The sequence below is a fragment of the Hyperolius riggenbachi genome, chromosome 2, assembly GCF_040937935.1.
Source record: "Hyperolius riggenbachi isolate aHypRig1 chromosome 2, aHypRig1.pri, whole genome shotgun sequence".
In the NCBI taxonomy this organism is placed as follows: Eukaryota; Metazoa; Chordata; class Amphibia; order Anura; family Hyperoliidae; genus Hyperolius; species Hyperolius riggenbachi.
Genome location: NC_090647.1, coordinates 153,733,167 through 153,805,255, shown reverse-complemented (window position 1 = coordinate 153,805,255; position 72,089 = coordinate 153,733,167). Strand labels below are relative to the sequence as shown.

The 72,089-nt window shown below is 44.0% G+C and overlaps 1 protein-coding gene across 1 annotated transcript; it reads left to right on the top strand.

Annotated features, from left to right (window-relative positions):
- The first annotated feature begins 21,225 nt into the window (after positions 1-21,225).
- Positions 21,226-63,520, top strand: TAMALIN (trafficking regulator and scaffold protein tamalin). Its single transcript, XM_068267723.1, has 8 exons — positions 21,226-21,502; positions 44,734-44,783; positions 46,337-46,391; positions 50,014-50,116; positions 55,672-55,765; positions 55,905-55,971; positions 57,514-57,580; positions 62,938-63,520. The coding sequence occupies exons 1-8, from the start codon at positions 21,326-21,328 to the stop codon at positions 63,375-63,377; spliced, it is 1,053 nt and encodes a 350-aa protein (XP_068123824.1). The 5' UTR covers positions 21,226-21,325; the 3' UTR covers positions 63,378-63,520.
- The last annotated feature ends 8,569 nt before the right edge of the window (positions 63,521-72,089 follow it).

The window sequence follows — 72,089 nt, the reverse complement described above, 5'->3', positions numbered from 1 at the left end:
ATTAGCAGCAAAGAAAATATTCTGATATTTTTATTTTCAGGTATGTAGTGTTTTTTCTAACATTGCATCATTCTATAATATGTGCAGATTACACAACACTTAGCATTCAAAATTATTCTTTCAGAGCAGTCTGAACTAATGACCTCTCCTCAAGCAGAGAAAAAGTAAATAGTTAACTAATAGTTGAGATAATAAAAGTCAGAAAACAGCCCTCTCCACGACTTTGAAAGTCGTAGAGCTTAATTGCTTTTTTGTATAGAGATAACAACTGGAGTTTCTGAACTCTTCCTGTAATGGAAACAATTAGACTGATGTGTCTGATCTTAATGTTTTATTTCTTAGCTGTACTACACATACAAATCATAATATCATAATTTTTTTTTCGCTTCAGTGTCTCTTAAATGGGCTCCTTAATGCCATGGCTTTGTTGACTTATGGCTTTACACTCATCCTAGCATTTTAGTAATCTTTGCAAACCACTGAACTGACAAAGTTATTCCCATGTCCCAATTTCATTGAACTCCCAATCCATTAAAACAATAACCCTTTCTCATGCCTAATCCTAGCCTCCATCTCTAGCGTTATCTCTTTCCTAATGCCTAACCCCAACTAATGACGAGTTCCCTTCACCTCCTAACACTGACACCCCTGATCTTCCTAATCTTGGCACCTATATCTGGGTCACACTTGTCGGGGTCCCTGATGTGGACGGTCATAAATTTGTCCACATCTGTTGGTGTCTGTTGTAGAGGCCATGTCATAGATAACATTTCTATGTCTGTGCGGTGTCTATAAAACCATTGTGACTTTGCATTCTGTTACAACGGACATGTGTGAACGGATCCTATAGTTGATAAAAGATCTGTTGACATGTCCATTTAATGTGGTCCATTGTGGAAAAAGGCGTGAACCCAGCCTAATTCTAACTGGTAACCCTGAGGGCTCACACGTCCAACAAACTACCAACTGGACGACATGACTGACCGCTCGACCAAGTGATTGCAAAACAACAAACTGAATGACCAAATCATTTGCATACTGCGCATGCAAGCAAAACAATGGACTGCACAATATGGCCCCATTCAAAACAAGCACAAGTTGTTCAAACGACTAGTACACAGGTGGCCAGCTGCACGATATCAGCCCGTCAGTTGTGTGAGTTGATCCACTGGTTGGACCGGACAAACTGCCTGTTATCAGTCGCTCGTCTAGTTGTTTGTCACACGTACACACGTCCGACTATCATTGGACGGAAAAGTTGCACGTGTGTAAGAGCCTTTATACTTATCACTGCCAATTCTTCCCGTAGGCAACCGGTATTGTTTAAAAGAAAATAAATATGGCAGCCTCCATAAACTTCTCACTTCAGGTTTCCTTAAGGGTAGGAACAAACTAGGCAGAATCGCATATGCCTTTCCCATAGTACATAGTGGAAAACACATATGTGATTCTGCCTAGTGTGTTCCTACCCTAAGGTTCATGTTCAGGTCCAACTCCATAAACTATCTGCATGGAGGTTGTATGTTCCAGGTCCTCGGTTCCTTACACAATTTAGAAACACCCCTGCTATTTGACTTAAGGCGCGTACACACACTGTACTTTTGCAAGCAAACGGACCCTTGTGGCCGGGGTTTTAATCTAGTGCACTCCCTCTTTCCGCTGTTTGTTTTGTGTTTTTTGTCAGCATGCACACAGCTTATGCTGGTGTATGTGCATTGTGCGCATGGATACATTACGTTAGCTCCTTTGTGCGATTGGTAACATGCACTATCTGTCCCATGAGAGGATGTCAGGATGTGTGCTTCTAATCCCTAGATAGGTTTGATGCAATGAATGTTTGCATGCCTGCACTATGCATGTTACAGGGCCAGAGTTAGGACACCTATGTTTACCTGGGTACTTCTGCGCAGTGTAGGTGACTAAGCAAGAGAATGCATTCATTTGTGAACTAAGACCCCGGCTTTTAACTTAGCTGTAGGGATAGTGATGCCTGGATGAGTGAATCTGTGAATGCATTTGTTTGAACATTTGCATGTGAGTGTGCTGAGGGTTACTGATTTTTGGTACTTTTGCAAACGACGGGTCCGTCAGACCCTCCCGTGGGGCGGTTGTTCTGCCGACAGTTGCACGTGAGTACAAGCTGTCGGCAGACTGATAAGACTGTTTTTGACTGATCCACCGAGCAAACTGTTGGGAGAATGACTGCCCCTTGGGAGGGTCTGACGGACCCGTCGTTTGCAAAAGTATGGTGCGTGTACGCGCTCTTAGGAAGGGGTATTTGATTGGAGCCCCTCTGTGGGACAATCATAGGAATTATTGTATGTATTCTTGAAATGTGCTGCATAAGATGTGCCAGCGGTTTAGAAACGTGTAATAATAATGGTGACCTCTCTGCAGATCTGAGCCGGCGGGTCATCCATAAGCTGTAAAATGACTGATCTGGAAGAAAGCACATAGTATAGCTCAGCAAAGAGCTTTAGGCATTCCTTTCTTGCCAAAACGTTCTCTTTAACCAGAGACACAATAGTCCTTGAATATAATATGCCTAAGCTTATTATTCATAACATCAGCTAAGACCCACTAACCAGTGGCAGCTATAACCACAGCATGTAAATTATTTGTGTAATTACATATTGGGAGCTTTGGGTATTCCTGCCGAGCTACATGGTATTTCATTTACCATTCTTAACTGGAGCATTAGACAACGCATCTATAATTGTAGCCTGTATTTCACAGCTGCAGACATAGCTTTCTATGCAGTTATCAGAAGTCACACTGGGATGTGCAATTATGTCCCTAACATTCACTTGACCTTAGAGATCATGTACACGCACCTTAATCCCACCACCATCTGTGCGCTTTACACCGACATAGAGCAGCCATCGCTCTATGCATCCCTTAATCTCAACGTTTTATTGAGATCGGAGTTTGTATCCCTTACATTGTCTGACAGATGGTTTCCAGTGCTATTTCCCTGTTGGGAAACACAATCAGCTATTTTGTTTAACAAAATAAGCAAGAATCCTGCAACAGATTAGCCTTCTCCCAACAGAAGTTTCTGAAAAAAATATGCCATGTGAAGCTTTACATTCAACCTGAGTGAGGCCTCTTTTCCACGGACTGTTGATAGGAAGTGAAATGCCTCTCAAACTCTCACAACTGCTCACTGCAGGGCTGCCAGGCAACTGGTATTGCTTAAAAGGAAATAAACATGGCAGCCTCAATATACCTCTCTCTTCAGTTGTCCTTTAAGCCTCTTTTCCATGGACAGTTGAACTGTATGCTCAGTAAGCAGTTACCAGGCAGCAGTGAGCAGTTACCAGGCAGCAACATGCAGGTACCAGGCAGCAGTGAGCAGTTGTGAGAGTTTGAGAGGCATTTCGCTGCCTATCAACAATCCGTGGAAAAGAGGCCTAACAGTCAAACCCAGCAGGTATTTATCTATCCTTTTTGCACATCTGGAGAAATGTAATCCTTTGGTCATAAAAATAAAACCTTATCATCTTATGGATCTTAATATTGGCTCTGCGCTTTTTCTATGCATAGCTAAAATTCTGTGGCAAATTAGTGCCAATAGGTGCTTGATTTGTGTCACCACGTTGGCTATTTTTGATCCAAAACATCAGCCACTAAAGATAACAGATGGTAAAAATAAAGGCTCGCACACACGTGCAACCTTTCCGCCAAACTATTGTCCAAACTTTGTCTGTTGGTCGATAGTCGGGCACGCGTGTGTGCATGCCAAATGAATAGCCGAGCGACTGATAACAGGCAGTTTGTCTGATCCAACCGGCGGATCAACTCACATGACTGTTGGGCTGATTGACTCTGTCAAGGTCATCAAATTTGCAGATGACGCCACCATCGTTGGGCTAGTAACAAACAATGATGAGCAGGCCTACCGCCAGGAGGTTAACAGAGTTTGCCAGTGGTGTAGGTAGAACAGGCTGGTCCTCAACTCATCCAAAACTGTAGAGCTGATTGTGGATTTCAGGAAGCATGCCCCTCCCCCCCCCCACCACCAATCTTTATCGATGGCACCGAGGTTGAGAGAGTAGCCAGCGTTCGCCTTCTGGGCACCACCATCTCCAAAGACCTGAGCTGGAAGGAGAACACAGCCTTGACCCAGAAAAAAGCCCAGCAGAGGCTTTCCTTCCTCCGCCAGCTGAAGAAGTTCGGCATGGCTCAAGAGCTACTGACATGCTTTTACACCGCCACCATCGAGTCCGTCCTCTGCTCTTCCATCCTAGTATGGTACGCTGGCTCCTCCACCAGAGATAGATACAAACTTCAGAGGGTCATTAGATCGGCAGAGGGAATCATCGGCAGACCTCTACCTTCGCTTGACCTACTCCACAACTCCAGGCTACGCTCAAGAGCACGGAGGATTGCTGGCGACCCCTCTCACCCTGGCCAGCAGTTTTTCAGCAGACTTCTGTTAGGCCGCCACCAAAACCTCAAGGCACAGGAACTCTTTCTTCCCCTCAGCTGTCACCCTCCTGAACTCATTAACTCGCCCTGAGCCCAGCACCGGAGCAACATTGTGTTCCAGAACTGCACCCTGTTCATGAACTAATTATGAATCTGGTCTTATGTTTTTAGCCGTTTTTGGTTATGTGCTTTTCTTTTGTGTTATCTATGACTCGCTGTTTACTGCATGCCCTCTGTTATCTATAGTCCTATCTTTATCTGTGAAATTGTACGTGCCAAACCCAATTCCGAGCATGACCCTGTCGTGCCTGGCGAATAAAAATGATTCTGATTCTGATATCATGTAGTTGGCCACGTGTGTGCAGATGGTACTGAGGCCTCTTTTCCACAAACAGTTGAACTGTGTCCTCAGCAAGCAGTTGCCAGGCAGCAGTGAGCAGTTGCCAGGCAGCAGTGAGAGTTTGAGAAGCATTTCACTGCCTATCAACAGTTCGTGGAAAAGAGGCCTCAAGATGGTTAAAGAGGAACTCCAGTGAAATTAATGTAATAAAAAAAGTGCTTAGTTCTTACAATAATTGTGTATAAATGATTTAGTCAGTGTTTTCCCATTGTAAAATCTTTCCTCTCCCTGATTTACATTCTGACATTTACCACATGGTGACATTTTTACTGCTGGCAGGTGAGGTCAGTGGAAGGATATGCTGCTTGCTTTTTTGGCAGTTGGACCCAGCTGTAAACAGCTTTTATTTCCCACAATGCTATGAGGTTTCCAGACAGGAAACTGTCAGGACCATGGTTCCGACATCCCACTTTGGGAGGGGTTTCACCACAATATCAGCCATACAGAGCCCCCTGATGATCCATTAGTGAAAAGGAAAAGATTTCTTATAGGAAAAGGGGTATCAGCTACTGATAGGGATGAAGTTCTATTCTTGGTCACGGTTTCTTTTTAAAGGGGCACTATGGCGGAAAACTGTAACATTTAAAATATGTGCAAACATAGAAAAATAAGAAGTACATTTTTTCCAGAGTAAAATGAGCCATAAATTATGTTTCTCCTGTGCTGCTGTCACTTACAGTAGGTAGTGGAAATCTTACAGAAGTGACAAGTCTAATCCATCTCTTCATAGGGGATTCTCAGCAAGGCTTTTATTCTTTATAAAGATATTCCCTAAAAAGCATTTACACAATGATGCTGGCCAGCTTCCCTGCTCGCTACACAGTTTTTTGGCAGTTGGACAGAGCAACTGCCATTGACTAAGTGCTTTTGAAAATAAATAAATCCCTGAGAATACCCTATGAAGAGATGGACTAATCCAAAACCTGTCGCTTCTGTCAGATTTCTACTACTACTGTAAGTGACAGCAGCATAGGAGAACAGTAATTCATGGCTCATTTTACTCTGGAAAAAACGTACTTCTTATTTGTTTATGTTTGCACATATTTTAAGTTTTAAAATGTTTCGTCATAGTGCCCCTTTAAATACTGATCAAATGGCTCAGCCATGTCAGGGGAAAATAGACCACCAAGCACCATAAACAATAACCTGAGTTCATGGCAGTCTCTCTAGGAGTCATGTTGTTCCCTATACAGGCAGTGGGCCTACCTGCAGGCTAATATTTGCATCATTCCTTAGATGCCCATTCACTACAAAGTTTGTCCAGTCTGTAACCCTCATCATGTCATACTATTGTTTCTGGAGGCAGACTTTATTTAGTTTTCATTTATTATTTTGCAAAGTCTACACTGTAACCTGAATTAATCAAGTAAATGCTAGCATAGCGGAGTTATAGCAGTATAGACTATACTTGATTGCAATGTAGAATTTATGTGCTCTGTTGGGAACATACACTGGCAGTCTGGCACTGCTGTTCATGGCTGGGAAGAACATGCGGCTTAAATAATGGACACTGAATGTAGTACGGTGGTCAGAAGGGATTGCTTAATTATTGTTGTCAGCAGGAGGCTACAACAAAGTGCAAATTCATGCCAAGATATTGCTGTGCAGTGCACCATTACCTTCATAGTAACCCTAGCTAACGCAATTAGTTCTGGCACACAATTCATGCTAGGAAGATGGGAGATTTGTTTTCAAGTTTTTGTACTAGACTTCAGCACACGGTTCTGGCCAAAGCATCCATCCATCCATCTCATGCAGTAGGGAATTGCAGATTTTCAAAACAGCTTATATACCATAGCTGGGATTTGAACCCAGAACCTAGTGTGTAGTAGGTATCTGTCTTACCCTCTAGACCATGACTCACACTACATGCTAAAGCTGCCGGTAGCATAAACCATACTTCCATTATGATCAATTCGATAGAAAAAGTAGCATGATTAAGGATTTGTACTTTTTGAAAAGCATGCTTATTTATATACCATAGCTGGGATTTGAACCCAGAACCTAGTGTGTAGTAGGTATCTGTCTTACCCTCTAGACCATGACCCACACTACATGCTAAAGCTGCCGGTAGCATAAACCATACTTCCATTATGATCAATTCGATAGAAAAAGTAGCATGATTAAAGGGAACCAGAGAGGAACGGGGGGTTGAAAAAAGAAAATGATTTTATACATACCTGGGGCTTCTTCCAGCTCCATAAGCCTGAATCGCTCCCACGCCGCCGTCCTCAGCTTCCTGGATCCGCCGGTACCGGGCCCGTCACTTCCGGCGGACGCGGCCAATTGTCCGCATCACAGGGGCTCCCTCCATACATGTACGCATGCGGCAGCGCAGTAAGCAGCCACATGCGTATCTGTATGGAGAGAGAGCACCCTGTAATGCGGAGAATTGGCCGCGTCCGCCGGCCGACTTGCCGACTCGCGGCAATGACGGGACCCGGTGGCAGCGGATCCAGGCTGCGGAGGACGGCGGCGTGGGAGCGATCCGTGCGTATGGGGCTGGAGGAAGCCCCAGGTATGTATATTGAATCCTCTCTGGTTCCCTTTAAGGATTTGTACTTTTTGAAAAGCATGCTTATTTATATACCATAGCTGGGATTTGAACCCAGAACCTAGTGTGTAGTAGGTATCTGTCTTACCCTCTAGACCATGACCCACACTACATGCTAAAGCTGCCGGTAGCATAAACCATACTTCCATTATGATCAATTCGATAGAAAAAGTAGCATGATTAAGGATTTGTACTTTTTGAAAAGCATGCTTATTTATATACCATAGCTGGGATTTGAACCCAGAACCTAGTGTGTAGTAGGTATCTGTCTTACCCTCTAGACCATGACCCACACTACATGCTAAAGCTGCCGGTAGCATAAACCATACTTCCATTATGATCAATTCGATAGAAAAAGTAGCATGATTAAAGGGAACCAGAGAGGAACGGGGGGTTGAAAAAAGAAAATGATTTTATACATACCTGGGGCTTCTTCCAGCTCCATAAGCCTGAATCGCTCCCACGCCGCCGTCCTCAGCTTCCTGGATCCGCCGGTACCGGGCCCGTCACTTCCGGCGGACGCGGCCAATTGTCCGCATCACAGGGGCTCCCTCCATACATGTACGCATGCGGCAGCGCAGTAAGCAGCCACATGCGTATCTGTATGGAGAGAGAGCACCCTGTAATGCGGAGAATTGGCCGCGTCCGCCGGCCGACTTGCCGACTCGCGGCAATGACGGGACCCGGTGGCAGCGGATCCAGGCTGCGGAGGACGGCGGCGTGGGAGCGATCCGTGCGTATGGGGCTGGAGGAAGCCCCAGGTATGTATATTGAATCCTCTCTGGTTCCCTTTAAGGATTTGTACTTTTTGAAAAGCATGCTTATTTATATACCATAGCTGGGATTTGAACCCAGAACCTAGTGTGTAGTAGGTATCTGTCTTACCCTCTAGACCATGACCCACACTACATGCTAAAGCTGCCGGTAGCATAAACCATACTTCCATTATGATCAATTCGATAGAAAAAGTAGCATGATTAAGGATTTGTACTTTTTGAAAAGCATGCTTATTTATATACCATAGCTGGGATTTGAACCCAGAACCTAGTGTGTAGTAGGTATCTGTCTTACCCTCTAGACCATGACCCACACTACATGCTAAAGCTGCCGGTAGCATAAACCATACTTCCATTATGATCAATTCGATAGAAAAAGTAGCATGATTAAGGATTTGTACTTTTTGAAAAGCATATTTATATACCATAGCTGGGATTTGAACCCAGGACCTAGTGTGTAGTAGGTATCTGTCTTACCCTCTAGACCAGGGGTCCCCAAACATTTTGGGTTGAGGGCCGGGTCAACATACTTCAGACCGCTGGTGGGCCGGAGTAAACATAAAATGATGTAGAAGTCTTTGCGGACCAGACAGTGAAGCATACCCAGGTGACAATCTGCAAGCCAATTGGACAGCAGTGTCACCTGATGTGGAATTTGATTGGAAACCAGCAAAATTTCTGCTTTCTGGCTTCCATGTGGATGGGGGGTGCTGCACTGCTATTCCATATGTGGACCACCAATATTTAAAGATGTAGCTGACTGCATTTATAAGCAATACATTTTCTGTGTGGGGGGCCGGTAAGAAAGCCTTAGGGGGCCACATTCGGCCCGCGGGCCTTAGTTTGAGGACCACTGCTCTAGACCATCAACCACACTCAGGGCCAGGCTTTAGCATGTAGTGTGGTCAGAGGTGGGACAAGGTCCTTCAGCACCCAAGGCTGAGACAGCAAAGTGCGCCCCCCCATCCCTCCCACCCCAGCTGTCACACACGGATTGCTATTACACTAAGAGGTGCCCCAGGGCCCCCCCCACCCCCAACACCTTAATCTCTACTTATCTGGCTTGCTGTCGCTGCCATGTATCACCTTTTCTTATTTCTTTCTGCTTCAAACACAATTGGGAATGACAGCTGAATGAATTGTGCACCCCCTCCTACACTGCGCCCTGAGGCTGCAGCCTCTCCAGCCTCAGCCTTACTAGTGGGTAAGACAGATACCTACTTCCATGCAGTGTGGTTCATGGTCTAGAGGGTAAGACAGATACCTACTACACACTAGGTCCTGGGTTCAAATCCCAGCTATGGTATATAAGCTGTTTTGAAAATCTGCAATGAGAGAGAGAGAGAGAGAGAGAGAGAGAGAGAGAGAGAGAGAGAGAGAGAGAGAGAGAGAGAGAGAGAGAGAGAGAGAGAGAGAGAGAGAGAGAGAGAGAGAGAGAGAGAGAGAGAGATTTTAAAATAACCTTTGGCCTAAGACACCTCACAGAGCCACCAACAACTAAATACTTCTCTCTCTTTCTAATATCAGATGTGTCTCTGACATGTAAAATGCACATCAAAAGCCCAGGATATCCGAGTACCAATCACAGAGATCCAGTCTGTCGTGTTCATCATCATGCAATGTTCACCTATCCATCCTACAGGCCAACACCTCTGCCAATTATCCCAAATTTCCGTTCCCAGTATCTGCTATTGGAGGTTCATTCCCAGAAATGTTTATTCTGTTTTTTTTTCATCCTGAGGGATGAACAAGAAATTCACAGAAGCTGGAAAGGTTGGACCTACGGGAAACACGACACATTGCGTAACCTGTAAAACTGGATAGCAGCGCAATGGAGGAGAAGTGGCATCATGCATTGCGCACGCCTTGTGATGGAAACAGTGAAGCATACAGTTCACTGCACCTGTAAACACGCAGGTTAATTGGTATAGCGTAAAGCATGCCTCGAGTTATGCCAAATGTTTCCGTCCCATCACACTGCTAGCAAGCCAATTTCAACGTACCAGTGCAGCATAATTGCACAGCAGTAGTAATGTGATTATATTACTGAACGCAACACACAGTAACGTGTCAGTGTGAATGTGGCCTTTGCCAAAAGTTAGCTAATCAGACTTGGGAGCTGCCAATTCATTAACCTGTTGGTGATTAATCAGCAGCACACCAAATTCATCATCTCCTGGTGCCCGTACCCTGGCGGTGAGCATGTGTATGCCGCCGAGTCACAGAGAACGGGCACATACAGATGGCGGAAGCACACAGGAGGTAGTGCACTGGCCACACAGGTGAGTGTGATTGCGCCCAGCTGTGCTAATACTTTGCAGGGGCCCTGGGGAAGCACTATAGCTGGGTGGGAGTTCTGGGGGCCCTTCACTGGCTCTAGGCCCACAGCATAGATACCACTGCAACCACCCTGCCCACTTTTGACCACAGAAAAAAAACATCCTGTCCAATTAGTAATGTTGATCATTATTAGCCGATATACATATCAGGCAGCGCGGATGCCCAAATTTCACAGTATAGCCGCAATTTATAATGGCGCCTATGGCGGCACCCAAGTTTACCGCTTCAAGTCAAAGATGGTACTCAGGTTGTGCTCTTAATAAGGAATGACTGGCCCCACTTTATTTCTACAATGATTCAAAGGAAATGTTAATAAATATTTACAAACTGATTTGAAAATTTATTGTTGCTCATGTTTAGCAGATTAGGAGGATTTTTTTTTGGTTGCCCATAGCAACAGTCCAAAATGTGGAAGTAAACTTGAAAGAAAGCTCCCTCTCACATATCAGTCAGATCGCTCAGTGTCTCCTCATTGCTAGGAGTGTGAACATTATCACTGTGGAACATCTTTGCTTCAGGTATCTGATAATTGTTTCCTGATGCCACCAGACATTAACAGTCCATATACTATGAAAAAAATATCCGCTTGCTAATTGCTTCTGTGCCTTATGGTGGGCATACACGAGTCGACCCGGCGGCTCGATTAGCAGCCGGATCGATTCTCGCCGCGACCCCGCTCGTCCCCGCGGGCGGCTGGATCGATTCCCGCTCGTCCCCGCGGGCGCTCCTTATCTTCCGCTCGATTCCCCGCTATTGTCCATCCGCGGGGATTGAGCGGGGAATCGATTCGGCGGGTCATCGGACCTGTCGGATATTATCAATCGAGCCATCAGCGGCTCGATTGATAAGGAGGTGTCGACCCGTCTATGCCCACTGCCCAGCATAAATGCATTGCGATCTTATTGCATCATGTATAGTGTGAAAGGACCCTAAAGGTAGCCATACACTGGTCGATTTGCCATTAGATCGACCAGCTGACAGATCCCTATCTGATCGAATCTGATCAGAGAGGGATCGTATGGCTGCCTTTACTGCAAACAGATTGTGAATCGATTTCAGCCTGAAACCGATCACAATCTGTTGAGCTACTCCTGCCGCCTGTCCCGTCCCCCCGTATACATTACCTGAAGCTGGCTCCTGGGCATCTTCTCCGCGCTGCACGGCTCTGTTCCGGCTCCATCCCGGCGCTTCCTGTGTCACTCTCCGTGACCAGAAAGTTCAAATAGAGCGCCCTCTATTGGAACCTCCTGGTCACGGAGTGACACAGGAAGCGCCGGGATGGAGCCGGAACAGAGCCGTGTGTAACGATTGGTGTCAGCAAGAGGCACAAATATCTGATTAAGTGGTGATATACAGAATCACCACTAATGCAGATATGTTAGAGTGAAATAGTAAGTATCTTCCTGATGGTAAATCAGCGGAAGGCTCACTAACACGGTAAGTGCCTGAAATGATCTACTCAGACCAGTGTCACACCCCGAACCTTGATTATTGGGGATCCGCAGTATCGCCAATAATACAAGGATAGACCCGATTATATAGCAATCTGCGGAATTGCTAATAATGCGGGTAGATGTAAAGCAGTGGACACACGAACAACATGAAAATATACAAAGCAGTAAATATTCACAAAGTTGTGGAAATATCCACCACACGGCAATTCCTCAGAGGTGTGGTTACCTCTGAATGGGAACCCCGTGTGTGAGATCCCCCAAAGTGGCAGTGGAGGAATCTCGGCCTCTGGCAGTAACGGTCTGCTAGGGCCGGCGTCTCAGGGAGGCAAGCCTCAGATAATAACCCAACAGTAGGAGACGTTCCACTGAAGGGAGCAAGGTCAGACAGAAAGAGGTTCGGCAACAGTACAGGCGGCAACAGTACAGAGACGTGAGACGAGAGAATAGTCAGGAACCAAGCCAATAGTCGTTAACGGTACGGGCTGGCAGAGTACAGAATCAGGAAGCAGAAGAGAAGTCAAGACAGGCACAGAATCATACACAGAGAATCAATAACAATAATAATAATCTCCTAGTCTAGGTGTGAAGTCCTTGGTTTCAACACCTGGGATCTAGTCTAAGGTCTGAGTGCTGACACAGGGTATCGCAAACACAGACAAAGTGTGACTGAAAAGCACTTCCTTATATACTGCCTGGGAGAGAAGTCTCCACCCCAGGCAGCAACCAATCAGAGCAGGCTAAAATGTCAGCTGACCTCCAGGTCAGCTGACACGCTTTCTAAGAGTATAAAGGCGTGTCTGGTGTGCGGCCGCACCCCCTAGAGGCAAGATGGCAGAACCCTGGTGAACAGCATGTTGGTGAGTTTGGAGCAGAGTGCTCGGACGGGTGTGCGCAGCGGATGCGGACGAATTTCCGCATCCCGCGTTGGAAGGTCCGCTTGCCGGACTGGATGCGACCATATTTCCGCAATCCATCCGGCGTTGCAGATTTTTCGTTACAGTACCCCTCCCTCTAGGCGTGGACTCCGGACACGTCCCACCTGGCCTGTCAGGATGGAGCTCATGGAACCGTCTCCTAAGTTTATCAGCATGTAAATCACCTGCTTTGACCCAGGATCTTTCCTCTAGACCGTACCCTCTCCAATGCACCAAATACTGCACTGAACCCTGAACTCGTCTGGAGTCCAAGATCTCCTCAACCTCCCATTCAGGCTCACCATCAACCATGACAGGGTGAGAAGGGGGGGAATCCACCTGAACAGCTGGTTTCAGGAGTGACACATGAAAGGCTTTCCCCACCTTTAGAGACTGCGGTAACCTGACTCTGTAAGTAACACGATTAACCCTTTCGGAAATTGGATATGGTCCAATATACCTGGGCCCCAGTTTCGCGGATGGCTGCCTCAGAGCTATATGACGAGTTGATATCCAAACTCTGTCTCCTGGTTTAAACTCCCACTCCGCAGACCGTCTCTTATCTGCCTGCCTCTTCTGTATGATGAAAGCCTTTTTTAAATTTTCTCCGACATTAGCCCAAATCCTCTTGAAAGATTCCTGCCACTCCTCCAGGACAGGGAATGGAGAGGTCGACACTGGCAAAGGAGAAAATTTGGGAGATTTCCCATTGACAATTTGAAAAGGCGCATAACCAGAGGACTCATTCCTGAGATTGTTATGTGCGAACTCAGCAAATGGTAGAAACTCCGCCCACTGGTGTTGGGCGTCCGCCACATAACATCTCAGGAACTGTTCCAAAGATTGATTGGTCCTCTCTGTCTGGCCGTTGGTCTGTGGATGGTAACCTGATGAAAAGGACAACGACATACCCATCCCCCTACAGAAGGCCCGCCAGAACCTAGAGACAAACTGGACCCCTCTGTCTGAGACAACATTCTCTGGAATGCCGTGTAATTTAAAGATATTTTGAATAAAAAGATCTGCTAATTTTTGAGCAGTAGGGAAACCACTCAAAGGCACAAAGTGGGCCATCTTACTGAATCTGTCTGTGACCACCCATATGACAGTCTTTCCATTGGAATCTGGAAGTTCTCCCACGAAGTCCATGGAAATATGTGTCCATGGCTCCTGAGGGGAGGGCAGAGACTGCAAAGTTCCAACTGGAGCCAGTCGGGAGGGTTTGCTCCTGGCACAGACGGTACAGGTCTTAACAAATTCCTTGCAATCTTGTTGTAGAGATGGCCACCAGACAGATCTACACAACAATTCTTGGGTTCGGGTAATGCCAGGGTGTCCAGCATTCTTGTGTCCATGAAACAACTGCAGCACTTTGGGACGTAAAGTACAAGGGACATAAAGAACCCCTCTTGGTTTCCCTTCTGGCACTTCTAATTGAAAAGGACTTAAGAGGCTAGGAAGGTCTTCAACTATCTCAGTGGCTGCCAGGATGATCTCTTTCGACAGAATACTTTCTGAGGAAGGAGATGGAGCAGTTTCAGGTTCAAAACAACGAGAAAGGGCGTCCGCTTTAACGTTCTTACTCCCTGGTGTGAATGTAATTATAAAATTAAAACGGCAGAAAAAGAGAGCCCATCTAGCCTGTCTGGGGGTGAGTCTTTTAGCTTTTTCAATGTACTGTAAATTTTTATGATCCGTGTACACAGTAATTACATGCTCCGCCCCCTCTAACCAGTGGCGCCACTCCTCAAAAGCAAGCTTGATGGCTAATAATTCCCTGTTTCCAACATCATAATTTCTCTGGGCAGGAGAGAATTTTCTGGAAAAAAAAGCACAGGGATGAAGCTTGCCCTGAAGTCCTGAACGTTGAGACAATACTGCTCCTACTCCAACCTCCGAGGCATCCACCTCCACTATAAATGGGTAAGCAACATCTACATGACGTAATATGGGAGCAGAACAGAATGCCTCTTTCAGAGAGGAAAATGCCACAACTGCTTCTTCTGACCAATGAGTGGCATCAGCCCCTTTTTTTGTCAAATTAGTAAGCGGAGACACCACCGAAGAGAACCCCTTGATAAATTTTCTATAATAATTTGCGAATCCCAAGAATCTCTGTAGTGCTTTAAGCCCAGATGGTTGTGGCCAATCCCTTACAGCAGAGACCTTTTTGGGATCCATGGACAACCCTGATGTAGAGATAATGTAACCAAGAAAGGCAATCTCCTTTACCTCAAAAACACATTTCTCTAATTTCGCAAACAATTGATTCTCCCTGAGTCTTTGTAACACATACTTCACATGTTGGCGGTGTTCCGTGATATTTTTAGAAAATATTAAGATATCATCTAAGTAGACGATTACAAAGCGACCCAGTACCTCCCTAAAAATCTCGTTGACGAACTCCTGAAAAACTGCAGGAGCGTTACACAACCCAAAGGGCATCACCAAGTATTCGTAATGCCCCTTGGGAGTGTTGAATGCCGTCTTCCATTCATCTTCCTCCCTGATACGGATCAAATTGTAGGCCCCCCTTAGATCCAACTTAGTGAAAACAGAAGCCCCGGGAACCTGTGTAAATAAATCGTCGATTAGCGGTAGTGGATACCGATTCTTAATCGTGATCTTATTTAGACCCCTGTAGTCAATACAGGGGCGCAAACCACCATCTTTTTTCTGAACGAAAAAGAATCCCGCTCCTGCAGGAGATCTTGAAGGGCGGATGAAACCCTTCTGCAAATTCTCCTGAATGTACTCGTCCATGGCCAATTTTTCCGGGGACGAGAGGTTGTATAGGTGGCCCCTGGGTGGCATGGTTCCTGGTTTCAAATCTATTGGGCAATCAAAAGGTCTATGGGGGGGTAATTGATCTGCTGCCCTAGGACAAAAGACATCAGCATATTCCTGATATTGTGGAGGTACTCCTTCCACTTGAATCTTAGTAGAACACAAAACTACATTCTGTAAACAATGTTGTGTACAATAAGGCGACCAAGTAGTCAACTGCCCATTCCCCCAATCAAACTGAGGAGAATGTAATCGTAACCAGGGCAACCCTAGTATCACCGTAGAGGTAGACATCTTTAAAACGAAAAACTGTATGACCTCCCTGTGCAGAGCTCCCACTTGCAGCGAGAGGGGAGGTGTCTGACACAGTGGGGACTTTCCTTGCAAAGGAGTGTCATCAATCGCTGTAACATATAAATGTCTTCCTACCGGAAGTACAGGGATATTTAAACTTAAAGCAAAGCTTAAATCTAAAAAGTTAGCTGTTGACCCGGAATCTACAAATGCTGTGGTAGGAAAGTTCTTCCCTTCCCAATTTAGGGAACAGGGCAATAAAAATTTTTCTTGTTTTGGAGGTAAAACAATTCCGCTTAGGGTGGTACCCCCTACCACACCTAAGCCGAGGAGTTTCCCGACTTCCTACCACAGTTTTGTGCAATGTGGCCCTTTTCCCCGCAGTACATGCAAAGACCCTCTCTGCGTCTTCTTGACCTTTCCGCCTCCGTGAGGCGCCCGTGGCCTAACTGCATCGGCTCCTCAGTCTCAACTGCTGCCGAGCTACTGGCCCCAGAAGTCCTAGAGTACATGGGGTACCTGCCCTTCTTGTTGTACCTCAGACGCCTATCTATTTTAATAGACAGCGTAATAGCCTCATCTAGATCTTTGGGTTCCGGATGACTAACCATCACGTCAGTTACTGCTTCTGACAACCCATCTAGGTATCTATCCAAGAGTGCATATCGCTCCCATCTAGAGGACACAGCCCACTTCCTAAACTCTGACGCATACTCCTCAGCAGTACTGCGTCCTTGTCTAAGGTTTTTGAGCTTACGTTCGGCCGTGGCGGCACTATCTGGATCATCGTAGATGACCGCCATGGCCTTAAAAAACTCCTGGACAGAAGACAGAGCAGGATGCTCATCAGGTAAGCCATAAGCCCACGTCTGGGAATCTGCATGCAATAGAGTCTTGATAAGAGTGACCTTCTGAGCCTCGGTTCCCGAGGACACAGGTTTCATCTCAAAGTAAGACAGCACTCTGTGACGGAAATTCTGGAAATCTGACCTTGTGCCTGAAAATTTCTCAGGAATGTTCATTTTAGGCTCGCTAAGAGCCGGGGGAGGTAGAACGTTAAGTGGTGATTGCAACCTTTGGACAGTCTCATTTAACTGAGTAATCTGAGCCTGCTGTGCAGTTACAGTAATCTTCAGCTGTTCTAACTCTGCCCTTACAGTCTGAAGCTGGTTTATCACCCCCTCCATCTTACTTCTTTATGGTCTGTGTTTCTGTAACGATTGGTGTCAGCAAGAGGCACAAATATCTGATTAAGTGGTGATATACAGAATCACCACTAATGCAGATATGTTAGAGTGAAATAGTAAGTATCTTCCTGATGGTAAATCAGCGGAAGGCTCACTAACACGGTAAGTGCCTGAAATGATCTACTCAGACCAGTGTCACACCCCGAACCTTGATTATTGGGGATCCGCAGTATCGCCAATAATACAAGGATAGACCCGATTATATAGCAATCTGCGGAATTGCTAATAATGCGGGTAGATGTAAAGCAGTGGACACACGAACAACATGAAAATATACAAAGCAGTAAATATTCACAAAGTTGTGGAAATATCCACCACACGGCAATTCCTCAGAGGTGTGGTTACCTCTGAATGGGAACCCCGTGTGTGAGATCCCCCAAAGTGGCAGTGGAGGAATCTCGGCCTCTGGCAGTAACGGTCTGCTAGGGCCGGCGTCTCAGGGAGGCAAGCCTCAGATAATAACCCAACAGTAGGAGACGTTCCACTGAAGGGAGCAAGGTCAGACAGAAAGAGGTTCGGCAACAGTACAGGCGGCAACAGTACAGAGACGTGAGACGAGAGAATAGTCAGGAACCAAGCCAATAGTCGTTAACGGTACGGGCTGGCAGAGTACAGAATCAGGAAGCAGAAGAGAAGTCAAGACAGGCACAGAATCATACACAGAGAATCAATAACAATAATAATAATCTCCTAGTCTAGGTGTGAAGTCCTTGGTTTCAACACCTGGGATCTAGTCTAAGGTCTGAGTGCTGACACAGGGTATCGCAAACACAGACAAAGTGTGACTGAAAAGCACTTCCTTATATACTGCCTGGGAGAGAAGTCTCCACCCCAGGCAGCAACCAATCAGAGCAGGCTAAAATGTCAGCTGACCTCCAGGTCAGCTGACACGCTTTCTAAGAGTATAAAGGCGTGTCTGGTGTGCGGCCGCACCCCCTAGAGGCAAGATGGCAGAACCCTGGTGAACAGCATGTTGGTGAGTTTGGAGCAGAGTGCTCGGACGGGTGTGCGCAGCGGATGCGGACGAATTTCCGCATCCCGCGTTGGAAGGTCCGCTTGCCGGACTGGATGCGACCATATTTCCGCAATCCATCCGGCGTTGCAGATTTTTCGTTACACCGTGCAGCGCGGAGAAGATGCCCGGGAGCCAGCTTCAGGTAATGTATACCTGATCGGATCGGCCGCCACTAGCGACGTGCTCCCTACCCGCGGGCGATCGAGGGTAATTTCCCGCACGGCGTGATCGACGGACCGATCCGATTTCGGGAGGAAATCGGATCGGCGGGTGCGTTTACCGTGAACGATTGGCAGCAGATTCGATACCAGGATCGAATCTGCTGTCGAAACGGCCGCGAATCGGGCCAGTGTATGGCCACCTTTATAGATTTGAAACAGTCAGGAAAGGTGGCCATACACTCGTTAGATTAGCAGCAGATAGATCATCAGATAGATTTCTGATCTAGCTAGTTTTGTGTTTAGGAACATTTTTTACTAGGAACAGATTTCCAATAGATTTCAGTTTGAAATCTAATGAAAATCGATCTGATGGCATTTTTTTGCCATCGGATTTCCATTAGGGCCAATGCAAAATGATAAGCAATCTCAGCAGATCGACCTAGATTTTCCAGCCTGCCAGATAGATTGAAATCGATCGAAATCGGCTGCAAATCGGTCGATTAGTCAATCGATTTGCAATTGACCAATCGATCGATTGATTTTGATTGATCGGCCAAAAATCGGCTGAGTGTATGGGCCCCTTAAGTTGGGCCCAAATTACCAACAGCGGTAGGTACCATTTGTTTCCTTATTCACAAAAAAAAAATCTGAGTGCGATTAAAATTATTGTTTCCTGTAGAAACATTCTGAAGTTCTGTAGAGACTACATGTAATTGGATGTGAAAAATAGCACACGGTACTTACAGGTGATAAGAAATCGGTAATTAACGATAAAACAGTGGACTCTTTTTTTCATTACGAATTTTCATTTTTTGTGGGAATTTAAGTCTAAAATAACGATTTTTTTTACCGACATGTTCCTGCACGTTTATCATTTTTTTACCGCAATTTTTCTGCAAATGCTGATTTCAGGCAGAAAATATTGTGAATGTCAGCATGGTCATACTTCACTACAGCTGGTAATTTTCCGACATTTGGTTACTAAAAGGAGTAACTCACTGTGAATGGAGGCCAATGTATTATAAGTAATACAGTATTTTTCAACATTTATTACAGCATGTACCTTTTTTTGAAAAATGTGTACCTCTATATATGGTTATCCCTTGACACATATATTGCTGAAAACGCGATCAGCAACGCACAAGGGGCAAAAGGCCTCTTTCACAATGGAGGCTGAAATGCACACTTGTCAGTAAGTTCAGCCTCCCTCCTGCTGGCCAACAAGCCACTTCCTGCTGCAATTTACTGCAGTCGAATGGCAGCGTTTGTAACTCCAATACTAGATATAATAGCCTAGGCACATCACTGCTGCCAAGTGTAAGAAAGCACTGAATTCACCTTCTTCAGCCTCCCACGTGAAAGAACCTACAGGCTTTAGATTAACCTTGGCCAAGGCAGCTGCTAAAGACCACCTCACGCAAGAGTCTAGTGTTTGTATGGCAACCCTGATACACCAGTGAGAGATCTGGCATGTGGAATCATATCAGCCTAATGCAGGCCGATGGTAATGCTCTCTCTTGCTCCGCCCCTTCCAGTGTGCACAGAACATCGTCCCTCTCCTACCCTCCATTGCAAAATAATGCATCGCTAGCCTGCAGGCTACTGATGTGTCTGTGAATCTTGGCCTCAAACTGTCACCAGAGAGATCCTTATGGGCTACAGTAATCTGCATACTCAGCTTTAGGCCCAGTTCACACTGGCAAATATAGTGGCAAATGGATCAGTGAAAACGGATCTGATTACTGGTCGATCGCAGTGGCGTAACAATAGGGGTTGCAAGCCATGCAGGTGGTCGGGCGGGCAGGGTCCTCTGGGGCACACCCACGGCCGTTTTGGGGGGCAGCAGGAGGGCTCACAGCATGAGGGGAGAGCATGGCCATTTACATCGGAGGGGAGGGCCCCCCTCCCTAACCTCGGGCTCTCCCCTCAGCGCTCCCCCTCTAGCATTAATATGCGGCAGCTGCGGCGGACAGGACATACCTCCATGCAGTCCACCGCCGGAGGTTCCGCTCTCTAAGCGTCTGACTCTTCTTCCTGTTTATCAGGAAGTAGCGTGTGGCACTTATAGATCGGACCTCCGCGGTGGAACACCTAGAGGTATGCCTGTGTTCCTGCCCGCCGCTGCCACCGATCAATACTGGAGGGGGGAGTGCCCGAGGTGAGGGAGGGGGAGTGGCCCCCTCCCCGCCGATGTAGGAGCCAATGCTCTCCCCTCCTGCCTCCTAAAACAGCCCTGAGTGGGTCCCAGAAAGGGGGCATCCAAATTTTCGCAGGGGGGGTCCCAGTCATTTCTAGTTACGCCCCCGGTCGATCGAATCCCTTTTTCACTCCGTTGCCGTTCAGCTGCTTCCATTCCATTTTGATAGGGCCCCCCAATGTTCTCAACTATTCCCTTGGTGCCCTTCACAGCCTGGGGGCCCATCTTACAAGAGTCATAAAACAAGAGTGGACATTATGATCTTCAGATTTGTAACAAGTGTCACCACATAAACACCTGATCTGAAGGATGTGCCCCTGAATCAGTAGAAGGGAAAATTAGTAATACTGGCATTGGGCTTTTAACTGTTTATGGTATTGTGATGTATTATGATGTGTTGCAATCTAAACCTATCACAGCAGCTTTCCCCCAAGGCAGCACAGCTCGCAGGTCCCATCAGCCAGGACTTGGCGTCTACAGACAGGATGGCAGTTTTCAGCTACCCAGTGGTTTCATGTCGTGTTGCATAATGATATGTAGTGGAATTGTGTAGCCAGGCTGACACGTGCTCGCTGTATGGGAGCTTAGCAGGTCTCTGCAGGGAGGGGGCGCGGCCTCCGCTCACAGCCCCGCCTCAGAGTTGAGTTATATGGCTGCGGCCGGGCGCCCTCCCCTCCATAGAGACGAGCAGCCGGCTGCTGCAGGTCAGTCACTCTGCAGTGTGTGCTGCTGCTTGTGCCGCCGCCGAGGCAGCGATGACTTTCAGACGCCTGAAGAAGCTCCAGCATAAGGAGGACTATGGCTCGCCGCCGGAGCAGGCGATATACCGGGATAAAGCAGAGTCCGCCTACATGGCTCTGGAGTCATACCGGACGGATGACATGTACAAGGCGCTGATGGTCTCCGGCGGGACTATGCCGAGAACTAAGAAGGTAAAATCCGGGCAGGAGTCAGAGCGTGCTAATGCGGAGTATATAGCAGTGATGATCCCTGCATGCACCGGAGGGGAGACCCCCTGCATGCACCGGGGAGGTGAGAGGCCACCTGCCTGTACAGTAAAAAGGAACGTGCTGTCGTGTGTCCCCAGCGCTGCTCTGCAGGGGTAACGGGCACAATGTAACCTACAGGGAGGTGATGCTATTGTTGTGGGAGCAGCACTTATTGTCTGTCTCAAGAGTCTACCCCCTGCTCACCTGTTGTGTATCTATATGCTCACCTGATGTGATTTCTAGCCCCTACTCATCTGATGTGTATCCCTCTGCTCAACTGATGTGATGTCTATCCTCTGCTCACCTGGTGTGTGTATCCCTCTGCTCATCTGGTGTGTGTATCCCTCTGCTCACCTGGTGTGTGTATCCCTCTGCTCACCTGGTGTGTGTATCCCTCTGCTCACCTGGTGTGTGTATCCCTCTGCTCACCAGACATATATCAGCTGCTCACCTGATGTGCATCTCTCTCCTCTCCTGATCCTGCTATGTGTGTCTCCTGCTCATCTGATGGGATGTTTCCCCTTCTCACTTGTGTGTTCATTGCTCACCTGTGTATCCCCTGCTCACCTTGATGACACAACCTGGTTGCTCTGCTAGCCTGGATCTGCCAAGCTCACTTTGATCAGCATGCACTATTACTTTTTATGCTGTCATGTCTGGTCATATTAGGCACGAGAACAGAAAAGCATGTGGAAAGTTGTGAGAACCAGGCTGAGAGGTTGCCGAGAAGACTGTGTGAAATGATTGTAGTTAGGAGTGCGTCTGTGTTTCAGGTGTTCTGCATGGCCAAGTTTCTGTAACAAGTAGCACCTGACCTCCCTTTTCTCATGGATAAGCCTAGTCCCTGTATACACAGTTTGCTCCAGGACCAGACCAGTTTGAGAAGAGTGAGAAAGTTTGTATAGCCAGTGTTTGTCTTTCACTGCAGATGGGAGCAGGAGACTGGCTGATCACTGGAGACAGCAGCATGTCTGCCTACTGATTAGCAGGGGTCCTCTAATGACAGCCACTGTCTCTTATGATGTGATCCATCACTGTTCTGTGGGTGACAGGCACACTCCGTCTCCTCTGATCACAACTTGTGTACATGTTTTGCGACCAGGCAACTTAGATACATTTCTCTGTCACTGGAACAATAAGGTTGAGATGTGATCAAAACATATTAAAACCTTTCAGATCTATGGTTACTGTAATTATCAGAGGCTGAACTAGAGCTGTGTGCGGGGCATACATACAGGATGGTGATTTAATAAGTTTTCAATTAATAATTTTCAGTGGAACTTGAGTAGTCCTGTTTTAAGATCTTGTACAACAACTGTAAATTCTGTTTTCTGTGGATCAGAAAATCTACAGCAAAGTCTTTGCTTACTTCTAGTAACAGGTTGCCTTGCGAGAGGTACAGATTTAGTGGTTGCTGATCTCCTTTATTAGTTTTGTTTCTGGCTTTATTGTGATTCTTTAGCTGTGATGGTTTCTATCTAGCCAGCACTGAGAGCGTTCAGGTGATCTGACACTCCTTACCTGCCTGTGAATGCCAGGTGAGTGACTCAGATGTGCTCATTGCCAGCAATGGTGCGCCTAGTCTGTATTAAATTGCCACTGTCATCATTAATATGGAAAACTTTTACTGCTTGTAAGTTCTTAGGTGTATTCATAAAGCGGCGGCTGTTTAATTTACCCAACATTCAGACTCCAGTCTTCATTTTTTTGTAGGACAACTGAAGTGAGAGGGATATGGAGGCTGCCATGTTTATTTCCTTTTAACTATTGCCTGGCTGTCCTGCTGATCCTCTGCCTCTAATACTTTTAGCCATAGACTCTGAACAAGCATGCAGCAGATCAGGTGTTTCTGACATTATTGTCAGATCTGACAAGATTAGCTGCATGCTTGTTGCTGCTGTTATTCAATCACCACTGCAACCAAACAGATCAGCAGGGCTGCCAGGCAACTGGTATTGTTTGAAAGGAAATGCATATGCCAGCGTCCATATCCCTTTCACTTCAGTTGTCCTTTAAAGTATTTTTGTTACAGTTTACTTGAAAATACTTAGCTTCCGAAAGCGTTTCCTGGCCATCTGGACATTGTTTCTCCCATGGTAGATTCTGGTTCTGTACAATTTGCTACACTCATGCTGTGTCAGGTGTTACTGTTTGCAAATGATGCTCAATATGGTGACATTTAGGGAGGGAATCCCTATTTACAATACATTCACCCCATCACCTTCATGGACATGCAAAGACAGTTGCACTGAGCAGCCACTGGGTGTCTTTTTACGTTCCTGAAACTTCTAGAGATGAACATTTTAATGTATTTTTCCAGTGTACAGGAAACAGTGCTGGCTAAGCTTTCAGTATAATGCCGATGGGAAACTAATTATAAACCTTGATTCAAAAGCTGTTGGTTAATTACCTTTGTAACGGCAACAAATATCCGGTTCAGTATCTTGTAATTCCGCGGTCGCCCCGAGCTGCTTGGTTACTGTGTGGAAGAACGAAAAAACTGACAAGCCAAACGCAGGCTGTGTCCCCACATAAAATGTGTGCAGCTCCGGTCCTGTCAGTTTTCATCAGTTTTGTAACCGTTTTCTATGGCTGGGTTCACACATACAATGGGTATCATTCATAAAGCATTTCCGCATGCGGAAATGCTTAACACCGGTGACTTTCCCGACCACTCAGCATAAGCCCCATTCATAAAGGCTCTTTCCGCATGAAAAGGTGACAGAGCGATACATTTCCGCCTTGTGCGGAGTTTTTCTAGATTAATCTAGAAAAAGTAACAAACACATCCATTCATAAAGATTAGAGCAAGCGGTATCCGGAAGGAAAATACCGCTTGCTCGACAGTAGCGATAGGCGGGCGGCATACATATAAATGAATGGGAGGGACCTCCCAAGCAGCATCAGACAGAGCAGCGCAGGGAGGGAATCGGGCAGCTTTTAAGTTTCCGCATGTCTTCCGCCACGCTGCCGCCAGCTTCCTCCAGAAAACCTCCGCACTTCTTCCGCAACAGGCAGACTTCTTTATGAATGGCCACCCAGAAGTCTTAATTACCGGTTGCGGAGAAGAACGGTGTTTTCCCGCACTACCGACAGCCTGTTTATGAATGATACCCAATGTGTACAGCTCACTACTCCTTGTTTGATTTTTCAAAATGTTTTGCTTATTTTCACTGGACATTTTCACGATTTTTGAGCAATTGTGATTAGCTTTTTTTAACATTTCAATTGCTATCGCTCTAAAATCGCAAAAACCGCTGCATGCACAGTGTTTGTGTTAACCACGAATGGCAGACAATTGCTGCAGCGATATTGCCATATACTTTTAATTACACCAGTGCTTTTCAAAGCACTAGCGATTGCGGATCGCGGAAAATCGCCCCAGCATGAATGGGCCCTGTGGCAGCAAGTTCAGGAATAAGCCCTCGTGAAAGAGCTAGAATGTGAATCTAGAAACCACTGGCAGCAGCCTAATTGTAAACAGACTCCCAGCTCTGCTAATGAGACACACATTGAGAGCATAATTAATAACTGCTCTGAGAGCTTTTCTTGCTGTTTCTCTGTATAGAAGTTGAAGTACGGTGTGATTTGTGCGTTCTGCGATGTGTGTTCTCTGCCATGTGCATGCTCTGGAAGGCACTTACAGCCGCTAATTGCGGCTATTTACATTGCCAGGCCCATGGGTGGCGCCCAAACGACCTATTTGTAGCTGCAGTTTGGTTAGGGTTAGGTATCAGTTTGGAGGGATCAGTTAACATTAGGCATAGGTTGGTTAGGCATAGTTTAGTAGGTCATTTAGGGCTAGGTATGGGTTGTGGGGGTCTCTTTGGGTTAGGCATAGATGGGAGGGTTGGCTAGGATTAGGCATGGGTTGAAGGGGTTGGTTAGGCACCTATAAAGGGAGGTTCAAGTGACAATGGGGTCCAGTTAGGGCATAGTAAATATGGGTAAAAATTGCAGATATGTTGCTATCGTAAATTACAAGACATAGTAGTAGAGTAGTAGTTGTTGTTGGTGGTCGGTATTTTCACCAGGGTTGTGGAGTCGGAGCAATTTTGAGTACCGGAAGTTGGATGATTTTTGTACCAAAGCCACAGCCCTGGAAAGTATTAGACTAAGGCAGTGATCTGCAAACTTGGCTCTCCAGCTGTTAAGGAGCTACAAGTCCCACAATGCATTTGCCTTTATGAATCAGACTCCCGCTATGCATTGTGGGACTTATAGTTCCTTAAAGGGAAGGTCCAAGTAAAACAAAAAAATGAGTTTCACTTAGCTGGAGCTTCTACCAGCCCCATGCAGCCATCCTGTGCCCTCATAGTCACTCACTGCTGATCCAGTCCCCCGCTGGCAGCTTGCGACCTTGGAGGTCGGCGGGCCGCATTGCGTACATTTTTACGCATTCCCGCTAGTGCAGGAACATTAACACATACATGCGTTACTGGTTCAATGCGTAAAAATTTACGCGTTGAACCAGTAACGCGTAAAAATGTATGTGTTCATGTTCCTGCACTAGCGGGAACACGCAAAAATGTACGCAATGCGTCCCGCCGACCTCCGAGGTCGGCAAGCTGCCAGTGGGGGACTGGAGCAGCAGTGAGTGACTACGAGGGCACAGGATGGCTGCATGGGGCTGATAGAAGCCCCCAGGAAAGTGAAACTCATTTTTTTATTTTGCTTGGACCTTCCCTTTAAGAGCTGGAGAGCCAAGTTTGCAGATCACTGGACTAAGGGTTCAGAGCCATTTTGGGTACCTGGAGTTGGAGGTCCGTGGTTTCATAAACTGAGGAGGCGGAGTCAGCTGATTTTTGTACCAACTCAAACAGCCCTGATTTTTACCAATATTCAACTAGAGGCTATTTCCAGCGCCCAAATTAATTCAGCACCGTTTTTACATGTACGCATTTTTCCTTACAGTATGTTTGTGAAGCCCTGCAGTATCTGTGCTACAGGCCATCACTGCATTTGCATTAAGCTGAATACTAGCCTCACGGGGCAGGTAGATGGATCCCAGCGCCATCCCACAACAACAAACGCTCCCTGATCCATCTTCCTGCCAGCGGGTATAAGCAATGGGCTCGAACGAGAGTTCAAGCGAACACGGTACTTACGGAACTGTACCCACGATGAGAGATCACGGGAACAATCGCACGTCGCTCAAAATATTGTAAGTCGTTGAAAATTGTGTAGTGGGTACGGCCTTTCCTTAGATCTCATTTATGCTTTTACTTTATGGCATGCCTAAATGTATCCGGTGCCAAAGCCCAGAGCACACTATGGATGTGATCAGACCTGGATTGGGTTATTTTATTAAGAGGAATGTGTATAACTAAATCCATGAAATAAAGGAGTTCTGAATAACCATTCATTCTTTTCCAAATGTAAATACATGCATGAACAGTGTATTTCTTTGGAAGTTGTGATCTATCCATGTGAGGTAAACCCTGAGAAGAATCTGGTAGTTTGAAATGGGCATCCTTTTCTACTCCATAAGATGGCCACTCATTAGTCTGTATGAGAGATGGAAGGAAGCTTTTACAAGCACAGGTAATCATCCTGCTTCAGCCAACAGTCAGGGTTTCAGGAGCCAGTCTGTCCAATCCAGTATCCAGCAGGAAATTGACTACAAACAAAAACTCAGACGTTAGGAGCCAGCTGTAATGTAAAGATGCCCTGTCTGCCTGCCTCCTGAGACTTGTCTGGCTAGCTGATACTCCTCATGCAGAAGTTAATTGTTTGTGTCTGGCTGATTGGTGTGGTGCACCTACACAACGATAAAACAGCATTGTAGGTCTTATGCAGGGAATACACGGGTCGATTCTGCGCCCAATCGTTTTGCCCACTCGATTCTCTAATCTTCCGCTCATTTTTCTTATCTCTTTTTTAATTAACTTCAATGGTGAATCGAGCAGCAAAACGATCAAACGGAGGTCGGACATGTCAAAAATTATCTATCGAGCCTTGTATTCCCAGCATTACATGTGCATCTTGCCATACTTGAGTGTTTTTTCTTCACGAGATATATAAAACATACCTTAAAGTGGACTTGAACTCTTGCACAGGACAGAACGAAAACTTGGAGAAATGCACCCTGCATGTATTTAGAGAGTTTATCCTTTATCATTCCCCCTCATTTGTGTCTAATCACAAGTTGTAATTTGATCTCTCTCATTTGTCAAATGACTGCCATGGCAGATAAGCTCATTTGAAAGCACGGGATGTTAACAATATGTCTGCTTCCATGAATCAGGAAGTAGAAACAGTGCAGATTTTTTTTTTTAGGGTTTGTATCAGCTGTAACAAAGAAATGTTTTTGTTTAAACGTAGGTATGCTGTTGCGTATCTTTTAGAGCAGAGAGGGTGTTCTGAGTTCAGGTTCCCTTTAACAGTTAAGGCCTTCAAAATTGGATGTTACTTTTTCTGACTAACATAAATTGACTAAAAACGAAAGCCCTCATGATCTGTTTCATCACTTGAACACTGATCGGTAAAGGCAGTTCTTTATCTGATCACGTGGGTGGGAGTGCGGAGGGGACATGGATGAAGTGGTATGTGATCATCTGCCTCATTAGCTTTGTAGTCCATCAAGCAGTATAAAGTAGCAACAACACTGGATAAGATCTTTGCTGAGGTGTGATCATATGAGGCAAGGTGGCATGCTGCATGTGATGGATCAGGAAGAGAGGGTGGGCTGACCCGATGTGTGTTGCTGCTGCTTGATGCAGAAAGATGGTCAGTAAGGCCTCTTTCACAGTTAAACGTTAGTCGCACGATGTGCTTGCGCCGTTTTCATTCCATAGTAAATACATTTTATAACGTGTGACTTTAACGTCGCACTGTGAAAGTGTATATGCATTGCGCTAGGGCCACGTTGTGCGACCTTAACATTGCATCAAACGCAACGTCCTACTGTGTAAGTAGCCTTAGATACATAGAATTTTGAGCATGGAGTTCATGAAATGTTGGTTTGGGGGATATTCTAGCAGTTTAAATTGCCTAGATATCTCACAGGTGTTTGTGACTTCGTAAGGTGTTACTGTTTGGATCAGTAGTTAAGCTACATACACACGCTAGATTGTCCGAGGCAGGCCATGAAGACCATTTTTGGTGATAATCTAGTGTGCCTAGTACATACGTCCAAACAAAATCTGCCCAACTATCATCTAAACTTGGTCTTCTGAAAGATAGTTGGATATGTGTACAGCTGGCAAACAAGATGACCAACCGATAAGAGGTGGTTTTGCCAGAACCACCTGGTGGATCAATCTGCACAACTATCCTGTCTTATGCTATGTATACGCGATACAATTTTCTGGCAGATTTACTGCCTGATCGACTATTTCCAACAAGTCCGGTCTGACTTCCGATCAATTTTCCATAGAGGTGAACGGAAAATTGATCAGAAATCCGATCGGACCTGTTGGAAATATTCCAGTGATGGCTAACCTTGGCACTCCAGCTGTGGTGGATCTATAAGTCCCACGAGGCATTGTAATACTCTTATGCTGGGCATACACGGTTAGTTTTTTATTATCAATCGAGCCGCTGATGGCTCAATTCTGCCCTCGATACCGGCGGGCAGGAGAAAAGAAAAAACGAAGCGCAGATAAGGAAGCTGCCCGCGGGAATCGATAAGGCCGTGCGCGGGGACGCACCGCAATCTATCGTGCGGCTCGATACACGCTACAAACCGTACCGTGTATCCCCAGCATAACAGCTCTAAGCATAACTCGGGGAGGCAAAGGCATGATTATTATTATTTATAAAGCGCCAACATATTCCGTGGCGCTGTACAATGTAAGAAAACAAACAAGGGATACATAAAATGATAGACAATGATATACATCAAATATGAACACTGATACAAGATACAGCACTGCTGATTACAATTTGATTTAACATGACTAAAATGTATAAATGTCTAACAGAGTGCAAGCAATTAAATAAATAACAGTCCATGACACAAAAGGGTGAGAGCCCTGCCCTTGCGAGCTTACAATCTAAAGGAATGGGGTGGAAACAAGAGGTGGGGATGTATACAGTATATGTACAGGCAGTGCGTAATTAGGTTATTTAGTGGTTGAATATGCTTGTCCTAAAAGGTGGGTTTTGGGGGAGCATTTAAAGATTTCAAAGGTGGGAGAGTGGCGGATGTGTTGTGGAAGGGCATTCCAGAGGAGGGGTGAGGCACGTGAGAAGTCTTGTACACGTGAATGTGAGGAGGTAATTGTAGAAGAGGATAGAAGAAGCTCATGTGCAGATCTGAGATTGCGGTTGGGATGGTATCTGGAGACTAGTGAGGAGATGTACAGGGGAGAGAGATTGTGGAGAGCTTTTTAGGTTAGGGTTAAGAGTTTGAACTGAATCCTCTCATTAATTGGTAGCCAGTGAAGAGCTTGACAGAGAGGGTCAGCAGAGGAAGAGCGAGAGGAGAGATGAATGAGTCGAGCAGCAGAGTTTAGTACAGAATTGAGCGGTGTTAGTCGGTTAGTTGGAAGTCCACCAAGCAATATATTGCAATAGTCCAATCGAGATATAATAAGAGCATGTACTAACATTTTGGTTGTGTCATGGGAGAGAAAAGGTCGAATACGCGCTATGTTTTTCAGTTGGAAATGGCAGGAACTGGTTAGAGAGTTAATGTGAGGAGTAAATGAGAGAAGAAGAATCAAATATTACCCCCAAGCACCGTGCTTTGGGAACTGATGTTATGGGATTTCTAGTTTTTTTCACAGCTGGAGTGCCAAGGTTATCCATCACTGAAATAGTCGATCTGGCAGAAAATTGTATCGGGTGTACCAGGTATTCCATGTGGTGAGCACTGTGCTGACTGGAACGCCACAGATTTCTAGCAATCTGCCCATGAGTGCTGTCCTCAGGAGTTGGGTTGAACTTTGTTATGAAACGTAAAGGCTAAAGACTATTTAGAGGAATATAATTGTTTCAGGCTCAACGCAGCATTTGGCACCCAGATAAGATGCAATCAGCTATGTAAACGTTTGCCTATTTTGTTAACACGAAACTGGAAAATCGAGTTTCGGTCTGACTCGAGCAGGCTTCAGGCTCATTTTATTATCAAACTAGGACATAATTATTGACTAATTTGAATGCACTGAAGGAAACCAAAACAGCACAGCCACATAGACAAGCGCCTGTCAGTTCTGTCTGTAAACCGCGCGTGCAAGTCAAACCTCTTCCACCCACACCGGTTTTTATAGGTTCTTATGCTAGACGAATGTAGTATTTAGCGGTAAACATGGAAATGGTGACATTTCTATTTATAGGGCAGTGGCTGTAGTGTGGAGGGGCCTATGGCTTCCGTCTGTGAGGAAGGGGTTACACGGTACAACATCAATTAGATGGACATATGTTGTACATTGCACAGGCATTTCTATCCGTTATAAAAAGTCATGGTTTAACAAATTGCATTTTGCCACCGTGTTTCCTCTTCCAGTTAAAAGAATATATAGCTGGTGTGTCTTTTATTTACCAGTGTCTGCAGTTCCTGCTGTATAACCGGCAACAATGCGCTTCTGAATATAGGCAGGAGAGTCAGCTGATCAGAATTGTATTGTAAGTCATACAGAACTCCTTTTTCCTGTTTTTGTTCCAAGCCAAGCTGTAACATTGCCAAAGTCTATGTCAGGGCTTTGTGCTGCTTACATGTGAATATCTGTCGCTTAAGCAGCTGGGGAGGGAATTGCATTCCTGACTTTTTTCTTTTTTGATAGCGTTCATATTATGAGCAATGGAAAATATCTCGCCAGCTGTCAAGCAGAATGTGTATCCATTAGAATAGCTTTAAAGTGAAACCACCACTATTGCCTTCAGTTCAGCTGTACACATTGCGGAGATGAATGCCAAAACTGTTCAGCTTTCTTGTATAAAGTGTGTTCAAATAAAGCACGGTTATTACACAGGGTTCCTAATGCATACTGTAATATGGAAGTGTCTAGATTTAAGCTGGCCATACACTGGCCCGATTTGCGCCCGTTTCGACAGCAGATTCGATCACTGGGATCGAATCTGCTGCCAATCGTTCACGCTACACGCCGAATTTCGATCCATTTCGTCCGATCCCGTCGATCGCGCCGTGCGGAAAATAACCGTCGATCGCCCGCGGGTAAAGAGCGCATTGCTAGTGGCGTTCGAGTGCCCGACGACCGACGCAATAGAGCCCGCATACATTACCTGCTCCGCCGGCGTGACTCCAGTCCCCCGATCACCGCTGCTCTGTCTGCGCTCTGGTCTCCAGGTCCAGCATGCCTCACTTCTTCTAGCCCGGCAGGAAGTTTAAACAGTAGAGCGCCCTCTACTGTTTAAACTTCCTGCCGGGCTAGAAGAAGTGAGGCATGACTGGAGTCGCGCCGGCGGAGCAGGTAATGTATGCGGGCGGGCGGGGACAGCAGCAGCGGCACCACCACAACAGATTGTGAACGGTTTCAGGCTGAAATCGGTTCACAATGGGCTCTATTCATAAAAAACTTGTGGCGTAAATACTCGTAGAGGTAAAATACCGCAGCGGTATTTTACACTTCTGGGTGGTCATTCAAAAAAATCTTGAAAGCTGCGATGCAAGAGCGGAGATCTCCCGCTGAAAGCTGGCGGTAAGCTGTCGGAAGGCATGCGGAAACACTTCAGCCGGCAGAGTCCCTCCGTGCACTGATCTCTCTGGGAGGTCTGTCCCATTCACTTGTATGTAATCCGCAAAATCAGAGGAAGTGGTATTTCCCGTCCACATACCGCTTCCTCTAATCTTTATGAATGGCCATTTTGTTACTTTTTTCTAGGTAAATCTAGAAAAACACTGGAGAAGGCGGAAATTTCTCGCTCTGCTGGGGGATTGTAGATTTTCATGCGGGAACAGCTTTTATGAATGCCCACTTTGCTAAATGGACGGAAAAATCCGCTGTTTTGAGCGGAAAACTTGCGGTAAGGTTTTATGAATAGAGCCCAATCTGTTTGCTGTAAAGGTAGCCATGCGATCCCTCTCTGATCAGATTCGATCAGAGAGGGATCTATCTGTTGGTCGAATCTGATGGCAAATCGACCAGTGTATGGCCACCTTTAGACTGGATGCACACTTAGCAGAAACGCAAGCGTTGTGGAAAACTTTGTGTTTTTGCCGCTAATTAAAGTCTATGGGCCGCAGGAAAAAATGCATATCAAAAATGGGTACTATTCAGTTAGCCGGGCGCAACCACCAGGTGGCGTTAATTACTATTCCCCCTCCAGGCCCCCATGGATAGTAGGGAAAGATGCAACTCTGGAGTTTTATCGCCACCTAGTGGATTCGCCCAGCTAACGGAAAATAACCCAAAGATGCATATGCATTTTCACTGTGTGCGGTTTCAAAAACACTGGTTTTGTTGCATAATCCTCAAAAACGCATCAAAAACACATAATGAAAGTTATTGGAAATGCAATTGTGTGCGTTTTTAATAAACAAAAAAAAAAATTGATTCTATTTCTGCTTCCTGTTCTTCCTAGTGATTTGCATAAAACACAAAATAAAAACTGCATATACATTTTGTATTGTATATGCGAACCGCAAATGTATTAAAACGCACGAAAAACGTATCTGTGGTAAAAAAAACGCAAATGCACCAAAACACCAAAATGCAGCAAAAACGCACACAACATAAAGACATAAAATGCAGCCTTTCATATTATGTTATGTGCACCTACCCTTAGTGTAGCGATTAGTCCAGGTGTGGAAAAATGCCACCAGCTCCCTACTCTGTGCAGCTAATTCCTCCTGTAATAAGAGAAGACATTTCTTGGCAGTCTGTACGCTACACTAGGGATGGTCAATGAAATGCAAATAATTTTGAGTTGATGCAGGATTATGCAAATTTTGTATGCAAATTCATGCAGCTTGAACATGAACCAAGCAAATCCTGCTGAGGTAAAATTTGCATAACCCTGAATCAACTCGAAATTTGGCTCTCATTGACCATCCCCATATTACACGCAGATTCCAAGCTTGCAAAAAATTATTTCCCCTTCACTTGGTCTTAAAAAATCCATAGCTGGCTGTAAGTTAAAATGGAAAGATACTTTTTAACAACCTGAAGATACAAAACGTCTTGTGGAACACTGATACATTTGTAGCAGTTTTCATTGAAGGTGGAATTTCATACTCTGTATAAGGGGACACATAGTTTAGTAGTTGGTTCCTGGTGAACCCCAAATTCACATAGAAAATGGTAACCTGTGTAGAGGAGAGATTCTCAATCCTGCCCACAGGCTTCACCAGTAGTGCCCGTTTTCTGCATCGCCACACCAGGACTGACTGAAATCTAATTAGTTCAATGATTGTCAGCTGTGTTCTGTGGAAAAGTACAAATGATGCTGTCGGTGAGGCCTGAGGACAAATTTGACAATGCATGTTTTTTAGAGCGGTGTTTCCCAGACATGTCCTCTAAACCCCCCATCGTTTGCACATTTTGTGAATATTTACACAGTGAATTTGCATTTCCGAGGCACAGATTACCTTACCTGTACATATGTGAAGGCACCTCATGCACTGCTAAAAAGCAGAAAAAACAAAAAAAAAAAACGCTCAACTGCCTTCACCTGAAACAAATGATTGGCCTGCCCATAAAAGAATGGGTAAACTCGGCCCTCCAGCTATTACGGAACTACAAGTCCCACAATGCATTTGCCTTTATGGGTCATGACTGTGGCTGTCAGACTCCTGCAATGCATTGTGGGACTTGTAGTTCCTTAACAGCTGGAGGGCCAAGTTTGCCCGTGCCTGTTGTAGACCGATACGGCCTGGCAGAAGATAATCACTGTTAGTCAGTCATATCAAATGATAACAATTGATCACTCCATTTAAACTACTTTTGTATGTCTAATTGGGTCATCAATTTTGCGCTTCCACTAACATTCTGATTGGACCTCTGTGTGCTGTCGTTGAATTAAACCATGGTCTGTTATTGGTTGCAAACCTGCTCTTCTAGCCAGGGTGATCAAGCATGTGTCCCCTCTTTATTGTGTAACGCTACATCTTGTGTGGCAGTTATTGCCACCGTTACTAACCAATTGCGCCAATATAGGTGCACTGGCTATTGTCTTTTGGCCAACATCCACTACAGACAAAGGGTTGCACACCAACTCAGGGCTCCTTGGCTGTGAGATTTGTTTTCAGGTACAGGTGATTTGGGAGGTACGTAATTAGATTATTCATGTTTTCCATGAATAATCTGTTTGCAATCACTTGACATTTGCATTTGATAGATGGTTTGTCAGATTCTGCTTCCACTGCTTATAGATGAGAAATGAATACAATTGCTTTTTAACTTGCATGGCCACCATTGTTCACACAGACCGCCAGACATGGACATTAGCGATTACCATTTGAATGTTGTGGAAGGACATGTTTTGTAAAGCTAGTGTATTTATCTGCTTCCAGTATCCTTATTCCCCAGGATCCTCAAGCTGTTAAGTAAATAACAAGTGCATACATTTGGTGACTTATTAATTGTTCAGTGTGCAGTTTGCTCAAGTGTGAGGTAACATTTTACCAGCCCCCCTCACCTGATTGCTATTTTTGGCTGAGCAGTTTTGTCTGGTCAGGCAAAAAGCTTGTCAGCATCTTTACAGCAGAGCAGGCTTAATTCAATAATAATGTGTTAAGCCCCAAGTGCAAAGTGTAATACCCATGGCAGCCAATCACAGTCCTTCGTGTGTTTGAAGTAACATACATTGCTTTGCTCCTTGTACTGTTTATTCAGTAAGGCCAATTGCCACAAGAAAAACCCACTGGGCTGCATTTTACTTTTCAAACTGTTCATAGGAGGACCTGCTCTTGTTTCCTGTAGTAGCCTATAAGATCATAAATGTCATTTATTGCACTGGTTTGATGAACAGGAGATGTAATGGCAATAGGCAACAGCAAATCCTCTCTAACTTGGCCTTCTTCAGGCGGGCAGCTGAAGGCTGTGAATTGCTAGAGTTCGGTACTGGCGAAGAGTTCGCCGCCATATGCTGGGAACACATGATCAAATTTCCTGCCTGTTCAACGGGCAATCTGAAAGGAAGTTGTATCGTGTGTACATATCCAAGCTGCTCCCCATCAATAAAGGGATATATTTTCTGGTAACTTTGTAAAATCGATCCCTTTATAGATTAGAAACAGATTGGACAGGTCAGAAATACTTGATTCCTGTCAATCAGATCGAAAGTTGCATTGTGTGTACCTGGTAATACTCACCTCTGAGTGCGGCTGGGTTCACACATGGCATGTCATGGTTTTCTGCTGTGGCATAACACCTCCTACAACTGCTTTTTGTGGGTGACAGGATGCTGAACTGCTTGACATGCATGCAGTCCAGCCATCCGTGTGAAGAGGCCTGTGTCCTGATGCCACCAGTGTGTTGCATGAGAATTTAACCTGCTTTCTCAATGCATGGATTACGTAGTCTTACTGTTATGTGATAAGTGCTTACATATTCTGTTGAAATCCTGCTGATTACGTCTTGTTGTTCACAAAGCAGAACTTGTATAAAGGAAGTCAGCACAATTAAATGTTTACACCACACCCTTAAAATGACTTTCATAGTTAGTCCAAAACACACTAGAGAAGATGTTGATTTTGTTGAAGTTCAGTACTGTTGCAGAATAGCCATACATGCATCAATGTTTGTTCGATTCTAGTCCAAAACCGTCAGGAGATGGTCAGTATGTTTTATTCTTTACTAAAGCATTCCATCTGAATGGCTCTATAGAAGGAAGCCTGACAACTTCCCTATTCACTGTATACTTTTCTGTCACTCGGACTGAGCAACTGCCATGCATTAATGCTGGGTACTCACTATACTATTTCCCATCTGATTGATAGGAATATGACTATTATATCCGTCATGTCTGATAACAGGATCGATTTTCTGAAATTGTCACAGGGAAATCGATTCAGTTATCGATCTGGAGCCATTTGGATATGTACACACGCTGCAACTTCCTCTGATTACCAGTCGATCGGACTGGAAATTGCATTGTGTGTACCCAGCTTTAGTGCTTTTTAAAAAGAAAGCTCTGAGAGCCCCCCCATGAGGAGATGGATTAGGCCAAAACCTGTCAGATGGGTCAGGTTTTTCCTTCCTCCTGTAAGTGACAGCCTAGGAAAAAAAGTAATTTTATAGTGCATTTTACTCTGGGAGATATGTACTTTAAAGAAATAATGAATGCGCATGGGTATTAAATGTTAAAATTTTTAGCAATCATGGCCCTTTAAGCAACGTGCGTCCTAAAGGTTACCTTAGGCAGTACACCAACGTACAGGAGTAATAATGCTGAATTATTTTTGATTCAACATTGTGGGTGAATTGTGCACATTTGCAGTAACAGTAGTGTTTTCAATTGGCTTGCCACTGCCTACTCATCCCTCTGCAGCCAAGCACTTCAGCTAATCAGCTGGTGGTTTGCCTGCTGCTTTGTTCCTGTTAGTGCTAATCTAGCTGCTTTTCCTAGTGGTGCTAAGCTTACACATTGCTGCCTCTCACTTTTGTAATAATCCCATTTAATAATCCATTTGTTTTTCTTGTCTGTTAAACAAGCAGCAGCATGATGGTCACACCCTGTCTATTTAAATTGCCATAACTTAATTATTGCTTTGTTTAAGCCGCATTAGCCCCTATCCTTCAGGGAGCAGATGGTTCATGAAGTTGGGGACAATAATGCTGGGAATACACGGTTCGTTTTTGCCTTCGTTTAAACCTTCGTTTCGATTGTGCCTTTTGTCCTTTTCGATCCCGAAATAATCAGTCATACGGTTAATATCACCACCCACGGTTTAGTTTTTTTTTCCGATTCTGATGGTTTCGTTTTTCCAATGATCGAAGGCTGCAAAGAAACGAAACGAAAATCCCTTTTTACAGGGACGGACTAGCATAAACGAATATATAATCGATCTGAACAGCCATCAAGCCTACCAATGGCTCGATTAGATGGATAAAGAGAGATAATATCAAACATGTTCGATCACTAGTCGTTCGTTTTTGGGGTCTATTAATCGAAACTATAATGAGATTATGACTATTTTCACATACGTTTTCAACACTCGATTCGTTTACCGAACGAATCGAAGGTTTAAACGAAGGCAAAAACGAACCGTGTATTCCCAGCATAAGATTGCAGCTTTTGATGTGAGTAGATGGAAACTGGGCCACTTTCCAAGTGATCTGTAAAACAGAGACGTATGCAAAGCAGAGCCATATTGCTTTTACAGTTTGCAGAGTCTTATTTATTCTGTAATGAATAGTAATCACGTGCCGAGCATTTTTAGCTGTGGCAGGTTGCCTAGACGCTCGTCTTGCTTTACAGTTATGTCTGTATGCATCTTGTTTGTGTGATTAGGCCCTGTCATCCATGCGAGTATTCTCCATTCTCACTGCTTGCACTGACACATGTCAGACTGGTTTGGAAGGGCTGAACTGGTTTTGCAGTATCTGTTGTAATAAGCACCTTGCCCAGCTGAAACAAGATGGCCCAGAGGCTCGTTTGGATGACTACATATTCTCTGAGCCCTTAATGGGCTATTTTCCTTTTTATCTGTGTAATTCAGTTATGTGGGGCGTTCTATGGTCGTTTTTTTTTATTTTTATTTTTGGCTCCTTTTGACCCCTATAAACGCTGTAGCCATTTAGTGTCAAAACTAGACAATAGGCAATCCTTTATGGCATTAAACATATGTAGAGATTAAACACTGGATTAGAGTGTCTGGTTTTGGATTATAGGCATGTTTAACATATTCTGCATATGGTCAGCTTTTTTTTTTTTTTTTGTACAGTACAGCAGTAAATATATATACGGGGCTGGAAAAGGACATTAGACAACCTTCTGTTTTACACCTACCGTATTTTGAACCTGTCTTCGACATCTATTAGTTACCGAGCAATATTGCTTGTCCTTTCCTGGTCAATACAGTTTTGCTTGTCCTTTCCTGGTCAATACAGTTTTTTATCCAAGAAGTAAAAATAGAGTGAAGGAAATGTGCCATGCTGCAAACTGTTTGAAGTACAACTGAAGTGAGAGGGATGTGGAGGCTGCCGTATTTATTTCCTTTTAAACAGTTCCCTGCTGATCTATTTGGCTGCAGTAGTGTCTGAATAACATCAAAAACAAGCATGCAGCTAATCTTATCAGATCTGGCAATAATGTCAGAAACTCCTGATCTGCTGCATGCTTGTTCAGGGCTATGGCTGAAAGTATAAAGCCCCATCTACACGATACGATTCTTTGTGCGATTCGATTAAATCTGACATGTCCGATCGGGATTCAATTCGATTTGCCATTGTTTTGCAATAGCAAATCGAATTGAATCAAATCGAATCTCGATCGGACATGTCGGATTTAATCCTATCGTAAATAGATTTGTAATCAAATCGCACAAAAAATTGCATCGTGTAGATTGGGCTTTAGAGTCAGAGGATCAGCATGATAGCCAGGCAACTGGGATTGCTTAAAAGGAAATAAATATGGCAGCCTTCATAGCCTTCTTGAGAAATTCATGTCCGGTTTAACAAATCTTATTTTCACTTGATTAAAAAAACAAAAAAGCCAAAACCTTTTATGGCATTAATACAGTCTTCTGAGTGACTCCCATACTTGCCCAGAGAGCAGGGGGAATGTTATAAAGGAAACCCATGGTGGCTTGGTATCATTGAAGATTGCAGTAAGAAATAAACTTTTATTTTTAGGTGAACACGCTCAGTTAAGTAAGAGGGGGCAGCAAGGGGCATTTATAAAGTATATCATTTTTGTAATCTGCAAACTTGCCAGCTACTGCAGATGTACATCATTTCAAACTGTGGCTTTAAAGGACAACTGAGGTGACATGAGATAGATGTGTATGTACAATGCCAAGCACATAAATGACTGCTTTGTTATTTTTTTCTTTCTCTGCCTAAAAGAGTTAAACATCATGCATGCAAGTGACAGTTTCTGTCCCGCTCAGGACTGGATTGGACTTTAGCATAGCCCCCACTGATAAGCAATTACAGCCATAAAACACTTTCCTGTCAGTAAATGGCTTCTGAGAACAGGAAAAAGATAAACAATAAATAGTTCATAGATATTAGCATACTTCAGTTAATTTAATAAAATAAAACTGCAGGATATCTAAAAAAAGAGGAAAGATGCAATTTAATATCTCATCAGTTTATTTTCACCTCTGATGTTCTTTGAAACCTTGATGCGCTGATCTGTCCTATATTCAGAATAACCATAGTTGTACAGTAGTCCATTAAAGTGCATTGCTATGGTGTTTTTGTGATTTGATGAACTTTCTGAAGACTGGCCAGAGTAGACTCTTTGAAGTAGTCTGCAAGCAGTGAGTCGCCTTGTAAGTCGTAGTCTGGAGAGCTGGACAGATACATGCAGGTACTTAGCCAGCTTAACAAATACTGTAATTACAACCAATACCTTTTTTTGCTCCTACTACATCAGTAACTACAGAGTATGTGTAGTTCTGTTATACAATCCCATCCTTAGCCAGGTATCATTATGACTGTTACCAGCCAGTGTAGTCATTATAAGTAGACTCCAGACAGTGAAGCAACTTGTAGACAGTAAATCCAAAGCCTCATCTACATGATACGATTCTTTATGCGATTCGATTACGATTCTATTTACAATCCGATTAAATCCGACATGTCCGATCGGGATTCAATTCAACGCAATTTGCCATTGCAAAACAATTGGAAAACGAATCGAATCCCAATCAGACATGTCAGATTTTATTGGATTGTATATAGAATCGCACAAAGAATCGTATTGCGTAGATGGGGCTTAAGGCTGCCTCCTGTATCCTCTTTACAATGAAAATTTCTTAATGGTAGACTAAAAACTTGTACACATACTAGATGGATATCTGTGAGAAAGAGCAATGCGAGATGAGCGACTTTTCAAGCGCAACGTGTCAGGTATACAGAAGCATACTCGCATTACAGACAAGAGTTCAGACTGGTTGGATGGTGGTGTGTGGCACGCTGGTGGAGGTAGCGAGACATGACAGGAGTGATGTGGCAGATCAGTAAATAGATTGAAACTTCCACTGTTCATAACAAATTATTGCCCTTTACCATTTCCAGTCAGAAGTCACCAAATGTATTTTGCCCCCACTTATTACTTTACCGATCGTTTTACCGTGGTGTACAGAAATAATGCTTTTCAGTGGGCTTTATTGGTAGGCCATGGTCTTTTCCCTCAGTAGGGCTGCATGGAGTAGCGTAGCTTAGGAGCTCTGGGCCCCAGTGCAAATTTTACATTGAGCCCTCTCAAGCGCTCATAACAATTGTTATGGAGCACCAAAACCTGTCAAGGACAGCTGCAGTGTTAGAGAGGTATTGGCTGGGGAGGAGAACAATCTATTAATGGTTACAACTAATGAAAGCTCAAATACAGGTGATCATTACCAGCATAGCACCAATAAAGAGATAAAGTAGTTGGAGGGCCCTCTGGCCCAGGGGCCCTAGTGCGCTCGCTACCTCTGCATCCCCTATTGCTACGCCACTGGCTGCTTGTGTAATGGTCATACACTATTGAAAGATCACTCGATTTTGTTTTTGATTTACATGCAGATCAATAGGATAGGCTAAAATCAATCAAGATATGTAACAAAAAGACAGTAATGTTGTTGTTTTTTTAGTCAGTCGTAAAACAATTGATCATAATATCGATTGAAAACTGAGTGATAATTTAGTGTATGGCCAGCTTAACGGTGCCTGAAACATCTTGCAGGAAATAATGGTTGGAAAAGTTGTGGGCAGTCATCTTGGTTTTCTTTGAAGATTCAAGATTACGGTGGACAACTTGGTACATTCAGAGTGCATGTGTGACTGCCCTGTCATCAGTTTATAAAGTGGCACTCAGCGAAGAATCCACTTCACCAGTCTGGGGAAAATATCAATAGTTTTCCCTGATTTAAAATTAGTTTATAGTACAGTACTGTATATACGTAACTGCAGTATTAGCAAAAGACAAACGTACAGTTAGATATATTTTTCTATCACCGGGTTATGTTGATAAAGGTACAATAAGTAGAAGCATTCTATGAGTCATGTAGCTAGGAGCTGCAGTTTCGTTGGGTGATTCTCATCAGATTAACTCTCCTTCCTCAAATTTCTGCATCAGTTGTGCTTTTGCTAGAAATATTGAGTAGAATGCATAATTGACATTCCTCCCTGTGTGAAGCATATATTAGTGATGCTCTCACGTCCTCCCTATGCCTGCTGTAAAGGTTGAAGTTTCTATTCACATGTAATAGATGCATTTTTGGAACAGGCCTCTATTGCCTACAGTATGTGACGCTTGTTTGGAGCTGAGAACCTCCAGTCACACAATGGTAGAACTTGTCTTGTAGAAATGAATTGCACGTTATTAAAATATATGCTGGACAATATGAAAGAGACTTTTATGAGGGAAGACTGGGAAAATAAAGGCCTCCCCTCATAGGGCTGTGAGAAGGGCAAGTGTGAAGCTATGGGTAAATGTGTGTTTGTGGAACAATCTTTTTCACTTTGAATGTCATTTCCATGTTGCATGACGCTTTGCGGGTCATTTACGTATGTGGATTTGTGAGCTTCATGCATATTAAAACTGACAAGAACTGTTTTGTTCACCATCTTCAGGGTTATATTGCTAATATTCTGCACACTAGTGTGCTGTGTATGCTGTTTTGTGTGGCTTAGTCAGGAGAGGCTTCTAATACAAGTGATTTAGTTGACCATTTGCAGCTAGAACTTTTGCAGCTGAAACTTCAATCTCTTGAGACCAAGCTTCAGGTTAGTCATTTTCTTTTGGCTAAATGTCAGGCTAGTATCCCTTCTTTGGCACATGCATTAGGCTAATATTGCTTGTACAGACCAGGTGTTAGACTGGTGTCGCTTCTTTGGGCCAGGCATCAGGCAGGATTTGCTTTTTTGGGGTCAGGCATCAGGTTGGCGGTGCTTTAGGATGAGCGTTAAGCTGGTGTTAGTGGGCCGACCATCGGGCTGGAGTCGCTTGTGTGGAGCGAGCGTTAAATCTCAGCTTAACTAAAATTTTCGGAGGGACACAACAAAGGGGATCAGGAGGAAACCAAAGGACCTGTAAGGCTACAAGGGCTGGAAGAATGGTGTATGTCTCTGCCCCCTCCACCCCCTTCCTCCCTCCCCCAAATCTCAGGTTTACTTTAAGTTCCTTGTTGATCCCAAAGGTATTTGGGGCTTGACCACCCTTTAAAGCCTTCTACACACACTAGATGGTTCTTAACTGAGGCACCTAAAGTGTTGGCATGGGATCATCTTATCCAAGCACCAGCCATCACCACTGTCCTAACTCCTGCTCCATGCCCCTATATTGTGCATCATACATGATCCCATTGCCGCCTCAATGCATATGTTGTATGGTACTTGGACCAAACTGTCGCTGAAGGGATCAAATCTCATTCCATGTTTGTGACAGAAATGTGTGACTTTGTGAAGCAGGGGCTTGGAATGGAGTTTGCTTTATTAGACAATTACAGATGCACTTTCATACAGATAAACTACAACTTGCAGGTTTAGCACAGCTTGATCCCCTTTGTTGTGTCCCTGTCGCTGAAGGGATCAAATCTCATTCCATGTTTGTGACAGAAATGTGTGACTTTGTGAAGCAGGGGCTTGGAATGGAGTTTGCTTTATTAGACAATTACAGATGCACTTTCATACAGATAAACTACAACTTGCAGGTTTAGCACAGCTTGTTTTAATTTTAAACAAAACATACTTTCTTGTGTAAATGTTGTTTGATATTGCATGGCTGGGAAAGTACAGCCATTTGTGATGAAATAATGTGTGAGGGAAGGCAGCTCTCATCCGCCAAACATACATACTGCTAGTGTTTCATGTAAGGCAACTTATGTGGGGATGAGCCAATGACATGGAATATGTGGGGATGAGCCAATGACATGGACTATGTGGTGATGAGCCAATGACATGGACTACTTTGTGGTGGTTTTGAATCTCAGTAGATGCCTCTTCCACCTGGAGTGTTCTGTTCATTTAGTTAAAGCTTTAATGCCCGAGGTGGAGACTGCATTTAGCCTGTAAATGATATCATTGTTCAGGTACAGGTTCCCATATACCATGTATGTAGTCACTGGCTCATTTATATAGGAGACTGTCACTGGACAACCCAGCAGTCTCAGTAGGAAGCTGCCTGTTAATTAGTGCCTTTGACCATTTACGCATAATGCATTTAATGTGTCTAATCCCAGATTAACCTTCTGAATTCCTTATTGTTGCCTTGCATTTCCTTTAACATTAATCTAATGTGGATTCTTGCTATCAATTAATGTCTTTGTTTTAAAAAAGCCTGACTAATGCCATACTGCAGAGCATTTATTTCAAGGGGCAAATGTGTGTAATTGTAGCATGGCTGTCCATACAGCTGCTAAACAATGTAATTCTGCATGTCAGAAATGTCTGATGAGTTTATACTTTCGCAGCGGCAGCCTAACGCTTATTTGGCCATAAGAAAAATGTACCCGAGACTACTGCTAGGAATATCTGATTATATAGTGGTGACCTGTTTAGCCCACATCACTGCTGTGATCTCCCTTTTATCATGTATGTCAGTAGGATGATATGCATCATAAGAAACCACGACGGGAAAAAATTGTATCCAACTTTATTATATTGAAAATACAAATTATCCCAGTAAAAAATATTTTGTAACAAATAGTTTTAAAGACACAATCAGTATAGAGATCTGCACATCTAAAGGGATACAGAAAAGGGTTTTTCAGTGTCGTCCTGCACTAGTAGTTGGTTTTTTTTTTTCCCTTTGTCCCTCCCACCAGTGCATCAGATCAAATAGGTGAGGAGCAGAGGCCAAGAGGCTCTTCCTATTGGGTCTCTGGCTGTCTGCCTTATGTATCAGTGGTATTGCATGGTGATAGTTAACGGCAAGTCATTTTACTTGCTTTAACAAACGCTCAGATCTTTGTGAATTGACTTTATAAATGTGCGGTTACCTCACTAGTCGGCAAATTTTAATTTCAAGTGCAGTAATAGCTTCTGTGAACTGCTTGAGAAGCTGTTCCATAAAATCTCTTGTATGTGATAAATGCTTCATGAATCGAGCCCAATGTGAGACATGTTCAGTATATTTCCTTCCACCTCTTATATTTTTTTTCTCTTTACTTTCAGGGTACTCCCATGGGCTGGAGAAACATGAGCCAAATGTCAGATCATTGCAGGTAATGATTTTTTCATTAGTTGACTTTACCCATTCCTCCAATCACACCTTTCTCTAAAGGTATAAATAATTCTATTAATGTATTGCTGCCACAGTGTTTGTGCTTAGGCTGCATTGCTTTGGAGTTATTGATCATCTTTTCATTAGTTACTTGGTTTGACACCGGCGTTTGTCACTTTTAGATTTAGCCTTCCGATTGGCTCAGCATAGACCAGGTTCAAAAAAGTGTATTATACCTGAAGCTAGTTCTTTGTGTCATGTGGATTTTCTGCAAATAAAGACACATGAACTTTATCATGAAGACAGGAGGGCCAGGTAGCTCTTGCCAAGCGTAACATTGCCATACAGAATTGGCTCTTGAACAGTTTAATCATCTTCCTGGTATAGTTTGAGGGCGGGGCACACAGTGTAATGTAGTGCAAGGGTTTGTCTGAGCAGTCATGGCCTGATTTGCAAACTCCCTCCAGTGTTGAGCTTTAAAGAGAAGTGTGGCCTGGACAGGGCAGTGTCTGGAGGCCAGAAACTAGGCTGGTGATATGTAATAAACTGCAAGCCGATGGGAGGTGGCTGATGTTGAACTTGAGGATCCTCATAGTGGTATAGAGTGGCTGTGATGGGGTTCTGCTTTCCCTCATCTTATTATGATAGATATCGGGGAAAGGTACAAAGTGTAAAGAATCCTTCCTTGGTTTTTGACTGAATCGGATACAGGGTTAAAAATGTTTAAGACAATTGTAGTGAGAGGTATGTGAAGGTTGCCATATTTATTTCCTTTTAAGCAATACCAGTTACCTGGCGATCCTGCCGATTCTGTCTCGAATTTTTTTTTAGCCATAGCCCCTGAACAAGCATGCAGCAGATCAGGTGTTTCTGACACTCAGATCTGACAAGATTAGCTGCGTGCTTGTTTCTGGTGTGATGCAGACACAGGAAATAAAAATGGTAGCCACTGTATTCTTCTCACTTCAGTTGTTCTTTAACACTACGTTACAAACCTTTTACTTTTGAATGATAATTTGTACATGTCCAAGCATTATTTGATAGTGACAGAAGCAGTGCCACTGAAGGGGAAACAACTCTGGTCTGAGCCATGCTTATGCGCTTTGAGTCCTATGGGAGAAAAGCGCTCTACAAATGTTATTTGTTGTTGTTGTATTATTTGGCCGTGTAGCATGTGTATGTATATGTCCCAGACATTGCCAGAAGAGAGGTAGCAGTTTGGATACACATTTTGGATTCACATTGTTTCCTGGAGGTGGTGCTTGAATACAGTTACATGGATAGAAGACTGGGTGGCATCAACCAGGCAGCATATGTGCAAAACAGTCTTTAGAGACACCAGAATAAAGGCCCATTGAGGCAGTGGTGGGTGTTTTGGCTTTTGTAAATGAGACCTAAAGCATAATTGCAGCAGAACAATGGGTCACATTGTGCAGCCTGCAGTCCATATGCTTTGTCTTGTGTAGAGGCAAACTGCTGTGAAGATGTGGGGGTGGGAGGGGGACACTATACAGAAAGAAATAACAATGACTTGTTTTTTTTATCATTTTACAGAAAAATAGTTACTTTGGAAAAGGAAGACTCTGAAACGTTTGGATTTGAGATTCAGGTGAGTCTGCATTCCTGTTTACGCTGTCTGCTTCTTATGTTGGCAGTATTTCTAATGTATGATAATTTTGTAACTGTATGTATTGTGTAGTGTTGGTAGTGATTACCTTAATGAAGCGACTTGACATCTTTCCCATAATGCTTCACTGCTTGCCGGTTTACTGTGAATGTGTTCACAGTTGTTGAATTATTGAAGAGGCTTTAATTAGCAGTTCCTTGAAGAAAGTTTATCACCTGTCTAGTGTGTACTTTCACTTCTGGTTAGAGAGCTGCATTTGCCAGTATTATACATTTATCACACTGCATAGACCTGCGTCCATGACCTACTGAAACCTGGCATCAAACCTGTGTATTATGATTTAGAAGAAATAGCTTCTTTGTCAGTCAGATAAATATTGCATCAGACCACAGGGAAAGCGGTGTACAGTGACGTTTATAGAGATTCTAATCCCCCCTTCCTCATGTGCATCACAGCACAATGCTAATGGCTGAACAGCAATGTTAAACACGGTGTTAAATTGTCACCATTGTTGAGTATGAAGCTCTCTATACTACAGTATTACCACATACACTGTCCCCACATACTGTTATCCAGAGCCCATCCACATGGTGTGAAATTTATAAGCAGCTTACAGGAAACCATAAAGAGCTAGTGTTACATTGTGAAACATTTTAATGGCTTTTAACAACTAATAGTTTATATGGTGCAGGTAATCACAGTATTCAAATGGCAAATAGATAATTGTCCAATATAAGTATTTTTCTGAAGGGTTATTTAGTCAGCAAATAAAAAGCTTGGAATCCAAAGCTTTTATGGCATATCTGACTCTGCATTCCTATAATTATGTATTGATATATGAAATGTATAGATGCTCTTTTCATATATTTCCCAAAGTTTAACTAAAAACCTTTGGAGCCAGAGCTTTTGTCATGCTGCCCCTACCCTGTAGAATGCCTTTCCAAACTTGATCAACACAGCTCCAACCCTGAACACATTTAAATTAAAACTGCAAAGCCACCTGTTTAGTCTGGCATTTATGATCACATAACTTCTCCCGCTGTACACATTACTATGTACCGATCCGAGACAAGCTTATGTGTTTTGTTGTTGTTGTGATAGCAAGTATGTAAACATACAAGGCCTGACATGAATCCGCACTTTCCAGAACAGTAAGGCCCGGTTCACACTTGCGGTTTTGCAAAAACCGCACCGGATGTCCGGACCGCACCGGAGCCGGATCGGACCTGAACCGTACGGTTCCTGTCCGGATCCGGTCCGGTTGCATACGGTTTCCGTGCGGTATGAACACGGTTGCGGTCCGGATCCGGATTCTTAAAGAGATAACAACCTGTATAAAAACAAAAAAAAATGTTGGGGTCTGGGAGGTCAGCAGAAGGGGGACCTGTGGAATCAGGCCCTCCGCTGTTTAGCACTCACCTCCACCTCCAACATGCTGCCAACATCTCCAGCTCGTGCTGCTCCACTCCAAAATGGTTGCCCATGTGTCCCCGATACAATATCGCCGCAACAATCCTCATAGGAAGTGGGGTAGAACATCCGGATTTTTTGCCAGTGTGTTGTGCGCTCTCCGGTTCTCATTGGTTTCCATTGGCCGGATGGTGCAGTCCGGCTCCGCCCCGGATACGGCTGCCGGAGGAGCCGGACCAAAAAATAGCGCATGTTGGAACGGACACCGGAGTCCGGATCCGGTCCGGCTCCGGTCCGGACGAAACGGACACATGTGAACCCTGGCATAGACTTACATTGCTATGCCGTGCGTCCGTTTCGTCCGGCCAGCATGCGGTGCGGCTCCGGCACGGCTATTCCGGATAGCCACCGCTAATGTGAACCGGGCCTTAGCGGTTACAGCTTGGCTCTGAAAGCTATATACATATATCATTCTAGCTTATTGGAAAACTTCAGTAACCCTTATAGTTTACACAAAGGACAGAAATTAAAAATATTGTTCCAGGTAAATTGCAGGGTTCACATTTTATTGGAATAGGTTTATACTTGAGGGCAGCTTCTTCTAGTTTTATTGTCGAGTCCAGAAATAGTGGCAGCTTGCAATTGAAGATTATTGTACTTTGCTGCATGCATACATACAGCTTACATTTTCTCTTATAAAATGTTAGCTGTTCTATTTTGGGGGGATTCACAATCATTGTATTAGAATATCAAATGCAAACAATAATGCCAGTTGCATGTGGTCCGGTATTAGTCATGGAGAGACTCCAAAGACATAACAAAAGTTGTTTAGGTGATACCTTTTAATGACTAACTGTACAGGATTTCTTTGCACAGTTAAGGCGCGTACACACACCCGTAGTGTTATAAACGACGGATCAGTCAGACCCTCCCGCGGGGCGGTCGTTCTGCCGACGATAGTACGTGAGTACAGGCTGTCGGCAGAATAATCTGCCAACAGCCTGTACTCACGTACTACTGTCGGCAGAACGACTGCCCCGCGGGAGGGTCTGACGGTCCCGTTGTTTGTAACAATACGGCGTGTGTACATGCCTTTAGGTTTAAAAGTATCACCTAAGCAACTTTTGTGTCTTCGGAAACAATAATGCATCAACATAGACCCTTCTTTAGAGAAACTAACAAACGCATGCCTGCTTGGGCGCAGGAAAGGGTCAGGAGGATCTAGAAATGAAGTCTGCGGGAGGAAGGCAGGGACTGGAGTTGGCGGGAGCAGGGCGGAGACTGTAATCGGCAGAGACCAGGGAAGGGGAAGAAGACAGTAGAAACTGATGACGATACAAAGAAATAGGAAAACTAGCACACTTGAGGGGAGCAAAGAAAACCCCCAATTCTTTGAAATATTATTAAAAAGGGGTTCCTCTGCACTGCATAAGTGATTGGTATGACTAACTTGACTTGAGAACCTTTTGTATATCACTGTGAAAAAAAAAACAACTTTTGCTATTGGGTGCAAATCACTGTTTTACCACAACTTGTAATGAGTCCTCATTTTGTTTTTTGCACTGTGGAACCGTTCCAGTGTAAGACATTTTATGTATTTTCTGAATATGGATGTTCCAGCTGGTTAATAAATAGCTCCGGTCTTCCGTTGGATTACAGGACCCTGGAATATTATCTGTTAAGTAAACAGGAGCAGCTGGCAAAGGTGTTCATTCAGTCCCGCCTCTGTCATGGTTGCTAGGAAGTGGCCAGGCAAAATGTTTGCATATTGTCATTATTTCCTGATTTGCATTGGCTCACTGTTCTTACAGATTGCAAGCGTTTATCTCTGTTCGCTTCCCTTAATCAAATTATATAGCGCTGAATACAAAGGTTATCTGCTATTTCTCTTGTGCATTTAACTGAAGTGGGGTTAATATATATGGTGAAAAGCTCAGAGCTTTACAATGACCTGCTGGCAGATGTCCTAATCTCTCTCTTTGACTCCGGCAAGAACCGATTAGCGGTGAGACAGACAACTGAGCATCATTGTATTATCATCCAATCTGCTATAATAGGCCCGTCTGCCTTCACACTTCTGAGCAAGGGATAGAGGCCGTGGACAAGTGGGGGAGCGGTTATGTTTTATTTGACCAGTATATACTGTTGGTACAAGTTGATTGTCACCAGAATCACCTTGTGTGTTTTATTCTAGACTTATGGCCTTCACCACAAAGACAAGAACACAGTGGAGATGTTTACATTTGTCTGCCGAGTACATGAAGGAAGCCCCGCCATGCTGTGTGGCCTGAAAGTCGGTAAGTCAGCTTTTCTCAGAAGAGATTCCTAGCTGCTGATGTGTCAACCAGAAGAGCAGAGATACATGATAGTAAACTGCTACCTATGCATGTGCTTTTATCTGGAACTTCCTTGCATTATCAGCCTGCTGTCATTCGTTAGAAATGTGAGTGGTTTTACTGAGGACTTCCTGTTTAACCTAACACCTTCCTGACAGTAGTGTGCAGATAATGAGCTTTAGCAAGCGACACATTTTTTTTTCTCATTTACGGTCAGTTCCACCCTGAAGTTAGTAATATGAATACTTTAGTTTCTTAGAGGGGCGCAGGTTTTTCCAATTCATACGTTCATTCACCATTAGTCACGCACATTAACAGATCTACTGTGTGGCCTCCTGAGTCACTGATTTATTTCTGAGTTCCAGTATGTCAAGAGCCAAGTTTAAAGAGAACCCGAGGTGTGTTTAAAGAATGTTATCTGCATACAGAGGCTGGATCTGCCTATACAGCCCAGCCTCTGTTGCTATCCCAAACCCCACTAAGGTCCCCCTGCACTCTGCAATCCCTCATAAATCACAGCCACGCTGTGAGGCTGTGTTTACATCTGTAGTCAGTCTCCCCCGCCTCCTGCATAGCTCCGGTCCCTGCCCCCGTCCCTTCCCTCCAATCAGCAGGGAGGGAAGGGATGCAGGCGGGGACTGGAGTTCTGCAGGAGGCGGGGAGAGCAGCAGACTGACACTATAGAGATAAACACAGCCAGCTCTGACACGCTGTTTGTCAGTAGCGTGGCTGTGATTTATGAGGGATTGCAGAGTGCAGGGAGACCTTAGGGGGGTTTGGGATAGCAACAGAGTCTGGGCTGTATAGGCAGATCCAGCCTCTGTATGCAGATAATATGCTTCAAACCCACCTCGGGTTCTCTTTAACCTTCCTAGTACTACACTGCTCCGCCCCTTCAAGGACCAGAGCCCCCCTTTCCCGCTGTGATCACTATGATTGGCTTACAGTGATCACAGGATCAGGATCCTGAGTTTCTTATGCTGGGAATACACGGTACGTTTTTGCCGCTCGATTGAGCCATTTAGATGGCTCGGTTGATAATTTCTGACATGTCCGATCTCCCACCCAATCGATTCTGTGCTCGATAATGCATAGGGAACAATAAAAAAAGATACGAAAAATGAATGGAAGATAAGAAAATTGCCAGCATAATCGAGCGTGGAAAACGATTGGGCGTGAAATCGAGTGGCAAAAACGTACCGTGTATTCCCAGCATAATGGTGTATATGACTGAGCACGGCAGGAGCACATGGTAGTGTAGTTAAAAGGACTTCATGCCTGGATTAAACCCAGGGCTGTGGAGTCAGTCGAGGAGTCGGAGTTGGAGCAATTTTGGGTACCTGGAGTATGAGTCGGTGGTTTCATAAACTGAGGGGTGGGAGTCTGAGTCGGATGATTTTTGTACCAAATCCTTACTTCTAGGACGTATTAGACTGCGGTGACGGAGTTGATGAGTCGGAGCTATTTTGGGTACCTGAAGTCGGTGGTTTCAAAAACTGAGGAGTCTGAGTCGGATGATTTTTGTACCGACTCCACAGCCCTGATTAAACCTCTATATAAGCACAGCGTAGATTTAACTGTGTGGTCCCAAAGGGAGAATATTTCTGTGGTCTGATGCTGGTAAAAGTACTTGCCTGTGTTAAGGTCTATACACATGTTCAACAAAAGCCGCAGCAAACAAATAACCAATGTAGCGAAAACAAGTTTTACCAATGACGAACGAGTCTTTCCAACAACGTTGTCAGCACAACGATACTGCAAACGACCAACTCAAATACTGTGCTTGCAAGCGGAAGTAACCTGTGCATTCGGTAAAACATTGTTTTACCACACATGGTCGACTGCACTATACCTGCCCAACAGTTGTCTGAGATCTGCCAGATGGATCGGGCAAAATGCTGGATATCCATCACTACTTGTCTTTTTTCTCCCCAACTGTCTAATATAGCGAAATCTGCCTTTCATAGGACGTTTTAAACAATTTTTGTTGAGCATGTGTACACTGTTTGGACAATTGCGCGATGTAGCTGAGAGGATTTTGGTGGGTGATGGTGCACTAGAGGACAGCCATATGTTTCTCTATTATTCCTGGTGAGACATCTGCCTGCATCCAGCCTCAGTCCACTGAGCAGCAGAACAGTAACACTGGGGCCCGGCTGCTCTGCAAAGAGCAGCAAACAGATTTTCATCTGAACTGGAAATCCCCTTTTAAGCTGAGACTGTGCAAATAAAATATGTAATGTGTATATATCAAGGCTGATTTAAGTATGGAGTTTCCCCCCGCCTTATAGCTTATTTAGGTTAAGAAAACATGCCTTTAAAGTTTAATCCTTGTGGAGTTCTTGAGCTGTTTTTCCTTGAAATCTGATAAAGGTTTCTGAAATGGATTTGATTTGAGCAAATTTGCCATCCGTAGCCAGTGTTTGTTTGGCCATCTTTGCTGTAACTTTGAACAGCAGTGTTGTTAATGTGAAACTGATGTCAGTGGGGATGTTGTTCTTCGAGTCGCTATTGGTTTCCTATGTTCTTCGGCATGTTCTCTGCAGGAAATGACTCAAGCTGAGGACTTGGAAAGGAGCCCCCAATTGTGTCCACACAGTTACGGACAGAGCATGAACTTCTGTTCCTCCTTTAATCAGAATTGCCAAGTTTCCCAAATATTTCAGGGAAATCCATGAAGCTGCAGGCCCTGACCTGACATCCCACTTCACTCCTAAGGAATTCCAACCAATAAATGCATAGCACTTCATAGGATATATGTGTAATCAACATTGGCCAGTCTAGTGATGTGTTGGATGCTTTAGATAATACTGACATTGAAATGCTTTCAGTAGCTTTCATTGTTTTATGGCCCTAATCCATTGAACCTAATTGAAGGTATTAGTATAGTCTCAGCACTGAAAACCATGAAATCCAGTGCATTTGTATGAAAGACCAACTGTGATTGTGTCCATATGTGTTATGCTGGGCATACACTGGTCGATCCGGCGGCCGATTAGCCGCCTGATTGACCCCCGCCGCGTCCCCGCGGATCGATTCCCGCTCGTCCCCACCGGCGCTTCTTATCACTCGCTCGATTCGCCGCTATTGTCCGCCTGCGGGGATAGAGCGCAGAATCGATCCTCGCAGTGATCAGACACGTCGGATATTATTAATCGAGCCATGATGATCCTCCCCTCGACGCCGTGTATGCCCAGCATTACACCTACATTGGTGACAAGTAGACCGGATTGTCTTGTACCATGCTAGCAGGCAGAAATCTTTAAAAAAAAAACACACACACACACACACACACACACACACACACACACACACACACACGGCTGTGGAGTCGGTCCAAAAATCCACCGACTCCGACTCCTCAGTTTAGGATTCCACCGACTCCGACTCCACGACTCCGACTCCTCTAATTTGCATATTACAATTTTGTTGATTAAAAGTATGTAACATGAAATTCGTCTCTTAACTGCCAACGCTTAGGAATTTTACAAGACAACTGCAGTGAGAAGGATATGTAGACTACTATATTTATTCCCTTTAGACTAAAACTAGTCCTTGGTAAAAGGTACAAACCGGAACAAAGAACATCTATCAGGCCCTAGGCAATGTAAGTGTGGGTACATGTAAGAATGATGTGCAGGTACTCTGCAGGGGAATGAGGAGATTGTAAACAGACAACACCTCTGTGTTCAATGTGCACAGCATTCTCAGTGGATTCCCTGTAGCTCTGTGGGGAGTGCATATGTAGAGTATAGTACTACTGTGTAACAAAGTAAACCTGAGACAGATGAAATTAAAGTTTTATACATACCTGGGGCTTCCTCCAGCTGCCTTCAGGATAATCAGTCCCTCGTTGTCCTCCTCCACCACCTGGATCTTCTGCTATGAGTCCAGGTACTTGAGCCAGTCAGGCGTAGTGCGCATGCACACACTCCGCCGCCAGGAGCATACTACACCTGTGCAGCACTATTGCGCAGGTGCAGAATGCTCCTGGCTGTGGGAGCGGCATGCGGCCGGACAGCGCTGACTGGCTGAATTACCAGGACTCATAGCAGAAGATCCGGGTGGTGGAGGACAGCGAGGCACTGATTAGCCTGAAGGGGGCTGGAGGAAGCCCCAGGTATGTATAAAACTTTACTTTTCATCCGTCTCAGTTACCCTTTAATTTGTAGTCACCAAACCAAATTTTAATAACACATCAAATTATTTGATTTCATCAGCAAAGGGAGTGCATACATTTGCATAAATCAGCATCAATGCAGAATTATTTCCATCTCGTTGACCATCTCTATTAGTGACACAGCTACACATCAGGCTTTATACTTACAGCATAGATGTTATTTAGTATATATAAGAGATTCCTGTGTACACATCATATATACAGTCACAATCAGATATGTATATCTGACCTTAAAAATACGGGGACTGCTTTATTGAAGCAGCCCAAGTAACTAATTTTGATTGGTTTGTTTTATTTTTGTGGACTAAGCACAGCTATTACTGTATATATACTGTATATACATTATTTTTAATGACTATTATCTGAGAAATAGAACATTTTATCATATTTTCTATTTTAATTACAGTTACAAATTCATTAGGAGTCGGAGTCGGTGCATTTTTTCCCGACTCCGACTCCGACTCCAGGCACCCAAAATTGCCCGACTCCACGACTCCGACTCCACGACTCTGACTCCACAGCCCTGCACCCCCCCCCCCCCCCCCCCAGAATTATGTCCCATCTCCTCCCCTCATCCCATTGTCACAAACGTAATGTTGTCGGGGAAGGGGGTACAAGCCAGTTGTTGCCTGCCTGCACAGATTACCAGTCTCCTCCTTCTGCTGGTAAGAGATTAAAACTTCATGGGCATCATTGCAGCTGCAACAGTCTCATTAGAAGAATTTACTGTAGCTGCTGTACTGGCCACAGAGAGCTCATCTATAAGCAGGTAATTAGGGTGGCTGTGTGCTGAGTAAGTGAGGGAGCAGCTCACTAGCTAGGAAATGCTCTCTTCTTGCAGCTGTAAGCATTTATGTATGCATCTGGGATCATGTGATTCTTTTTTTCCTGAGGGAATGTTGTCTGTAACAGCTGTATCCTATATGAAAATTGTGTGAGTAATGGTGTAGTCCTCTATTCAACTTTACAATGAAACATCAAGGAGGGTGAATGAGGGCTTTAACATTCTAATGCCATCTTCATAGAGGCAACATGTGGTAGAATGAAGTGAATAGCTGGCTTTAGCAGACTGTTGTTAAGTATGGGTCACATAGCTGCTCTAGCATGAGGACAAGCAGGATATTGGAGCAGCGGTTTATGACTCTGCTAAATGTTCATTTACTGTTCTAAATTGTACACAAACTGCGGCTTTATGGTTTCTCGTCCCACACCTTCCTTTTCTTCTAAAACGGAGCTTTTTGTTTAATTTCCACCAATATAACAAGATATGTAGCTGATCATTAAACGTATGATGAATCCTAATCCTATCATGACTTTTTTTTTACTCTTTTAATAGGTGATATAATTGCCGGAGTAAATGGCCTTAATGTGGAAGGAGTCAGACACAAGGAGATTGTGGAGCTTATAAAGGCTTCTGGGAATAAAATAAGGTAACCAACTAAATATGTGTTTTTGGTGGGTTTTTTGTAGCTTTGTGATTTATTAACTTGTTAGACGCTGGCCTAGACAACGGCATACATTTTTTTTCTACTTGCATTGTTACTAGACTTGTGTTTTGTGTATTGACAGGCTGGAGACAGTCTATGGTTCTGCTATCAGGAGAGCCGAGCTGGAGGCCAGGCTACAGTATCTAAAGGTAAGCAGTGGTAACGAGCTGGACACAACCAGCAAGATGCTTCACAGCGCTGACTCTTAATCACCTATTGAAGTAACAGTACTAAAAATATGAAGGTTACCATTATTGATCTCTTTATAAAAATGTAAATGCTCTTGCTATCTCAAACTTTACGCATCGAGTTACAACATTGACAAGGCAGGATAGGTCAGAACACGTGACCTGCATGCTTGTTCCAAGTACTGAAATGCCAGATTCAGCATCTGGGCAGCTAAGCGGTTAGGCCTCTGGTTTTGCAGCTGTGCAGTCATGGATGGCTTGTGTTTTCTGCCTGGAGATATGTGCCATGCAGGAGCCCATGTTTTCTGACCCTACATACACTGGTTACATGTTATATATCATCTCTTAGACAATAGTACTAATACACCCTGTAGCAAAGCTTTTGAGTGATTTTTGTTTGTATGGATACTGATCTAAAAGCAATTTATTTGTGCAGGATTGGAAAATATTTACTAGGTTCGTTTTCAGAGTGTAAATGTCCCTTTTTACCTTTTCTCTTGGATAAACATGGAGGGCTTAGTTTATACTCAAATCCGTTTATATTTGAATATATGTGTAACTGAAACTGCTACACTTTAAAGAGAAGGTTCGCGCAGACTATAAAAAACAAACTGCACTTACCTGGGGCTTCTTCCAGCTCCTGGCAGTCGGTCGGTGCCCTTGCCGCAGCTCCTCTCCCTCCCGGCGTCCAGCGGTGAAGAAGCCGACCTCGCCAGGTCGGCTTCAAGGTCAGCCTCTGTGCGCTCCACGGCGGGGGGTGATATGGTGTAGGGACGTCATCTGGTCTCTACTGCACAGGTCGGCTTCTTCACCGCTGGACGCCGGGAGGGAGAGGAGCTGCGGCGAGGGCACCGATCGACTGCCAGGAGCTGGAAGAAGCCCCAGGTAAGTGCAGTTTGTTTTTTTTATAGTCTGTGCGGATCTTCCCTTTAAGGCTGTTTCCACTCTTGTTTGTTTTTTTTCTCTTTCATGAATTTTTTTTCATGACTTTTTGCATGATTTGCATTTGATTGTATGCATGAAAAAAAGCTAAAAGCCTGTTCTATATATTCGCATTTCATATCCAATTTTTCAGATATAATGCGGAAAATTGCATTTAAATGCAAATTTTGCATCCATTTTCTTACTGGAAAAAGGAACTTGTCATGTTAATAGGCAGAGCATGCAAATTAGGGCTATTGCGAAAAATATAGAAACGCAAGTAAAATACCATAACTTTTTTTTTTTTTCATAAAACCGCATGTGATTTTCCTGATGTGAAACTGCAAGGCTGCAGTGAAAACGGAAGCTAAATAAACCTCTTAAGCATTATTCATTTAGGGAAGATATTGGATAAGACCACTATGAAGAAAGATGTTGCCTGTTTGAAGCAGCATCTATCATAAGTGTGCTGATCTTTAAACCTTCAGTTCATTAACTTTGAAAGTGTAGCAAGTTTGTCTTCATAATTCGCATAAGCTTTAGTCACTACACTGTATCTCTGAAATGTCTTGTCTATTTCAGCAAACCTTGTATGAGAAATGGGAGGAATACCGCTTACTAATGGTGCAGGAACAAAGGCTGCTACATGGTAAGTGTTCTTCTACATTGAAGTGTGTGTAATTTTCCAAGTCTCTCACTTGTACGTGTCATATCATGTGCCTAAGGAAACAAAGCCAAAATATGGTCCTGCGCCTAAAGCTAAGCTTCTGATTGGAATTGTGCTCTCAACTAGTGATGGTCAGTGAGATGCAAAGAATTTTGGGTTGATGCAGCATTATGCAAATTTTGCATGCAAAAGTATGCATGTTAACCATGACCCAATCAAATCCTGCTGAGGTAAAATTTGATTGGTCCAGTTTCAAGCTGCATAAATTTGCATCTAAAATTTGCTTAATCCTGCCTCAATTTGCATGTCATTGACCATCCTGGTGCATACACACATCAGACTATAGTCTTTGGAAAATGAAAGATCACAGACCACTTTTACCCCCTTCCATGTAGTATGAGAGCCATACCTTCACAGTCTATTCTATGGAGCTGAACTCCCCATCAGAAAAAAAATCTTTGCAAGATGCTGCACACACAGATGCTGCACACACTCAAAAGATCTGTAGCTGCAAAAGATCTGTTCCTGCCAAAAATCCATTCCTGCAAATTGCAATGAAGCTGACCTCCAAAGACTATAGTCGTGATGTGTGTATGCACCTTTACTCTCAGCCCTTTCCTGAGCTCTAGACACCCATCCCAGTATCACAGGCCATTACAGGTCTTGTGGACAACCTCCGCTAGATCTAATAAAAACTAATGCATGTACTACTAGATCATTGAATTTTTAGACTGGCCATGTACAAAGCTGTCCTTTCTGTGACTAGAGATAAACTGTCTTTTTAAATTGTTTAATATATGGCTGCTGTACGGGGAGAAAATACACTTCAGAGCTTGTAACTCTGCAGGGGAGAGAACGTGCATTCTTTTAGACTGCTATCAATCAGTTATTCAGCAACTGGATGTTTTAGGAAGTATTTTCTTCCTCTTAAAGTTTCCTATTTTAGTGAGTCATGACTTCTTACCAAATGTTCTACTGTAAGCCACACTTCTCTGCAACTTCTTTTTTCTCTTTTTGTCCTTCTGTACTGGTAATTGTTTTTCGTAACACTAAATCCACCCTGAATGAAAAACCAGTACAAACTCAGATTTGCACTACTGCTAATCTTGGAGCCCCAGCACTGAGATCTGTGGATGCCATGCTGTCCTCCCCACTGCCCTTACTACTATATACTGCTTCAAGTAAAATGAAAGCTCCAGGGTGATTATTAATCTTACTGGATCCATGCTAGTCTTTGTGGATCCTGCCAAGCCTGAGCAGCTGCAGTTTGCTGTAAAGTGGTAAACTGATTGATCCACAAATTGATCCCCAGTAAAAAGATCAGTGCAATCTTACCGGTGTCTATGCTGTCAACGTGTAATGTGTGTTGTGCATGTAGCGCAACTTATTTATACAGTGCACGCTGCTAACGTGTGGTGTACAACCACTGTGCACATTGTGAACATAATGCGAGTTGTGGTTTTTGTATAATTGTATATTGTTACATTGATGGTGTAGATACCGGTTTATTTGCCATACACGTAAATCGGCCCCAATGAAACATAGTGAAGCTACGGAAAGGCTTGTTAATTAGTAGATGTGATTGCATTCACTGGCAGACAGTTTTCCTTGAAAACCTCTGATATCCAAATGCAAGTCCTCACAGATTATGGGATATCTGAACAAGCAGTGCGTGTTAAAAGCTTGCAATTGCTAGCTCTTGGGATCCATTCTAAGGGCAAACACACACTTTATCATGCAAAACGATATTTACAGATTATTTCCGGCTGTGGCAGGTTAGTAGTGAGTGCTGTACCGGGACACTGCTTAGCAACAAGAGCACACGAGCAGGATCGGGCAGATTACTGAAGCCTCAAACCGTACAATCGGAGTACTCTCTACAAGCTTTAGATTTCTGGCTGAAAGGATTATTATTATTATTTAGTATTTATATAGCGCCGACATATTACGCAGCACTGTACAATGTATATATATTTATATATCTTGTCACTATCTGTCCCTCAAAGGAGCTCACAATTTAATCCCTACTATTGCCATATGTCTATATTATATAGTGTAAGTACTGTAGTCTAGGGCCAATTTTTTAGGGGGAGCCAATTAACTTATCCATATGTTTTTGGAATGTGGGAGGAAACCGGAGTGCCCGGAGGAAACCCACGCAGACACGGAGAGAACATACAAACTATTTGCAGATAGTGCCCTGGCTGGGATTCGAACCGGGGACCCAGCGCTGCAAGGCGAGAGAGCTAACCACTACGCCACCGTGCTGCCCAGGAGCAATCCTTTTGGCTAAAGAAAATCTTAATTGTCTATGTAACTTCATTTGACTGAAACACTGAATGATGGAATCTGTTACAGCTCCATTTGTTAGTCTATCCAGCTCAAACCTGCTAAATGTGCAAAATGGCTGCAATGCTCCTCTTGTGTTGGATGGAGTCAGGAGGAAATCCCGCCCTGACGTACATGTGGTGGAAATGTCGGAACTTTGTCTCCTGCTGACAGTTTACAGCATCCATGTTCCTTGCTGTGCAGTGTCTGGAAGATGTAGCCGTATATATGCCAGCCCTGTGCCCTTTCCTCTTCCTCAGAGGCTACACACAGCCTTAGGGGACACACAATAGGATGGCCTGGCTGGGGGTGCTGACCTGGGCAGAAGAACATGTCATAGGATGCCAAAGGTTACACACTGGAGAAATTAAAGTGCTTTAGGGTGTCCTGTAGAGCAGCAATTAAACATATAAAATCAACATTTCTGCCATAAACGGTGGAGTATTTATGGTTTGAAAACGCGCTACACTGTTTGCCGAGGCTCCTTTCATCGCTGCCTGGGGATGATATTTGTTTGAGCTGGAACAGACGTTTAGTGTTATGAATATGTTTTATGATGTGTGCTCTTTTATGGTACGACACTGCCTGCGTGCTGTTTTTCCATAACTACAAGTTTTATATTTCTCTACTTGGGAATTTAGAATGAACTCTAGTAACATGGAAAAGCCTTGATAAGTGTCTCTAACTGGTTTGTGATGCATGCAGTGCGTTTGGATATAACTGCGTGTGCGGCTTCCTAACGTATCCACTGCACTGTGAATGTAACAAAGGTGGTGCCTTGTAGTGTGGCAAGCTGTCATGTCTGTTATGCTGCACCGTAACACACCACTGTGAATGTAGCCTAAAATTGTAAGGTTTCATAAGGGGTTAATAGGCTAGATAAACCCCTATTTTTTTTTATTTTTTTTACCTTGCGTTAAATTTTTCCTTTAATTTATAATTTTTTTTCTACTAATTAAATGAATGATCACTGGTATTTGCTATGGCAGCAATCCTTCACTTTGTAATAGGAGCGCACACATGCACGTTTGGCTGTTTTCAATGTTGGACGTACATTCTATAGCCAACAACTCATAGGAGCACTTTTTTGGATGTAAAATCGATGGCCTGAAACCTGAATATCCTACCCTAAGGGCTGGTTAACACTATGAGCATTTTGAGCTTTTTTTTTTAAATCGCTAGCGTATTTTAAAGATTTGTAAAAGCGCTTGTGTAATGAAATCCAATGTGAGTGTTCTACATGAGTGTTGAACTTTCTTTCCAATCTTAAACATGTGTCCTGCACTATTTTCTGAGTGTTTGAGCTTCAATGCAAGGTATAGGGAAAATCGCAGATCGCTTTAAAAGCGCTTTGCACAGCAATTTTGTGAGCGGCTTTCAGGCACATTTACTTTAAAACACATTAATTTCCATGTCAGAGTGCACTACCTGTTTGCACACAGAAAATTGCAAAGCAGGAACGCTTGCAAGATCGCTTGCAAAAAATGCTAATCGCACAAAAATGCAGGTAATTGCTTCACAAAATTACTCACAAAAGCACTGAGCGCTTGTGATTTGTAGTGTGAACTAGTCCTAAAACCTGCCAAATCCCTGGAACTGTGCAGTATATAATGACTTGCCTGTATTATAGGATTATATAGTGGGTTGGTGTTGTGCATTATACGTCTTTCCACATCCACTATAAAGCGATGTGCTGTGTAGAAATGTAACCTTCATGCTGGTGTGGTACCCTTGCTGCTCCTCAGGCTCTCTGAGGCTGCTCCACATGGTGCATTAGGATAGCTGGGCCCTCTACAAATCTGGGGTTACCTGAGAAAGCCGGGTGACAGACACAATCTAACACTGAGTCTGGGAGCTGATGGGAGGCTTGTATTGAAGGCAGCAGATCTCTGGATGGCAGCCAGGACGGTTGAGTATAATTATAGCATTACACTTGCCTCCATTTCTTCCGCCCATTAAACAGTCTTGCACACCAGGTGTCTGATTAGTGTCACAGAAAAAACTGCTTCAAATCAAAGCATGTGGAAAGCAATAGCCTGATTAAAACTTTTGTTTTTAAAATGCTTAGAAAATGGAACCTACTAGTGCATGAAACATGTGTAAGTGTGTCACACTGTAGTGGCTCTCAATCTGGCAGTAAGGCTCTACACTACACAACCTTACCCACCTCGAAGAACCAGAGTTTGGCTGGACTTCCTTGTTCAGAACCTCTGGACACGTCTCTGTCTTTAGACCCCATGGTGACATGTCTGGCCCCAGCACTAGGGATGGTTAATGTGATGAAAATTTTAAGATTTGATGCAGGATTATGCAAATTTTGTCTTCAAATATATGCAGCTTGAAAACAGACCAGTCAAATCCCACCCAGGGCTGTGGAGTCGGTACAAAAATCACCCGACGACTCATTTTATGAAACAGACTCCAGGTACCCAAAATTGCTCAGACTGCTAGACTCCGACTCCTTAGTCTAATTTTTACAAAGGCTATGGATTTGGTTCAAAAATCATCTGACTCCAGGTACCTAAAATTGCTCCGACTCCTCGACTCCAAATCGACTCCACAGCCCTGATTCCACCAAGGTTTCATTTGATCCGTTATCAAGCTGAATAAATGTGCATACTGAATTTGCATAATACGGCATCAAGTCAGAATTATTTGCATATTATTGACCATCCCTACCTAGCATCAATATGGAAGTCAGGCTGATATGATCTGGGAAGGAGGTAAGGGAGATAACTCACATCTATGACTGGATTCAGATACATCTGTTGTGCCCTCACTGGGGCTGTGTAGCATTTGGGACATCCGCTGAGTTAGTTGTATACTATACTGTCCAGCCTTTCTGCTGTAAATGGGTCAGCAGTGACACCCTCCCTCCCCACCACCACAAGGCCACTGTAACCCCCTTGAGATTTTCCCTGGTGATTTATCAGTGATCTTTGTTTTATGTTTAAGCCGTTATTATAATTTTTTTTTGTTGGAATTAACGAAAACCAACTGTTGTTTTGCAGGCATTGTTGTGAAGGACCCCAGCATATATGACACCTTAGAATCTGTCAGGTCGTACATCTACGGAACACTGCCCCAAGGCGCCAAAGATCCTTTGCCAAGCTCCCTGGCCACTGGAAGTATATGTAGCAGTGCCAGTTGTCTGAGCACTGCTGAGGACAATGAGGATGCCGTGTATCAGACTTGTTACTTCAACTCAGACTCCACAGATGACCTTAACGGCATCCCCAGCAAAAACGCAGCACTGAAACCTTACAAATCCCCCCTAACTCGCAGCTCCAGCGTGAAATGTGCCAGCCCCGCAACGAACTGGGAAAAACCAAAAGAGCAGAACAACTTTGCCTCCTTACCCAGAAAAAAACACAAAAGCTTTCGCAAAAGACTGCTAAAGTTCATTCCTGGACTAAACAGATCATTGGAAGAGGAGGCCAGTCCTCTTTAGCACCTCTTTATATGGACACTTAAGTTATTTATTTATTTTGTTTTGCAAACAAAGAGTGAATTTGTATTTACTTTGTTAAACTTTATTGTAAAAAAAACTTTATAACATTTGTTTTTCATTAAAATGGTTGTCAATGCATTGGATTCCAAACTCTGAGATTTCTTGTGTAACTATGCAGGCGTTCACTGGCTTAGCTGCACAAAGGCGCACACAGAGGTACTGCGGCCAACAGGAAGCTGCCAGTTAGCTGTCCTGGGTTCTGCTTTCGCACTATACAACAACTGGAGTCACTCCACATCACCTCCACTGCCAGGGGAACCTTTAGGGCACAGTGTTGCCAATTCCTCCCAGTATAACACACTCTCCCTTGTTCACTAGTCTCAGACGTGCTTGCTTAGAGACTGGGCTAAATGGTTAATTTCCTGCACATATAGTGAACATTCACCATACAATGCTCTCATTGAAGTGGGAATGGGGAGTTTCTAGTCAGTGTTGCTGGCTGACACAGCTTCTCATGTTTTCATTTTCTTTCTTCTTACTTTGTCTCAGATAGAAAATGAGTTCAATATGCAGCATCCGTCAGAAGGGCGTCCTACAAGCCTTTGGGGTTCTGGAGAAGCTTGTTACTCCTCAGTGGTTCAGCTTCCTAATAGGAATCTATTGCCGCCTGATGGTGTCCATATGTGACTAACACGCAGCACTGTGTGTCAGCTGCTGCAGCCTCAGATTTCTGAGGGATGCTCCAGCCTTGTGAGCAGACAGCTGCAAGATGCTGCTGAGGGCTTGGCATCTATTGAAATACAAATGATTTTCAAGCCTGGCATTTAAGAGCTTAGGTGAAAACCAGCAGAGCGTCAAGTCTGAGCAGACTTCAATTTAAAGGATAACTGCGCTTTTAAAGAATTTGCTTTCGTAAAGTCTTTAAAACCCCAACATAACCCAAAGTTGAATAACTCAAACTGTAATACCAGTCAAATGTATGTAAACCATGTATAAAAGAGCTAGGCAGATTACCTACTACATGGGCCAAGTGAGTTTGGAACTAACAGCTTTCAGACTCTTCTCTAGTCATAGCTTGTGGGTGGGTCCATCAGGTGTTATCGTGTGACACACAAGAGGAAGAATGTCAGACTAAATTTCCCCGAATTCTAGCATTATAGTTAAAGCCGACTTCAACACAACTTCCTCTCTGTTCTCTGTATTTTTTGAACTATAAGACTCACTTTTTCTTCCCTGAAAGGGGAGGGAAAAAAGTCAGTGTCTTATAGTCAATGCAGGGAGATCCTGACTTGTGATCGCCTGCCAATATACCAAAATACCAACCTCCAACCTGCTGCAATGTTGGGGACAAACGGAAGACATGAGACACAAGTGGGGCAGAAAGGGGCGTAGACACAGGGAGAACACAAGAGGTACAAGGGGGCATGAGGTACAAAGTGGTCGTAATCCACAAGATGCCCCTTCACCATGGATGCACCAGGTTTAGTACAGGTAGTCCCCGGTTAACGAACGAGATAGGGACTGTAGGCTCGTTCTTAACCTGAATCCGTCCTTAAGTCGGAACGCTGTGCCTTCTCTGTCCCTTGTGCTTCCAGTGTCGTCCCCCCCCCCCCCCCCTCTGTCATCTCTGCCCCCTCTGTGTCTCCTTGTGCCTTCCCGTGATTGACCCCTTTCCTAATGCAGAGTATGCACAGCAGGAGCAATTACAAGTCTCACCTATTCCATGGTGGCTCCGGGCCAATCAGCGGCGTCATCTCTGCCTTCACCATTCCTCCCAGCGGCTTCACTAGTAGCGTCGCGTAATGACGCAATCAGAAGGAGCCGCGGTGTCTCCTTTTGATTGCGTCACTACGCGACGCTACTAGTGAAGCCGCTGGGAAGAGCATTGAGGGGAGAGAGGATGCCGCTGATTGGCCCGGAGCCGCCATGGAATAGGTGAGACTAGTAATCGCTTCTGCTGCGCATACTCTGCATTAGGAAAGGGGGCACAAGAGGTAGTCCCCGGGCTGCGTGACGCCATGTCGGCGGGCGTTCATATTGGCGGGTCGTCCGTAAGTTGGGCGTTCATAACTCGGGGACACAAATAAATAAATATATATATATATATATATATATATATATATATATATATATATATATATATATATATATATATATATATATATATATATATATATATATATATATATATAATTTGTGCTAATCAACATGGACAGTTTGAGAGCCTTTCTTTGTGCTATTTTGAATTGAATGCAGAATTCCTATGTTTACAAATTACCAAATGACTGTGGCACAGATGCTGTCAGCGTCCGACTCCTAACACCAGTACACTGCATTCACTAGAACACTCTACTTAATGCTGGACCCATATGGTCAGATCTCTACGTAATTTGCATACTATTGATTTGAAAACTCTTAACGAAACTAAATGCATTTAGTTTAAATTAATGTAACACAATTGAAGTGTTCAATAATTCTAGCATTTCTAGCATTGTTTTTGAAATTCAACACAGATGGTCATTATCAAAATTACAGTGTGATTTTTGCCTAGATGCAATTTAATTAAATCCGTTTCAGCATTTAGAGATTGATCTGGCACACATAGAAGCCAAGTGAAGCCATTGTTCATAACCATCAAATTGTTGTAAAAGACAGAAGTGTAATTCTATTTTCTTTTAGTATTTATATAGCGCTGGCATCTCCTGCAGCACTTTTACAGAGTATATATAGTCTTGTAATTAGATATTCCTCAAAGGGGCTCACAATATAATCCCTACTTTAGCCACATGTCCAAAGTCTAGGGCCAATTTTATAAGGGGGGGATTTTCTGTATTTTTTTGGGATGTGGGAGGAAACCGGAGTGCCCAGAGGAAACCCACACAGAACATACAATATTTTTGCTCTGGCTGGGATTCGGACTGGGGAGCCAGAAATGTACGGTGAGTACTATCCCCTATACCCTAGGTATGGGGTACGCGTACCCCTTGGGTTACTTCTGATGGTTAAAGGGGGTATTTGGGCTTGATACAAATATAACAAATTTAGACTTTTAGATGATAAATCTTATTTAAAGTGGAATATAACCCTGCATTTCAACTTTGCTCTAAAACATTATTTACAGTATTATTATATGCAACCAGCATTTTTTTTTTACTAGACCAGCATTGGAAGGGTTACACAGGGCTTTAAAGTCCCTGGAGATTTTTGCAGACGCATCCGAACTTGAGTTAGATACTTTTTGTTTACACAAATGTATCTAAGTGTTTATTGTGACTCATCTCTCTCACTGAGAAGGAGTTGGAGGACAGCCAAAGAGTGTAACATTTCTAAATATATACATATAACTAAATAGAATGTAACTATCTGAACGTCTCTTAAAACCTCTGTGTTTAACCCTTCCAATGCTGGTCTAGTAAAAAAAAAAATGCTTTTTGCATAGAATATGCTGTAAATAATGTTTTAGAGCAAAGTTGAAATGCAGGGTTATATTCCGCTTTAAACACCAAATTAGTGTTTTAGCTAATTAAAAGCAATAGTAAATGCTTGGAAATTGTTTAGAACCAATTACGTACTATTTAAATATTTGTCAAGAGGTAGTTGTAATCATGTTTACTATGCAAGGTGGTATTTGGTGAGTACAGGGTTTTTAAAAAGGGTTATATACCCATGAAATGTTGAGAAACACTGCACTATACCACCCTACTACTTTATTCCACGTTTATGCTTTGGCTAGAGTGGAGAACCTCTCACATTTTTACTGCCCTTTGTTTTCCTACTTGGAAAATATGCCTGTCCCCAATGTATGTGAGATCTTATTAGTGGGGCACACAAATAATTTTTTTTCCTCTATATACATCTAAAAATCTTCATTGGTGCATGAGGTCCAGTGCATAATTCAGACATTTTACCTCCTCTCTTGTTCTCTATGATGCTGGGATGAGTAGAGAGACAGAATTCACAACTATAAGTATTTGGTCTGGAGTTTCACTCCTGATTACTCTGTGTCCCAGTCTCCCTTGTTTGGCCGTTGGTTAATCAGCACTATGTTTATCCTTTCAGTGTAGCCATGTGCATACTATAGTTTTTAGGTTGTCATCCATTGCAGGCTGGAAATTAGAGTTGTCTGTTGGGGAATCGGTTTGTGCCCCAGAACAGATGTTGGAACAAGCTGCAAAATCCTAATCCTAAATGTTAATAAGTCTTCCATAAATTTCCTCCTGTAATAAGAGAATAAGCAGCTGTTATGGGCGGCTAATCAGACTCTGTTATTGGTAGTTGTGGAGTGACTGGTTGCTATAGGGGTTCTCATTTGTGTAGTTTGTATCACAGGAAGTCCCTCAGGGATGCCCGCTTTTCTCGGTGGGCTGTCAGGCACACAGGCTGCAGTGATACGCCATTTACAGTAATGTGATTTCAGATCCTGAAAATATTATACAGCTGTAAATGTTAATAGTAGCTTGTGTGAAGCACACTGCATTTAAAGGTTTGGTGGTCATTAAATCAGCAGATTTCCTTCAGCAGCTCTCAGTAAGCAGAGTTTTCCAAGAAGGAATGGCAGTGTTGTCCTGGAATGACCTTGTACAGCTATGCAGGGCTCACAAGTAATGCTGTTCCCTGTGAAGGACTTGTTATGAAGCAAAACCTCTCAGAATTCTCAAATCTTACTCCCCGACCATGTACTCTCATTCTATGTAATATCCTTCACTAAGGCTAGTATGTAGCCAGAGTGCTCTGCTTGTATGCAGGGTAAGGATTCATCTTCATGATTACTTCCTTTTAAAGCACACCTGATCCTCCAGAAGCTTCCTGTGTCCTGGAGACCACCGCTACTGCCCAGGACCCTCGCTAGTACAGCTGTGCCTGAATGTTAACGAGTGGCTCAGGTTTACTGAGCAGGTGCTGATGTCCTCATGCAGGCACAGTAAGGCCCCGCCTGTGCACAGTGGGAGCGCAGCCACGATAACATATCCGACAAGCTCTTGTCGGGCATGTTTTGTCTGTCCGTGCGTGGCAATGGTGGTCTCCCCCGAGGACACTGGGAGCCTCTTCAGGAACCAGGGGCTTCCCTCTTCATAGATATGTCATTTTTGTCATTAGATTTACCTTGGGTGTGCTTTAAAGTATACCTAAACCAGGAAAAAAAAACTCGTGGTGAATGTGTAGTACAGATAATGAATAGAACACTGGTAGCAAAGTTTTTTTTTTTACATTGTTACATCATACTGTTACAGTTGCAATTTAAGCTATAAAACTGAGCAGAAATACTAAACCTTTGAACTTTCCTGCAGTAAAACCTTATCACAAGCTGTCTCTTAAGGTAGCCATACACTGGTCGGTTTGCCATTAGATCGACCAGCTGACAGATCCCTATCTGATCGAATCTGATCAGAGAGGGATCGTATGGCTGCCTTTACTGCAAACAGATAGTGAACCGATTTCAGCCTGAAACCGATCACAATCTGTGGAGCTACTCCTGCCGCCTGTCTCCCCCCCCCCCCCCCCCCCCCGTATACATTACCTGATGCTGGCTCCCGGGCATCTTCTCCGCACTGCACGGCTCTGTTCCGGCTCCATCCCGGCGCTTCCTGTGTCACTCCGTGACCAGGAAGTTCAAATAGAGCGCCCTCTATCTGAACTTCCTAGTCACTGCAGTGACACAGGAAGCGCCGGGATGGAGCCGGAACAGAGCCGTGCAGCGCAGAGAAGATGCCCGGGAGCCAGCGTCAGGTAATGTATACCTGATCGGATCGGCCGCCGCTAGCGACGTGCTCCCTACCCGCGGGCGATCAAGGGTAATTTCCCGCATGGCACGATCGACGGACCGATCTGATTTCGGGAGGAAATCGGATCGGCGGGTGCGTTTACCGCGAACGATTGGCAGCAGATTCGATCCCAGGATCTAATCTGCTGTCAAAACGGCCGCGAATCGGGCCAGTGTATGGCCACCTTTACTGTTTCTTGGCTGTTCAAAGACACTCTGTACTGTGTAAAAAAACAAAAAAAAAATATCTGTGAGATACTTACCTCAGGAGGGGAAGCCTCGGTCCCAATGAGGCTTCCCCGACCTTTGTAGATAACAGGAATCCAGCGCTGGCTCCCCCGACAAGCCTGACCGGCAAGGTTTTATTTACCTCTCCGGGATTCAGCGCAGGTGTAGTAGCGGCTCTTCGTTTGGCCTAGGCAGAAATAGCCGAACCTGATCGTATCCACTCTTCTGTGCAGGCACAAAAAGACTTGCGCCTGCGCAGTAGAGCGGATCGATTGGGTTTAGCTATTTCCACCTTAACCCAAATGAAGAGCGGCTAGTGCACCTGCGCAGGATCGTGGTAGGTAAATATTTACCTCGCCGCACTTCGGGGGACCCTGGCACTTGAAAGGAGGGATGGGGGAAGTCTCGTTAGGATCCAGAGACTTCCTCCTCCCGAGGTAAGTGTCCCCCAGAGGGGATTTTTTCCATTACAGGTTTTCTTTAAGTGCTTCAGAAAACAGGGACTATATTTGATCAAGATGGGTGGAATAGCTCAGAGAAGTTCTTTTGCATAGATAACGGAAGTTTTTTGTACTGGAAAACAGGCTTTTCTTTGCTACTGATGTTCTATTTCTTACTGTACAGGATCTTCTCAAAAAATTAGCATATTGTGATAAAGTTCATTTTCTGTAATGTACTGATAAACATTAGACTTTCATATATTTTAGATTCAAATACATACAACTGAAGTAGTTCAAGCCTTTTATTGTTTTAATATTGATGATTTTGGCATACAGCTCATGAAAACCCAAAATTCCTATCTCAAAAAATTAGCATATTGCATCCGACCAATAAAAGAAAAGTGTTTTTAAAACAAAAAAAAGTCAACCTTCAAATAATTATGTTCAGTTATGCACTCAATACTTGGTCGGGAATCCTTTTGCAGAAATTACTGCTTCAATGCGGCGTGGCATGTAGGCAATCAGCCTGTGGCACTGCTCAGGTGTCATGGAACCCCAGGATGCTTGGATAGCGGCCTTAAGCTCATCCAGAGTGTTGGGTCTTGCGTCTCTCAACTTTCTCTTCACAATATCCCACAGATTCTCTATGGGGTTCAGGTCAGGAGAGTTGGCAGGCCAATTGAGTACAGTAATACCATGGTCAGTAAACCATTTACCAGTGGTTTTGGCACTTTGAGCAGGTGCCAGATCGTGCTGAAAAATGAAATCTTCATCTCCATAAAGCTTTTCAGCAGATGGAAGCATGAACCCACTTTTGAACCAGAAGCAGCACTGGACTGTTGCTCAGTGGTCCAAAGTACTTTTTTTTAGATGAAAGCAACTTTTGCATGTCTTTCGGGTGCCAGAGTCTGGAGGAAGACTGGGGAGAAGGAAATGCCAAAATGCCTGAAGTCCAGTGTCAAGTACCCACAGTTAGTGATGGTCTGGGGTGCCATGTCAGCTGCTGGTGTTGGTCCACTGTGTTTTATCAAGGGCAGGGTCAATGCAGCTAGCTATCAGGAGATTTTGTAGCACTTCATGCTTCCATCTGCTGAAAAGCTTTATGGAGCTGAAGATTTCATTTTTCAGCATGACCTGGCACCTGCTCAAAGTGCCAAAACCACTGGTAAATGGTTTACTGACCATGGTATTACTGTGCTTAATTCGCCTGCCAACTCTCCTGACCTGAACCCCATAGAGAATCTGTGGGATGTTGTGAAGAGAAAGTTGAGAGACGCAAGACCTAACACTCTGGATGAGCTTAAGGGCTGGTTCAGACGGACGTTTGGAGGCGTTGCGTTTGCTGGCGTCGCGTTCAGCAGCGTTCGTGTGCGTTTGGATGCGGTCGCGTTTTTTCTTCCCCTAGGGGGACATTAGCCGTCGCGGTTAACCTCCCCTGGAAGCTACATGTAGCTTCCAGGGGCTCCTTGAACGCCAGAGAAAATCGGGACCCAAACGCCGCGTTTGTGTAAACGCGCTTGAAAGCTTGGTACAAACGCTCCCATTCACTTGAATGGGAGCGTTTAACACCAAGCCCTGAACGCTGGCTGTAAACGCTCTGCAAACGTCCGTCTGAACCAGCCCTAAGGCGGCTATCGAAGCATTCTGGGCCTCCATAACACCTGAGCAGTGCCATAGGCTGATTGCCTCCATGCCACGCCGCATTGAAGCAGTCATTGCTGCAAAAGGATTCCCAACCAAGTATTGAGTGCATAACTGAACATAATTATTTGAAGGTTGACTTTTTTTTGTTTTAAAAACACTTTTCTTTTATTGGTCGGATGAAATATGCTAATTTTTTGAGATAGGAATTTTGGGTTTTTATGAGCTGTATGCCAAAATCATCCATATTAAAACAATAAAAGGCTTGAACTACTTCAGTTGTGTGTATTTGAATCTAAAATATATGAAAGTCTAATGTTTATCAGTACATTACAGAAAATAATGAACTTTATCACAATATGCTAATTTTTTTAGAAGATCCTGTACACATACAATTATCTCAAGTTTATTTTCGCTTCAAGTTTGCTGTAACAAGTCTATAATTAACATGTGAAGAGCTGCTGTTCTCTCAAGAAAATTAGAGCTTTTGCTTTCATGAAATCTTCAAATCATTAGTAATATTACATTGTTTTTCATATTCTAAGTAGAAGTGTGCAATGTATCCGGTATAGTATTTTTAAGTCCCTTCTCCACAAAACACTACTATTGCTTGTCATTTCATGTTGAGCAAATAGTTTTGGA

Bases quoted from the DNA above. Each gene is read 5' to 3' on its own strand.
- TAMALIN (XM_068267723.1), top strand. From the start codon at position 21,326: ATGACTTTCAGACGCCTGAAGAAGCTCCAGCATAAGGAGGACTATGGC. The intron at 21,503-44,733 runs GTAAAATCCGGG...CTTTACTTTCAG, and splicing joins CTATGCCGAGAACTAAGAAG to GGTACTCCCATGGGCTGGAG. The intron at 44,784-46,336 runs GTAATGATTTTT...ATCATTTTACAG, and splicing joins CAAATGTCAGATCATTGCAG to AAAAATAGTTACTTTGGAAA.